Below are 72,089 nucleotides of genomic sequence, written 5' to 3'. Positions count from 1 at the left end.
CCCATATACTGTCGCTCCTTTCTGTGTTTTCTGGTGTTTCATTGCTGAGGATAATCACAAATGCATCGCTGTGGATAATCGACAGCAAAACGAAAACACTGAGTTTGGATGAAAATATCAACCTTCCTTCACTGGCATTTTTGAAAATGCCCTATTGTGAAACGCCCTTAGTGAAATCTAATACATCGTCAGTGCATGCGAAACAAGTGAAAATTCAAAACAAATATGGCGGCGCGAATCTTTTTTCGTCTACGCTACTTTTGTCTTATTTTGTTAGAAGTTTGCCTGCCAGCGTGTATTTGATGTATTCAACGGCCACTGCGTATGCAGGAGACAGAAACAAAGATAAAGAAGACTATTCTCGGCAACACAAAGGCTGCTACGCATCTAAACGAAAAATCCAATTTGAACAAATCTCATGATATCGAAAAAAGTGAGAACCCAAGTGAAAGAATATCTGCCTGAAGAAAGGAAAGACTAAAAACCTCCAAGGAAAATGATATTATTTAACCAGAAGTTATGAGTAAGTACTTCAAGGTGAGCTCAAGAGGCTGTCTTGACGCCCATTAAATGATTTTCTGACCAGTAAACGTCTATAAACATCAGATCCTAGGTGCTCGCGCGAGCGCACTCAATATTGCGCGGTAGCCTTAACAAATATTGAGCAACTGTCCATGTTATAGAATCCGGATTTTTAAATGCACAAGAACGCGCGTGTGAACTGCTAACTTTACGAGGGCAATTGCATGAAAATAAGTCCGGTGACCCCTTCCTTTTATTGTTCCAATGTAACATTATCAATGAATAGAATCATCAGAAAAAATTCTGGTAAATTCTACGGAAGGAAAGTTCGCACCGTGAGAAAATTGGCTTTTTCTATATTTTATGAAACTCCGCCCTCTAGAATCTTTCTTAAATCTTTGTGCATTATCACTATTATTTGAGCAACAAGCTAAAAAATGAGTCTGAATACTCCTTTGGAAACGTTGCCATGGAAACCAATGGTGACGAAATGACATTTTGGATAATCAATGATTATATAATTCAACCTCGTAAAAGTGTTCAACTGGCCTTGGTCAGTCTTTTTGTTGTATTCTTTCATATTTACAAACCATCAAAAAGATGGAACTGGTACTAGCCAATTAAGTTATTAGCATCTTATTAGTTGAGAGATTGGCGTGTGTTTTCATGACCAATTACAATTTTACTATAGTCCACATCCGGACAATGATTTTAAATGCAGACAGAATTACCCACACTTTTAAATGTGTTCAAGACTGACTACGAACTTCAATACAGGTGAAAGCTTCACTGGTACTATTCATCAATAAGTTACAATAGAAGGATATCAGTACTGTACCTCTTTAGAGAGAGCCTTTCAATCACTTATATCCGAAAATTTCAGCAATTTTGTCATGACAATAGGATGTACTGCAGTTGCTCTCTATTGTAAAAATAATGTGGGCTTGAAAATATTCCATTCTCATGCAAGGGATATTTATGGTAGAAGCCATCCTCAAGGTACATGTGTGCTTCTTGAAGTATCATGCCAGAAGAGCTTAGTACATTATTTTCAGAGTATACATAACAATGATATATTTGAATTAAAAGGGGTTAAAATTAATCAAGTTCAAAATAGTACCCTTTTTTCAGAGTCATGGCTGTGAAATAGACTTATCCATGACCGGCAATGACGAAATTGCGTGATGACAGTTAATAAGAATATGGCAGTCCCCTCAAGATAACTCCAGATGTGCGGTGTTCAAAGCCCGAGTTCACGCAGCTATGCGTCTAGTTCTTCTATATGCGATGTAACGCAGCCATTTATTTTTCCAAATTATTTTAGTTGCGCCAAGAGCTTTTAAACTGTTGTAATATTTGTCCGACAGAATAAATATGTAAATTCATTCAGGAAAAGTGAAAATAACAGGCGAAAGCCACAGATCCGTAAGAGAACGACAGCTCATCTTTTAAAACAAACACGAGCCTCGTTCAGTTTCCTGGTCGTTTGATTAGTGAAACCAGAAGTTGGAAACTGAAAGAAAAACTTATCCTGTCAATCTTAACTATAAATAAAGAAGCATTCTCGTCTAAGCGTGAGGTGAAGCAGGCTGGATATTCAATGAGTTCCTTTTCTTAGCGTTGGTAATGATTATAATCGATATCGTGTTCTTAAAATTTGACTTGCCTCGTGTCCTATTAAACCCTCCACCTGACAGAGTTGATTCACAAATGGTTTCTCCTTTTCAGCATCAAAACATTATCATGCGAACAGGTGCTGAGAATACACAAACTGATCAGCTTTAGGATGCCATCTTGACCCAACATCGAATTCTCTTCGCTGAAGAAAGTTTTTGGTACCAAGGTGGAATAATTGCAAATCAGTTCTTGGAGATGAAGGTTTAAGGGTTCAAGAGTTTAAAGTTTAAGATCTATGTCAAACTTTGCAACAGAAAGTCTTCCTCAATATCTGAGATTGTTTGAATCTCTTGTATTCCTAGTCTATCACTGATTAAAACAAGTTTCTGTAGAAATTATTTTTGATTGTTTAAAAATAGAAAACAATTTTTTTTTAATTTTAGTTATTTTTTTTTAGCCGTTTTCCACATAAACAAACTGTTAAAGTTTGATGCGTTCAGTTCGCGTGACTTCAGAAATAAAAAGCAAGAAATTGAAATAAAAATCTGTAAAAGAAAGATGAAGGCAAATAACAAGAGTCACGCGGGTGAAGAACAAAATGTTAACTTGATCGATTAAAAAAAATGACAGAGAATCTCAGTTAAATTATTTAGACCACTGAAAGAACAAATCGTCAGCAAGTCTAAGAGCGTCTCAGTGGGGTGATGATGTTTATGGCCAGCGGTTGGAATTTCGGGCATATTACCGCTAACGGTTAATTACTTTCGGTTGTGATGGACAAAATAGTTTTTATGGCTAGTTTTTTCTACGCTCAACGGTTAATCGTTTTTGTTGTTTAACGGTTAAACCCATCGAGAATCTCGTTTCAAAGATTGCTTTCCCGTTTAAATCCTCTACCACCGAATATAACCAAGTTTTTGTCAGAATTAAGAAAAAGAAAAGAGTTATATATTAACACAAAATCAAGCACACAGATTACGAGAATAACGAAAAGTATCAAATAGGGGAGTATCAGTTGACCTAGTACCAAATTCTCCTAACTGACTTCATAAGGATTATATGGCAGACAGCAAGGAGAATTATTACCGAAATATCAGGACTGAAAGGGTTAATAATTAACAATTACTCCGCGAGCGCGCGTTGGATATGAGATGATGGATAGCCAACAAGGGGCGTAGCTCCGAGTTGGCTATAATCATCTCATATCCAACAAGCGCGCGTGGAATAATTGTATCATTAAAAACGTTAAATTAAATTATTAAATTTTATTAAATTCTTAGCTCCCTTTTAATTTTAAGCTAACGCGTACGCTTACCATATTTGTAGATTATGGTATATTAGCTCATATACCATAATGGCTAAGCCAATAAAAAGTCTTGACGTATATAAGAACGATCCTTCGCAGTAAAGCACTATTTGAGCAATAGTGGAAATCAGACCTGAAAAAAAAAAAAAAAAAAAAATTTCAGGCCTGTACGGGATTCGAACCACTGACCTCTGCGATACTAGTGCAGCGCTCTACCAATTGAGCTAACAAGCCAACTGGGAGCAGGTTAATTCGATATAAACCCGTAGATGATAAATCGAACAACAACAAACATATGAAACATATGAGTGAACTGCGGTTATGAGACGTATATAAGAACGATCCTTCGCAGTAAAGCACTATTTGAGCAATAGTGGAAATCAGACCTGAAAAAAAAAAAAAAAAATTTCAGGCCTGTACGGGATTCGAACCACTGACCTCTGCGATACTAGTGCAGCGCTCTACCAATTGAGCTAACAAGCCAACTGGGAGCAGGTCCCAGTTGGCTTGTTAGCTGCACTAGTATCTGCGATACTAGTGCAGCGCAGATACTAGTGCAGCGCTCTACCAATTGAGCTAACAAGCCAACAGGGACCTGCTCCCAGTTGGCTTGTTAGCTCAATTGGTAGAGCGCTGCACTAGTATCGCAGAGGTCAGTGGTTCGAATCCCGTACAGGCCTGAAATTTTTTTTTTTTTTTTTTTTTTTTTTTTTCAGGTCTGATTTCCACTATTGCTCAAATAGTGCTTTACTGCGAAGGATCGTTCTTATATACGTCTCATAACCGCAGTTCACTCATATGTTTCATATGTTTGTTGTTGTTCGATTTATCATCTACGGGTTTATATCGAATTAATTTGATGACCTGCTCCCAGTTGGCTTGTTAGCTCAATTGGTAGAGCGCTGCACTAGTATCGCAGAGGTCAGTGGTTCGAATCCCGTACAGGCCTGAAATTTTTTTTTTTTTTTTTCAGGTCTGATTTCCACTATTGCTCAAATAGTGCTTTACTGCGAAGGATCGTTCTTATATACGTCTCATAACCGCAGTTCACTCATATGTTTCATATGTTTGTTGTTGTTAAAAAGTCTTGAATTGAATTTACCAATGATTCAGAAATTAATAGTTAACAATATACTAGGATGAGAAAATCAAATCTTTCTTGACTTATGAGATTGTTTGAAATTCGGAATCTTCTGTCATAAATTTTTCATTGAGTATCGATCAGAAATATTTCAGTTTTCAGAGACGAGAGAAGAACATTACTCCAGTTTATTTATCCTCTTACCTTACAAACACATATAAATCGTGTCTTTTTCGGTGTTAATTCTGAACTTATGACAAATGAAATTAAAATAATGAAACCTGATCATAAAACACAAATTAATAATTACCAATATGCTAGGATGAAAAAATCGAATCTTTCTCGACTATGAGATTGTTTGAAATTTGGAATCTTCTGTCATAAATTTTTAATTTTTCGATCCGGAATATTTCAGTTTTCAGAGACGAGAGAAGAAAAATATAAAAACAAAATTATATAAATCGCGACTTTTTCGGTGTTTATTTTGAACTTATGACAAACCAAACTAAAATCAAGAAACTGAAAAAAAAAAAAGACATTTTCTGCGAAACAAAGCCGGATTTGAGAAAAATAACCCAAGTGAAGTCAAATTACAATGTGTATTACAAAGTACGTAAATTATTACAAAATACCGAAACCATTATTACAAAATGCGTACGTTTTCTCTGGTAGTTTTCCCCCGAAATAACTTTCTTATTAGCTATGAAATCTTCGAAATTGGTGTAAGGGATGAAGGTTATTTTTATTGTCCTCTCAAAGCTTTTCCACCAGGTTGAGATAGCATGGCCTTGTATTGATATGATATCTTGTAAAAAAAATGCGTGTATTTCATCGTTGCTGATATAAATTCTCTTTTCTGTTGGAGGTTTCTCCTTTAAGAAACAGAAATGAGGAAACAGAACGCATAAGATGTTATGGTAATTTTTAGGAATTTGATCTTTGCAATAACCATTGTTATTATTTTACAGATCAGGGTTGTAGCAGCATTTTGTAATAAAGGCGAGTTACGCATTTTGAAAAGAAGGCTGTAACATTTTGCAATAATCGTCGGCCCACGCACTTTGTAACAACACCCTAAGCAAATTGTACGATGTTGCTCCCGCAAAAATGATCATTATTACACAGTGTAGGTATTTTCGGTTTTTTTCTTCCAAAAAAAAGGTTTCTCAAATATTTTTATGGTCCTTGTCTCGTTGGCAGTTATCGGTGAGTCAATTTTTTATAGTCCCCTCCTTATTCATACTCTGATGGCGACAGCTGAGCCCCACTGTTTCCTCTGCTAAAACTCATGTGACCCTCCAAAATCCTGCACCCTCCTGCCCCCCCCTTGTTAAAAATAATGACGTGTCTTTTAGATGGCAGAAGGATAAATAAACAATTTTAAATTGGTTCATATTAACACTGATTGACCTCCCCTGATTCCTTTTACTGATGTTTCATCTGCAAGCCATTGAGATAAAATGTATCAAAAGTATCTCGGATTTAGAACTTCGCTTTTTGATTCATTGAGTTGACCGTTAGATTTCTTTCACAGGACACTTATTTTTTCAACCACCACATGGGCTTATATTGGGCAGACAGTGAAACCTACAGATAGAATGATTTTGTTAAACATCCTCTAATGAAGGATAAAAAATTTATATTTTCTTATATGGGACGCAACAGAGTCATTATTTTTCCGAATTACTGTAGTTACGCCGGGAGCTGTTATTTTCTCCATATATTTTCTGACACAATGAAAACGTTAATTCATTCGGGAAAAGGGAAAATAATGAGCGGAAGCCATTGAACTATAAAAGAAAGACAGCTCACCTTTTAAAACAAACACGTGTGCGTTTTGTATCCTGGTCGTTTGGTTAGTGCCAGAAGTTGGAAACTGAAAGAAAAACTTATCCCGTCAGTCTTGAATGTAAACATGCGTTCTTGTCCAAGCGCGAGGTGGATATTCGGCGAGTTTCTTTTTCTAAGCGTTTGTAATCATCGAGACTAAGAGGTAATCCATAAAGAACGCCAAAGAGGTTACCACCTAGCCCTTCGTGGCTCAATTCAGTGCAGAAGAGAGTTAATTCAGTGCAGAAGAGGGTTAATTCAGTGTAAAGATAGAAACAAACCAGACATTCTGATTGGTCAGAATGATTGGTCAATGTCAAGGTCAATGTCAAAGTCAATGTCAAGGTCAATGTCACTTGCAGGGTTTGAATAAATTAATTTTTGCACCAGAAGCACGCGCTTTTCTTCTGCGTAGTTATAAGGAGCTACCTCGTATTTTTCATATATATTATTAATACATAATCGCATGATTTTCTCGTGCAATTTGGAATAAATAAGCACTTGTAAATTTTTTCAGACCACAAATTGCACTCGCCCTACGGGCTCATGCAATTTTGTTAGTCTCTGAAAAAATTTACTCGTGCTTAGTTATTCCAAATTGCACTCGAAATCATGTGATTACCTGTACAAATTGCACTCCACTCAGTTCAATTACCATTGTTGATTAACAAATGGTAAACAAGACAGCACACTCTATTGAGTTATGATGCACGCGGGAGGTTGCTAAGCACAAAAGAAGCGTCAGAGTCGCGCGAGGCGATAGCCGAGAGCGACTCAGCAAACCTCCCAAGTGCATCCATAACTCAATAGTGTACGATGTGGTGTTGATCATTTTTTTTTTAACATAACATTGATACATTGCAACAAAAGAGTTCCCTTTTATTTAGAAAATCTGATCAGAAAAAACAAGCGCTCGCGGAAAAATAGTCTTAGCATTTGCTTACGTCAGCAGCATACACCCATGGGCCAATAGTAGATGCTGAATTAACCAATCAGAGCGCGCGCTCTGCCTTAGTTATGTTATAAAATTTGATTTGCCTTATTTAACCCCCACATGTCAGAGTTGATTTACAAATAGCTTCTCCGGTTCAATATCAAAAGCATTATCATGCAAACAGGTGATGAGAATACGCAAAGTGATCAGCAGTAAGGATGTTATCTTGATCCAACATCAAATTCTCTTCACTTTTTTTAAAGGAAATGTATGTGACCAAGAAGGGAGAATTGATAATCCGATTTTGGAGGTGAAGGTTTAAGGGTAGCAAAAACCAGTTTATTTTGTTTACAAATCTATGTTCGCGTCAAACTTTATAACGGAAAATTTTCCTCAATTTCTGAGGTTGTTTGGATCTCTTGCATTCCTATCACTGATTAGATCAAGTTTCCATATAAATCATTTTAGAATGTTTAAAAAAGGAAAATCAATTTTTTTTCTATTTTAACTCTTATTAGCTGCTTACCTTTCAAACAAACCGTTGAACTCGGCACGTGGCACGTGCAGAGTTTGATGCGTTGTTCTTGTGACTCCAGAAACCAAAAGCAAGAAATTGAAGTAAAAACCTGTAAAGAAAGATGAATGCAAATAGCCAGAGTCACGTGGATGAAGAGCAAAATGATAACGTGATCGATAAAAAAAAAATGACAGAGAATCTCAGTTTAATTATTTAGACCACTGAAAGAACAAATCGTCAGCAGGTCTAGGCGGGTCTCAGTGGGGTGATGGTGTTTATGGCCAGCGGCTGGAATCTCGGGCATATTACGGCAACGGTTAATTATTTTCGGTTGCGATGAACAAGATAATTTTTATGGCTAGTTTTTTCTACGCTTAACGGTTAATCGTTTTTGTCGTTTTACAACTAACGGTTAAACCCATCGAGAACCTCGTTTCAAAGATTGCTTTCACGTTTAAATCCTCTATCACCAAATATAACCAAGTTTTTGTCCGAATTAAGAAAAAAAGGAGCGTGGATGAATCATTTTTTAAGCTACTTACCAAACAAAATACGTAGAAGTTTCCAAGTTTAGTATCCTGATCGTTTTGTGAACGAAACCAAAACCGTGCCTGTAAAACATATTATTTATGAAAATAACCAGTGCCCTAACAATGTTTGAACATGATCTTAAAACAAATATTAACCCTTGAATTCCCATGAGTGATCAGGATAGAATTTCTCCTAAGAATATCACCACAAAATCAAACACACAAGTTATGACAATAAAGAAAAGTATCAAATAGGGGAGTATCAGTTGACCTAATTCCAGATTCTCCTAACTGACTTCATAAGAATTATATGGCAGACAGTATACGTTTCATAACCGCAGTTCATACATATGTTTCATATGTTTGTTGTTGTTTGATTTATCATCTACGGGTTCATGTCGAATTAATTTGATGGCCTGCTCTCAGTTGGCTTGTTAGCTCAATTGGTAGAGCGCTGCACTAGTATCGCAGAGGTCAGTGGTTCGAGTCCCGTACAGGCCTGAAATTTTTTTTTTTCAGGTCTGATTTTCACTATTGCTCAAATAGTGCTTTACTGCGAAGGATCGTGCACATATACGTTTCATAACCGCAGTTCATACATATGTTTCATATGTTTGTTGTTGTTTGATTTATCATCTACGGGTTCATGTCGAATTAATTTGATGGCCTGCTCTCAGTTGGCTTGTTAGCTCAATTGGTAGAGCGCTGCACTAGTATCGCAGAGGTCAGTGGTTCGAGTCCCGTACAGGCCTGAAATTTTTTTCAGGTCTGATTTTCACTATTGCTCAAATAGTGCTTTACTGCGAAGGATCGTGCACATATACGTTTCATAACCGCAGTTCATACATATGTTTCATATGTTTGTTGTTGTTTGATTTATCATCTACGGGTTCATGTCGAATTAATTTGATGGCCTGCTCTCAGTTGGCTTGTTAGCTCAATTGGTAGAGCGCTGCACTAGTATCGCAGAGGTCAGTGGTTCGAGTCCCGTACAGGCCTGAAATTTTTTTCAGGTCTGATTTTCACTATTGCTCAAATAGTGCTTTACTACGAAGGATCGTGCACATATACGTTTCATAACCGCAGTTCATACATATGTTTCATATGTTTGTTGTTGTTTGATTAAGAATTTATCGAGCGATATTTCACACTCAGCGTGTGCGTGACATCAGTCACGCAGTCGACACAGTAAGATGGCGTTGTTAAAGTACTCTTTAAAAGGATTTTTACTTTTTGGAATAATACATTTATCCAGCGCTGTATTACCGCCTTACGTTGGCAATGGCTTGCCTAATACTCTCCAAAGGATCGATATCATTCATCACTACTTTTCTCTTGATCTGGGTTACTCAGAGATCCACGGTTTTCTTCTGTGACTTCAAGGAATTAAAATAGGCTTGCGCCAGCTGTAACGAGTGCTTATGCGTCAGGGTCTATTTTTTTTTTAATATGAATTAGTGAGCAGCCTTTCTACAAGTATTAGTTTTAGCTAAAACCGTGTCCCCATAGTTATTTTTCTCACCTTGCCTTACACGTTTTAAATTTTTTACAACTTCGCCTTTTCCTATTCGTAAGTCCGGCCAAGCCTCTGTGGTCATTGGCCCGCGTAATAGCCACCAACTTTGGCTTATAATTAAGTGCAGCCGTCTAGTTATGCTTGTAATATTCTGTGAATAACAATTCCACGACAGTTAGACGAAACGCGTTGGAGAATAAAGAAGTTTTACAACTAATATAAAGTGCTGCGATAATTTCTATTTATCGCGCGATAAGAAAAGATGCGGCATGTCCTCTATAGGCCACCCTAGAAAACACGTATTAATAATAACCATTATTAAAAACTAGATCATTGGATAATGCAATTCAAGACTTTTTATTCGCTTAGCCGTTATGGTATATCAGCCAATATGCCATAATCTACAAATATGGTAAGAGTACGTGTCAGCTTAAAATTAAAAGGGAGCTAAAAATTTGATAAAATTTAATAATTTAAGTTAACCTTTGTTAATAAAACAATTATTCAACTCGCGCTTGTTGGATATGAGATGATAGATAGCCAACGAGGCGCGTAGCGCCGAGTTGGCTATAATCATTTCATAACCAACGCGCTCGTGGAATAATTGTTAATTATTTATTATATGGCTGTGTCTCACAAGGACTGGGAACTACTGAATTCACGAATTTGATTGGCTGAAATCAATGTTGAAAGCGGTCTAGATTTTCCCATCTATACTGGCAGCTAGACCGGTCTAGAAAAAAAAGGAACAAACAATATAAAAAATTGGCATAAAAGACACAGCTATATAATAAATATCTTATTAACCGAGCTAGGTCGATCTGTATGGATGAATCTTGACCTCGGTCGCTGGTACAGATCTTACTGCGTTCGGTCTGTACTGGCGACCTCGGTCAAGATTCTCCCATGCAGACCTCCCGCTCGGTTAATAAGAACTAAATTTACAAGGATGAAAATATCAAATCTTTCTAGACTTATGAGATTGTTTCAAATTCGGAATCCTGTCATGATGTTTTTCACGGAGTTTCGATCTGAAATATTTCAGTTTTCGAGAGAAGAGAGAAAAACATTACTCAAGTTTATTTATCCTCTTACCTTACAAAGATATATAAATCGTGTCTTTCTCGGTGTTACTTGACAAACGAATCTAAGAAACTTGGTCTTAAAAGACAGATTAATTGTTAACAATTATTCCACGAGTGCGCGTTGGATATGAGATGATGGATAGCCAACGAGGCGCGTAGCGCCTAGCTGGCTATAGTCATCTCACATCCAACAAGCGCGAGTGGAATAGTTGTTTTATTTAAAAAAACGCCCGCAAGATACAAGACAAATCTTCTCGACATTATTTTGTAAGAAGAAGCCGTATGTTACAAAGTACAGATATTAGATTACGGTATATTGGCTCATATACCATAATGGCTAAGCCAATAAAAAGTCTTGAATTGTATTATTCAATGATCCAGTTTTTGAAAATTATCAATATACTAGAATGAAAAAAATCGAATCTTTCTCCACTGAGATTTTTTGAAACTCGGAATACTCTGTCATAATTTTTTTTTTCCCCAAAGCGGTTTCGATCAAAATAAAAATAAAAAAATATATCAATCGTGATATTTCTGGTGTTTATTCTTATGACCGTGTACGAAACTAAAATAAAGAAATCGAAAAAAATTCCTGTTAAACAAAGACAGGAGAAAAATAACCTGAGTGAAGACAGATAATGACCCTCATCAGTAAAATAATAACAATGGTAATAACAATAATCAAATCCCTAAAATATATCATAACATCTTCTCCGTTCTGTTTCCTCATTTCTGTTTCTTAAAAGAGAAACCTCCGACAGAGGAGAGAAGTCATATCACCAACGATGAAACGCGCGTATTTTTTTTTACAAGATATCATATTAGTACAAGGCTTTGCTATCTCCTTTGTTTAACCCGGTGAAAAAACTGCGAGATGACAGTAAAAATAATCTTCATCTCTAACACCAATTTCAAAGATTCACTAGAGTACTAGCAACTAAGAAAGTTATTTAGGGAGAAACTGGATGAGGAAACGTACACATTTTGTAATAATGATTTCGGCATATTGCAATAACTTACTCACTTTGTAATACACACTGCAATATCCTATTGTATTTAAGGCGAGTAATGCATTTTGTAATGATGGCTGTAGCACTTTGTAATAATCTTCGGTTTACGCAATTTGTAACAACATCCAATATCAAATTGTAAAATGTTGCTATTGCAAAAAAATATATTATACACAGATTGGGTATTTTCGGTTTCCCTCCTCTGAATAGTGACTTCTCAAGCATAAAGCTTTCAAGGAATAAGGGAAAACACGTTTGCAGTAATGGTAACAAAAATGTATACAACAGTAAATGGCACTTTGAAAAGCGTACTGGCTGTGTACACATTTGGCAAGATCACATTTTTGCTCGCCATATCTTCCACAAAATAACAATGTAAATGAACTTCCATGAAAATACTCGTTTTCCTTTGGAATCTAATGGAGTCAATGTCATTAAGAATATAACACTGCTGCGTGTTTTCCGCAAACAATCGTAATGAAGAATATTAGATCTCACCTCAAAAAAGGCTCAGAATCAGATTTCTTGCATTGATGAAGGGTGATTCTCGCTGAATTCACTTGAAGGGTCGATGGCAGCTTTGACAAACGTTTAAAAGTCTCGCTTTTGTTGGATGTTACAAAAACCAGAAACGGGGAACGGAGAATAGAGAAAGAGGAGTGGGGAGGGGGAATGGGGAATAAAGAACGAGAAACGACGAACGAGGAACGAGAAACGAGGAACGGGGAACGACAAACGGTAAACAAGGAAAGAGGAACGAGGAACGGGGAAAGACAAACGGGGAACAAAGAAAGAGGAACGAGGAACGGGGAGCGAGAGACGGGGAATCGGGGACTCTGGTGCTCAGACTCTCTTTCCTTGTCATTCTCCATTTAAGAAGTGTTATACGGATTACCGCTATACTTTCGAACCTCAGGTTCTCGTTCCAGATTTTATTTTTCCCGTTCCTGATTTTCATAAAATGTACAAATGTAAAATCGCTTTCATAACGGTTGGGTTATCAACGCATCTTTGGTCTGCACACTCAGCTACTGCTGTTGTTCGGGATGAGTAAACTTGAACTGCTCTAGGCAGTGAATGGACCGATCAATTCGAAACTTCAACAACCATCATCGGCTCCCCCGAGCAACCCATGGGCATTTAACTGTCGTCTGTATCTAGAAAGAAGAGAATTTGAACCTCGCTTGGGTAGGATGGGGAATTTGAACCGATGTGTTGAGCGTAATCCGTGTTTTTAAAATTTTTGAAGTGGAAGTTTCAAGGTAAAAGTCTGCTTTCGGGAGCGAATGGCTAGGAAGAAACTTCTCACATCTTAGAATGATACCTATAAGCGAAAAAAAACCAACACTAATACCAAAAACTAATTCGTGACTTTGCTTAATTCTATAACATACGTTGATCACTCAAAGAATCCTTGAAGAGAAAGTTATGCTTAAGTGGGGCGTTTGAACACAATTTTGGCCCGTGGGGGAAACGAGAATTTGAACGAAGCAATCTTTAAAGGCTCCAATATCGGGGGGTTTACCCCAGGCTGGATGTGGAAGTTTCAAATTGATCGACGCCAAATGAGTTCTTTTATAACTGCGATAAGCGTACATAAAAGATACACTTACTCTAAAATCAGCTAATGAAAAGTTGCACATCCACACTTATGACGAGTTGTAGTTCGAAAATTGCATAGTTTTTTGTTACCCATAACCTACAGTAGGACGCCCGAGAATGGCCGATGAACACTAAGACTTTCCAAACCAGTTTTCAAAGAGTATCATTTTGAAAAAGCACCGACTTTTAGACGCTCCGTTTTCTGCAAGGACAAGTGAAAAAGGAGGCTCTTAAACACGTCTACCGAAAAATGTATCCCAAATACTGTTGCTCCTCTCTGTGTTTTCTAGTGTTTATTGCTGAGGATAGTCACAAATGCATCGCTGTGGATAATCGACAGCAAAACGAAAACACTGAGTTTGGAAGAAATTATCAACCTTCCTTCACTGGCATTTTTTAAAACGCCCTATTGTGAAACGCCCTTAGTGAAATCTAATACATCGTCAGTGCATGCGAAAGAAGTAAAAATTCAAAACAAATATGGCGGCCCGAATCTTTTTTCGGTCTACGCTACTTTTGTCTTTATTCGTTAGAAGTTTGCCTGCCAGCCTGTATTTGATGTATTCAACGGTCACTGCGTATGCAGGAGAAAGAAACGAAGATAAAGAAGAGTATTCTCGGCAACAGAAAGGCTGCTACGCATCTAAACGAAAAATCCAATTTGAAAAAAATCTCACGATAGCGAAAAAAGTGAGAACCCAAGTGAGAGAATATCTACCTAAAGAAAGGAAAGAGTATAAACCTCCAAGGAAAACTATATAATTTAGCCAGAAGTTATGAGTAAGTACTTCAAGGTGAGCTCAAGAGGCTGTCTTGACGCCCATTAAATGATTTTCTGACCAGTAAAGGTCCGTAAACATCAGATCGTAGGTGCTCGCGCGAGCACACTCAATAGTGAGCGGTAGCCCCAACAAATCTTCAGCAACTGTCGATGTTATAGAATCCGGATTTTTAAATGCGCGAGAACGCGCAAGAGAATTGCTAAACTTGCGAAGGCAATTGCATGAAAACAAGTCCGGTGACCCCTTCCTTTTATTTCTCCAATATAACATTATCATTGAATAGAATCGTCAGAAAAAATCCTGGTAAATTCTACGGAAGGAAGTTCGCACCGTGAGATAATTGGCTTTTTCTATATTTTATGAAACTCCGCCCCGTAGAATCTTTCTTGAATCTTTGTGCATTATCACTATTATTTGAACAACAAGCCTGAAAAATGAGTCTGAATACTCCTTTGGAAGCGTTGCTATGGAAACCAATGTTGACAAAATGACATTTGGATAATCAATGATTATATAATTCAACCTCGTAAAAGTGTTCAACTGGCCTTGGTCAGTCTTTTTGTTGTATTCTTTCATATTTACAAACCATCCAAAAGACGGAACTGGTACTAGCCACCTTAAGTTATTAGCATCTGATTGGTTGAGAGATTGGCGTGTGTTTTCATGACCAATCACAAAGCGAAGTAAGGAAGAAACAGAGCCAGCTAGGATTACATTCGACACTCAATTGAACATTACTCTATCAGTAACACTAGCAAAACAAAGTAATGAGCTTCAAGATAGGCTCGGATAGCAAATTTCATGAGTGATAGTCGTTATATATCGCCGGGGGGGAGAGGGGGGGTTGGAGGATTTTCATCGTTTTTCCATAAACCTCAGCTGATTCTCCACTAAGGCGTTGAATAATTTTTGTCTCTTCTGTCATAGGCAGTTAATTTTCAGTCAATTTTCTATAGTCCCCCCTCCCCCCCCCAGGCAATGATTTTTAACGCAGACAGAATTACCCACACTCTTAAATGTGTTCGAGACTGACTACGAACTTCAATACAGTGAATGCTACACTGGTACTATTCGTCAATAAGTTACAATAGAAGGATATCAGGACTGTATCTCCTTAGATAGAGCCTTTCAATCACTTATATCCGAAAATTTCAACAATTTTGTCATGACGATAGGATGTACTGCAGTTGCTCTCTATTGTAAAAATAATGTGGGCTTGAAAATATTCGATTCTCATGCAAGGGATATTTATGGTAGAAGCCCTCCTCAAGGTACATTTGTGCTGCTTGAAGTATCATCACAGAAGAGCTTAGTACAACATTTTCAGAGTATACATAACAATGATATATTTGACTTGAAAGGAGTTAAAATTAATCAAGTTCAAAATAGCACCCTTTTTTCAGTGTCATGGCTGTGAAATAGACTTATTCAAGACCGGAAATGACGAAATTACGTGATGACAGTATATGGGAATATGGCAGTCCCCTAAAGATAACTCCAGATGTGCGATGTTGAAAGCCCAAGTTCACGCAGCTATGCGTCTAGTTCTTTCTATATGCGATGTAACGGAACCATTTATTTTTCCAAATTATTTTAGTTGCGCCAAGAGCTTTTAAACTCTTCTAATATTTGTCAGACAGAATAAATATGTAAATTCATTCAGGAAAAGTGAAAATAACAGGCGAAAGCCCCAGATCCGTCAGAGAACGACACCTCAGCTTTTAAAACAAACACGTGCCGCGTTCAGTTTCCTGGTCGTTTGATAAGTGAAACCAGAAGTTGGAAACTGAAAGAAAAACTTAACCTGTCAATTTTAACTACAAATAGATAAGCATTCTCGTCTAAGCGTGAGGTGAAGAAGGCTGGATATTCACTGAGTTCCTTTTCTTAGCGTTTGTAATGATTATGATCGATATTGTGCTCCTAAAATTTGACTTGCCTTATGTCTTATTTAACCCTCCACCCGACAGAGTTGATTCACAAATGGCTTCTCGTTTTCAGCATCAAAACATTATCATGCGAACAGGTGCTGAGAATACACAAACTGATCAGCTTAAGGATGCCATCTTGACCCAACATCAAATTCTCTACGCTGAAGAAAAATTTGGTACCAAGGGGGAAAAATTGGGAATCAGATCTTGGAGATGAAGGTTTAAGGGTTCAAGGGTTTAAAGTTTAAAGTTTAAGATCTATGTCAAACTTTGCAACAGAAAGTCTTCCTCAATATCTGAGATTGTTCGGATCTCTTCTATTCCTAGTCTATCACTGATTAAAACAAGTTTCCGTAAAAATTTTCTGATTGTTTAAAAATAGAAAATAATTTTTTTTTTAATTTTAGTTTGTTTTTCTTTTTCAGCTGCTTTCCATATAAACAGTCCGATAAAGTTCGATGCGTTCAGTTCGCGTGACTTCAGAAATCAAAAGCAAGAAATTGAAATAAAAATCTGTAAAAGAAAGATGAAGGCAAATAACAAGAGTCACGCGGGTGAAGAACAAATTGTTAACTTGATCGATTAAAAAAAATGACAGAGAATCTCAGTAAAATTATTTAGACCACTGAAAGAACAAATCGTCAGCAGGTCTAAGAGCGTCTCAGTGGGGTGATGATGTTTATGGCCAGCGGTTGGAATTTCGGGCATATTACCGCTAGCGGTTAATTACTTTCGGTTGTGATGGACAAAATAATTTTTATGGCTAGTTTTTTTCTACGCTCAACGGTTAATCTTTTTTGTCGTTTTACGGCTAACGGTTAAACCCATCGAGAACCTCGTTTCAAAGATTGCTTTTACGTTTAAATCCTCTACCCCCGAATATAACCAAGTTTTTGTCAGAATCAAGAAAAAAAAATAATTATATATTAACACAAAATCAAGCACACAGATTACGAAAGTATAAAATAGGGGAGTAACTGATGATACTTGAAGCAGCACACATGTACCTTGAGGAGGGCTTCTACCATAATAGTCAGCCCACCCACTTTGTAACAACACCCTAAGCAAATTGTACGATGTTGCTCCTGCAAAAAAGATCATTATTACTCAGTGTAGGTATTTTCGGTTTTTCTCTTCCAAAAAAATGGTTTGTCAAATATTTTTATGGTTCTTGTCTCGTTGGCAGTTATTGGTCAGTCAATTTTTTATAGTCCCCTCCTTATTCATACTCTGATGGCGACAGCTGAGCCCCACTGTTTCCCCGCTAAAACTCATGTGACCCTCCAAAATCCTCCACCCTCCTGCCCCCCCTTGTCAAAAATAATGACGTGTCTTTTAGATGGCAGAAGGATAAATAAAAAATTTTAAATTGGTTCATATTAACACTGATTGACCTCCCCTGATTCCTTTTACTGATGTTTCATCTGCAAGCGATTGAGATAAAATGTATCAAAAGTATCTCGGATTTAGAACTTCGCTTTTCGATTCATTGAGTTGACCGTTAGATTTCTTTCACAGGACACTTATTTTTTCAACCACCACATGGGCTTATTTTGGGCAGACAGTGAAACCTACAGATAGAATGATTTTGTTAAACATCCTTTCATGAAGGATGAAAAATTTATATTTTCTTACATGGGACGCGACAGAGTCATTATTTTTCCGAATTACTCTAGTTACGCCGGGAGCTGTTATTTTCTCCATATATTTTCTGACACAATGAAAACGTTAATTCATTCAGGAAAAGTGAAAATAATGAGCGGAAGCCATTCAACTATGAAAGAAAGACAGCTCACCTATTAAAACAAGCACGTGCGCGTTTTGTATCCTGGTCGTTTGGTTAGTGCCAGAAGTTGGAAACTGAAAGAAAAACTTATCCCGTCAGTCTTGAATGTGAACATGCGTTCTTGTCCAAGCGCGAGGTGGATATTCGGCGAGTTTCTTTTTCTAAGCGTTTGTAATGATCGAGACTAAGAGTTAATCCATAGAGAACGCCAAAGAGGTTACCACCTAGCCCTTCGTGGCTCAATTCAGTCCAGAAGAGAGTTAATTCAGTGCAGAAGAGGGCTAATTCAGTGTAAAGATAGAAACAAACCAGACATTCTAGTTGGTCAGAATGATTGGGCAATGTCAAGGTCAATGTCAAAGTCAATGTCAAGGTCAATGTCACTTGCAGGGTTTGAATAATTTATTTTTGCACCTGAAGCGCGCGCTTTTCTTCTGCGTAGTTATAAGCTACCTCGTATTTTTCGTGTATATTATTAATACATGATCACATGATTTTCTCGTGCAATTTGGAATAAATAAGCACTTGTAAATTTTTTCAAAGACCACAAATTGCACTCGCCCTACGGACTCATGCAATTTTGTTAGTCTCTGAAAAAATTTACTCGTGCTAAGTTATTCCAAATTGCACTCGAAATCATGTGATTACCTGTACAAATTGCACTCCACTCAGTTCAATTACCATTGTTAATTAACAAATGGTAAACAACACAGCGCATGCTATCGAGTTATGATGAGCGCGGGAGGTTGCTAAGCACAAAAGAAGCGTCAGAGTCGCGCGAGGCGATAGCCGAGAGCGACTCAGCAAACCTCCCAAGTGCATCCATAACTCAATAGTGTACGCTGTGGTGTTTACCATTTGTTTTATAACATAACATTGATACATTGCAACAAAAGAGTTCCCTTTTATTTAACAAATCTTACATGATCAGAAAAAACAAGCGCGCTGAAAAATAGTCTTAGCATTTGCTTACGTCAGCAGCATACACCCATGGGCCAATAGTAGATGCTGAATTAACCAATCTTAAAAAATTTGATTGGCCTTATTTAACCCCCACATGTCAGAGTTGATTTACAAATAGCTTCTCCTGTTCAATATTAAAAGCATTATCATGCAAACAGGTGATGAGAATACGCAAAGTGATCAGATGTATGTGACCAAGAAGGGAGAATTGCTCATCCGATCTTCGAGGTGATGGTTTAGGGGTAGCAAAAACCAGTTTATTTTGTTTACAAATCTATGTTCGCGTCAAACTTTATGACGGAAAATTATCCTCAATTTCTGAGATCGTTAGGATCTCTTGCATTCCTATCACTGATTAGATCAAGTTTCCATATAAATTATTTTAGAATGTTTAAAAAAGGAAAATCATTTTTTTATATTTTAATGCTTATTAGCTGCTTACCTTTCAAACAAACCGTTGAACTCGGCACGTGGCACGTGCAGAGTTTGATGCGTTTTTCGTGTGACTCCAGAAACCAAAAGCAAGAAATTGAAGTAAAAACCTGTAAAGAAAGATGAATGCAAATAGCCAGAGTCACGCGAATGAAGAGCAAAATGATAACTTGATCGATAAAAAAAAAAAAAAAATGACAGAGTATCACAGTTTAATTATTTAGACCACCGAAACAACAAATCGTCAGCATGTCTAGGCGGGTCTCAGTGGGGTGGTGGTGTTTATGGCCAGCGGTTGGAATCTCGGGCATATTACGGCAAGGGTTAATTATTTTCGGTTGCGATGAACAAGATAATTTTTATGGCTAGTTTTTTCTACGCTTAACGGTTAATCGTTTTTGTCGTTTTACAACTAACGGTTAAACCCATCGAGAACCTCGTTTCAAAGAATGCTTTCACGTTTAAATCCTCTATCACCAAATATAACCAAGTTTTTGTCTGAATTAAGAAAAAAGGGAGCGTGGATGAATAATTTTTTAAGCTACTTACCAAACAACAAACGTAGAAGTTTCCAAGTTTAGTATCCTGATCGTTTTATGAACGAAACCAAAATAAAAAAACCGTGCCTGTAAAACAAATATTTATGAAAATAACCAGTGCCATAACAATTTTTGAACTTGATCTTAAAACAAATATTAACCCTTGAATTCCCATGAGTGATCAGGATAGAATTTCTCCTAAGAATATCACCACAAAATCAAACACACAAGTTATGACAATAAAGAAAAGTATCAAATAGGGGAGTATCAGTTGACCTAGTACCAAATTCTCCTAACTGACTTCATAAGAATTATATGGCAGACAGTAGGGAGAATTATCACTGAAATAATGGGACTGAAAGAAAATATGCTAAGGATGAAAATATCGAATCTTTGTCCGCTTGTGAGATTGTTTGAAATTCGGAATCCTCTGTCATAATTTTTTTCACGGGGTCTCGATCTGAAATATCTGATTTTCAGTTTCAGAGACGAGAGAAGAACATTAGTCAAGTTTATTTATCAACTTACCTTACAAAATATATAAATCGTGTCTTTTTCGGTGTTGATTCTGAACTTAAAAAACTTGATCTCAAAAGACAGATTACTAGTTATCAATATACTAAGATGAATAAAAAATCGAACCTTCTCGACTTATTAATTTGTTTGAAATTCGGAATCCTCTCCCAGATTTTTTTTTTCACAAAAAAAGTTTCGATCCAAAATATTTGAATTTTCAGAGACGAGTGAGAAAAATTTAAAAACAAAATATATACAAATCATGTTTTATTCGGTGTTAATTCTGAACCTATGACACAGGAAACTAAAATCCATAGACTGAAATAAAAAAATTTCCTGCTAAACAAAGATTGAAAAATAACCCGAGTGAACACAAATTACGACCCTGATCAGTTAAATAATAAGTACAGTAAAAACAATAATCAAATCCCTGAAAAATATCATAACATCTTCTGCGTTCTGTTTCATTTCTCTTTCTTGCGAGGAGAAACCTCCAATAGAAGAGAGAAGTTAATCACCAACGATGAAACGCGCGTAGTTTTTTTTACAAGATATCATGTTAATACAAAGCTGTGCTACCTCCTTTGTTTAACTTGGTGGAAAAACTGTAAGAATACTATAAAAACAGTCTTAATCCCTTACACCAATTTCGAAGATTTTAAAATAGCTACTAGGAAAGCAATTTAGGGGGAAACTAGCAGAGAAAAAGTACGCATTTTGTAGTGATGGTTTCGGCATTTTGTAATAATTTGGACATTTTGTAATACACATGGCGGCATCATTTTGTGATAAAGGTGAGTAACGCTTTTTGCAATGAAGGCTGTGGCATTTTGGAATAATCGTCGGTCTACGCAATTTGTAAAACATTGTACAGCAAATTGTAATATGTTACTCCTGCAAAAAAATTATTACACAGATTGGGTATTTTCGGTTTCCCTCTTCTGAATAATGACTTGTCAAGCATAAGGCTTTGAATGAATGAGGCAAAACACGTTTGCAATGGTATATGTATACAGCCGTAAATGGTACCTAAAAAAGTGCACTGGTTGTGCTACACATTTGACAAGATCCCATTTTGCGCGTCATATCCTCTACAAGACAACAATGTAAATGAACTTCCGAGCAAACACTTGTTTTCCTCTGGAATCTGATGGAGACAATATTATTAAGAATGCACCACTGCCCTGTCTTTTTCGCAGACAGTTGTAATAAAGAATATCAGATCTCACCCCAAACAGGCTCAGAATCCGATCTGTCTCTTTGGTGAAGGCTGATTTTCGCTGAATTCGCTTGAATACGTGCTGTATGTGGATCAATGGAAACTTTGACAGACGTTTAAAACTTTCGCTTTTGTTGGATGTTACTAAAACCAGGAATGGGGAATGGAGAATAGAGAACGAGGACTGGGGAAGGGGAATGAGATTGAGGAACAAATAACGGAGAACGAGGAACGGGGAACGGGAAACGGAGAACGGGGTAAGGGGAACGGAGAACGAAGAAAGGAGAGTGGAGGAACAGGGAACGGGGAACGAGATATTTGGAACGGGGAACGAAGAACACAGAACGGATACAGAAGGAAGGGGAACGGGGAACATGGAACGGGCTACGAGAAACGGGAAATGAGGGATTATGGTGCTAAGACCCTTTTCCCTTTGTCGTCCGCCATTTTGAAGTGTTATACGGATTACGCTGATTAATGATTACGGTTCCTGATTCTTCAGCATCATCATCATAAAACTTATGTATGCGCGCCGAAGTATGGCTGCCACGTTTGATGTTCTGCGAAAATTTTTAATTTTACTCGGATTTCAGTCAATTTTTTTATCAGTTTGGTTACACGATGGTCGCACTTTGAACACAGCTCCTGTTTCATTTCAAGCGGCTGGATTGGATCGACCTTCCTTTCACTTTCGAAGACTAAGTTCATTTGGGCTTCGTCGACGACCAATTTCTTCCTGGCACAAACACGGTTACGTTTGCTTCTTATTGCCGTCCCTTGACCTTACTATTTGTCAGGACGTTGAAAGGAATCCTGGCCCACTTACTCATCATTCTACTGGTCGCGCTAACCCGCCTCCTTCTGCTATTTCGCTTGCCGATAAGCCATCAAGTCAAGCCCAAATTGCTACAAAGTTTTACTCCAGAACTGATCTTCTTCGCTTGCGCTCTTCCGGTCCAAGCTATTTGTATCAATCTTCATTATGTCTACTTCAAGCCCTTGGTATTTTTAAGTACCGAGGATGTCGCGCTGGAAAGGCTGATAAAGCTAGGAAACATGCTGTTCATAATATTCTTCCGATTTCTTCTTCACGCCGGGATTGTAGATCATTAAATATTCAACTTGTCACCTCTAATGGTGTCAATCCGTCCGTTTTGAAGCCTCTGAGATCATTGCTGTCATCGAGTCTTTCTTCAAATAATCTTCGCTTTGCAATCTGTAATGCTCGCTCTATCAGGAACAAAGTGGAAACAATCATTGACCATGCTGTTGGCAATGATATCGGTATCTGTATTTTTACTGAAACTTGGTTAAACGATTTAGATTCTGTCTGCATTGCTGATCTTTCTCGTCATGGCTATTTATTCAAGAGTTTTCCACGGCAATCAAATCGATCTGGCGGTGGTACAGGCATTTTATTCCGCGACTCTTTTGATGCCACACTTCTGGACGGGAAGGAACATAATTCTTTTGAATTTTCCGAATGGATTTTGAAGACAACAAATCGCTCTATCCGTATTGTTGCTGTTTACCGCCCTCCCAACTCTTCTGCGTCGGTATTTCTTGATGAGTTTTCGTCGTATCTTGAAAACATTGTCATGTGTCCTGAACCTCTTATTATCGCTGGGGATTTCAACTTTCACATGGATTTGGTGCATAGCAATTGTGCTATAAGATTTAAAGAGTTGCTGGAAACCTTCAGCCTCTCACAACACGTAACGATGTCCACGCATATTTCTGGGTATATTTTGGACCTTATCATCACTCGATCCACCAGTGACTTAATTTTGGGTCCCATTAACGTCACCTTACCCATCTCGGATCATTTTTTTGTTGAGTGTTTTATTCGCTTCCCAAGTTCATCAATCTCTACCAAGTCTGTGTCATATCGCAGGTTAAAGAACATCGACATTGATGCATTTAAATCGGACATCACCTCGTCTGTACTTTGCAGTGACACACACTGGAGCAACCTTGGCGATTTATCCAAGCAGTACTCCTCGACTTTAACAGAAATCCTGGATAAACATGCTCCCATAAAGACAAAAACTTTTGTTACTCGTGCAAAGATCCCTTGGTTTAACGCTGATGTTCTCCAGTTTAAACGTATTCGTCGCAAGGCTGAGCGGAAAGCTCTTAAAAGTGGTCTTTCTTCAGATTGGCTTGCTTATCGTAAAATCTGTCATAGATATTCTGCTCTTCTCAAGTCTACTCGAGCTTCTTATTACTCAGATTTAATTGGTCAGTGCGCTGGTGACTCCGGGAAGTTGTTCCAATTGGTTTCATTCCTTTGTAAGGGTCCTAATGTTAATGATCTACCACCTCATGATGACCCAGTTCTACTTGCGAATAAATTTGGGGAATTCTTTGTTAAAAAAATTGAACTCATCAAAGATTCCATCAGTGATATTGAAGTTAATCCTCCTTATTCTGATACTGCTGCTCCAGCTGTAGAACTTGACAGTTTTTCGCCGTTATCAGTGGAAGATGTTTGCAATATAATCAGTACATCGTCTAATGCCTCATGCTCCCTGGATCCAATCCCTACATGGCTTGTGAAGTCTTGTCTTGACGTCCTTGCGCCCTCCATTACTCGCATGGTAAATTTGTCTATTCGCCACGCCTATGTTCCCGATGATTGGAAAACTGCAATTGTGAAACCTCTATTAAAGAAACCCGGTCTAGAGTTAACTTATAAAAACTTCCGTCCGGTAAGCAATCTAACATTCATCTCCAAGATCGTCGAAAAGGCGGTTCTTTCTCAATTGTTTAAGCACTGTGAATACAATGCTCCTCTGCCGAAGTTACAATCAGGGTTTAGAAGATTTCACTCTACCGAAACTGCCTTGCTTAAGGTTCAAAGTGATATTCTTATGTCAATGGACCATCAGGAAATTACGCTTCTTGTGCTACTTTTGATACAATCGATCATCAGATTCTCCTTAATGTTCTTGAAAGCGATTTTGGAATCATTGGCTCTGCCCATAAATGGTTTGCGTCTTATCTGTCTGGCCGAAAACAACGTGTCCTCATAAACGATCGAACATCAGATGATTTTCATTTGAACTGCAGTGTCCCACAAGGCAGCTGTATGGGTCCTATTTTATTCATATTATACATATCTCGACTATATCACGTGATCGCTAACCATCTCCCCTCTGCTCACGGATATGCCGATGATACACAACTTTATCTGTCGTTTAGACCCAATGACATATCTTCGCAAGACCACGCCATAGCTGCTCTTGAAGCCTGCATTTCGGATGTCCGCTCATGGTTGATTTATAATCGCCTGTTAATTAACGATTCTAAAACCGAATTCTTAGTTGTTGGTTCCCGCCATCAATTATCAAAAATCGCAATTGATTCCATCACAGTCGGTAATTCTACCATTCAGCCTCTCAACAGTGTTCGAAACCTGGGTTCCTGGTTTGACTCCAATAAGTCCATGTCCATTCACATTGGTAAGATCTGCAGCAAAGCTTTTCATGGATTGTATAAAATTCGCCAAATTAGGAAATTCCTCAGTCCTGAGTCCACGAAGACTCTTGTTCACGCATTTGTGACTTCGCATTTAGACTATTGCAACTCCCTTTTATTTGGCGTACCCAAGTACCAGACAGAGCGTCTTCAGAAGGTGCTTAACGCCGCTGCTCGACTAATTTTTAGGATTCCCAAGTTTCACCACATCTCGTCCGCCTTATATAATCTTCACTGGCTTCCTGTGGCTTATCGCGTCCATTTTAAGTTGTTACTTTTAATTTATAAAGCTTTAAACAACCAAGGCCCACTATACATAAAAGAATATCTGCAGCCACACAGTGTCAAGGGTCATCAGCTACGTTCCTGCGATCAGGGTCTCCTTAAGGTCCCAAGAACTAACTTTAAGACCTTTGGTGATCGTGCCTTTGCCCGTTCTGGACCTTTTTTGTGGAACGAACTGCCGCTTGAAATTCGAAACAGTCCAAGTGTAACGATTTTTAAGTCAAAGCTTAAGACACATCTATTCAAGCTGGCTTACAGTTTGTTTTGATATTTTGTCGTTTATCATTTTAATATTTGTAGTTAATAATGTTGTAAAGCGCTTTAGAATATTTTATAATTTTAGCGCTTTAGAAATGTAAATTATTATTATTATCATCATCATCATCTTTATTTAAACACGGTAAAATATATCAGGCATTAACTATTTAATATAAAAACTGCAACTAATTACGAAAAACTATGTATACTCTGTATAAACTATGTATATTAGTCTAATTTAAAATATTATTGACTATTACAGAAGGTAAATTAAATTAAAACCTGTTTTACAGGAATGCCGTGTCGGAATTAATTAGCAATTGTCGAAAATTAGCCAGAGATGTTGCTTGCCTAGCAGCTGGGGGTAGGCTGTTCCAGACGACTGCGCCACTATAACCAAAGCTATTTTAATAATAATTAGTACGTCGCAAGGGAATAGCAAGCTTATTTTTAGAATCGCGCAAATTGTAAGAAGTAATCACATTACTCCTCTGAATGAATTTTGAGGACAAATAATTGGGTGTGAGGCCATTTAAGAACCTATAGATCATCTTAGTCTTAAGTTTTTGACGTCGAGTTTCTAAATTGTCCCAGCCTAATTCTGTAAGTAGTTGGTTGGCGTCAGTATCATAACTAGAATGAGTGAGGACGCGGATCGCCCGATTTTGCAGTTTCTGTAATTTGTCAGATAATGTTTTGGCACAGTTACCCCAAACAACACTACAATAGTCGAAGTGCGATTGGACTAACCCATGATAGATGTTTTGTAAATTTGCAGGAGGAACACAGTGATTTATTCCTTTAATAGATCCAATACCACAAGAGATATTTTTAGATATGGCGTTGATATGATTACTCCAATCATACCGAAATTATGACTCATCTCATCATACGGATGATATCGAATCCAAAATCGTTTCCTCCAATCGTAAGAGTCAATTTAACATCCCTGGTGACGGGCTCTACCGAAACGACAGGAAGAAGGATGGAGTAGGGATCTTAGCTCACGTATCTTCTGAGTCAATTTGTAAAAGAATCACGCTAGCAAAGAGCTACAAAACCATCGAGCCTATCGCATTAGACATCCAATTAAATAACAACAACAACAATTTTTATTCCTTGATAAAAGTAATAAAAGTGGGATAATTTGCCCCGCAAATAGCTAAAAAGCTAATCGTGGCGGGGCAAGACAAGTACCTGAATAACATAAATTGTCTAGTATCTAAGGACAAGGAGTCGTTATTTACACAGTCACACAGTCACAGAGTCACACAGAAAAAGATAAGAAGACATTTAAACTTACAAGGTGTATCTATGCACCTTTTTTTTCAATGATCATGAAGATCTGAATATAGTTATCTTCTTTTTCTAACATATCAATTAGTAATTTGCGAAGGACTTTTTTGAAAGCTTTTTTTTTCTTCTTTCGTTATACAGCTTGCAATTAGTATCTTATTCCACAGCTTTACTCCCATCCGAGAGAAGGAATTGTTTTGAATTTCTAGTCTCCAACTTTTAACATAAAAACTTTCCAGACGAAAACGATCGTGTGTTGTATGCATGAATATTAGACGTTTTCTGAAATGTATATAGTATGTTGATATCGTGCATTAGGGTTGATACGGACTCGTAATAAAGAAAAGTTATCGGAAGCACGTTTGCTTTAAGAAATAAAGGAATTGCATGGTCATGCCAAACTGCGAAGTACAGCAGACGAAGGGCTCTTCTCTGAAGAATAAGAATTTTGTTAAGATAAGTCTTGCATTCCTGACCCCAGGCGGCAAGACCATAAGTTAAATAAGAGTGGATTAGTGACTTATACATATTCAGTAGTATTTGTCGAGGTACAGAGTGGCGTAGCTTTGCAAGTAGCCCAACAGTTTTACTCATTAATGTCCAATATTGCGTGTTGGGTTGAATGCCCCTTTCGAAAGTCGTATTGTAAGGTATACAAAAGTTCGTGTTTCTTTATGTAGCTTGTCAATCTATTAAAAGCGGAAAGAAATGATTGAGATTGACCTTTATAGACCTCCAAAAATCTTTACAATATCGTATCGACAACAGCTCGAAGAAGAGCTAACCACATATGCAATTAGGCAAATCTACAAAGGCAACCTATAATTGTATTGCTTGGTGACTTGAGTCTTGATCGTCTTGGACTGGCAAGAAATGAAGGAAAACTCTACTTTAAACCGACCAGAATTCAGAAAATTGGAGAGCAAGTGAGTAAGACACTCATAGATGTTATTCTTACCAACCTACCTGATAGTTTCACCAAAAGCAGCGTGTTTGATCCAGGGCTGAGTGACCATGCCCTTGTCTACGCTTTTATAAAAGGGTGGCCAAATCAAAAGCAGAAGTAGTGAATTTTCGGTTAAGTAAAAGCTTAGATGAACAGGAATTTAAGGAACCGGCTTAGCAGCCTCCCCATGGCATGTCGCTGAACTTTTAGATGATGTTGACGACTGGTCTGAATTTTTCAGCGTACAGTTACAGGACATTGTAGACGAACATATGCCATGCAAAAGAATGCGTGTTAGAGGCGAAGATGTGCCATATACAGGGGCGGATCCAGTAACTTTTGATTGGGAGGGGGGGGGGTCTAAACTTTGGTTCAGAAAGGATTGTTGGACTCTTGAGGCAAATTACTTCTCCCCACAGCCCCCACGCCCCCCTCCCACCAGTCGCGGTCGCACGTTATAATTCCTTGGCCGCCCACCGTTTACTTGGATTCATTAAAAAGGTCAGCCAGTTAAAAAATGATATACGATCCTGTCAATGTACGAATTTCAGTTTCAAAGTTGTAAGCGTCAGGCCTGTTCCCCTGGATCCGCCACTGCATATATATGTGAGAACTGAGTGGAAGGAGGCAATTAGACGAAGAAGACAAGCACTCAGAGTATTTTATACACCTGTCAGACGTAAAGCCATTAAAGATTATTGGAAGACTAAGTCTGACGACCTCAGGAATAAGCGACACAAGTTCTATAAAACATTCATGCCTTTTCTTGGTCAAAAAAGTTAAAGAATCCTCAGAAATGAAATTGAAGATTAATGTTAATGACTCGATAATCACCGTTCAGCTAGATATTACAGAGACTATGAGAGATTATTTCTCGACCATTGCAGACGACATCGGCCCTGCCAACGACGTGACGGATTCCACGCTGAAATTGATCCCAAGAAAGCGCCCGGGGTAAGAGACTATTCCACCTAAAGCTTTTAAAATAGGCTCGGCTGAGCTCGATGTGCCCTTATTTGATCTTTATAACTGTTGTATTGTGAGAATTGGAAGAGATGTGAGTGGGTGCCCGTTCATAAAAAGAACGACCGATTGAACATGGAAAATTATTGTCCAGTAAGTGTGCAGATCATGGTAAACAAAGTTTTCGAAAAGCTCCTTGCTAATCAAATCACAGCGGAATTTAATGAACGGCTCAGTGATTACCTTACAGGATACAGGAAAAGGCACAGTTGCGAAACAATCCTTCAAATGTTAAAAGGGAAATGGAAGAATGTACTTGATGATGGGGAAAGTGTCGGCAAAATAAGGGAACATAACTATAAATGGATTTGAAAGAGCGATCAGGAAAATAGACCTTGCTAAACGAATTTCCTCAATAACTGCGGTAATTGCATACTTTGTAGTTCTTAATATAGTTATTGGTCACTTTATAGTTACTTTTATATAATACATTTAGTAGAGATATTTTATTGTAAACTTAAATTTGTATTGTTTTTGGCTTATACATAGGGTGGGATGATATAGGGGAATTATATAGGGGAACATAGGGGGGTTATCTATTTTTATTAACACTGTGGATAGGTGTCCTTATTTAGTGGGGAACTGCTATTATCTTGACACGGTAATAGAGTTATTATTATCGGACGCGAACGCACAGGGCTCGTGATCTTCTCGCGAGTTCGCCCCGCGTTTAATTTTCTCACGCAGGAATAAAGCCGAGAACTGAGACCCTTTCCTTAATTATTCGTGGTATTTCATAAATTTTGCTGATTCTTAGACACCAAATAGGATTTGGGAAAATTTCTAGATAACCGCTGAAATATTTTCTTGTTTTTACTGCTGGCTTAAGACTTTCGTTTCACCACCTGAGTTCTGCAACATAACGTAACAGCTCTGTTCTCCAGGCTTCTTAGAGTTTTAGTCACTGCACTGAAAGAAAAGTGGTTCTTAAACTTTCGCTTTCTATTTTCATTTCCTCTTTTAACCCTTTAAATCGTAAGGTTGACAGGCTTCTAATTTCTCCTTACAGTATCACCCTTGAATCAAATGTAAAGGTTATGAGAATAATGGAAATGATCACCAAGTTACTGTAAGAAGCTCCTGATTATCAAACAAATTCTCCTTGTGGTTACCATAGGAAATGTACAGAGATTAGAGTGGAGAATATAGATATCAATGCAGAGGTGTAAAGGGTAAGAACGGGAGGGGGAGTGGGCTGAAGGTTCACTTTCAACAAACGGGCGAGAACAACGAAAATTCCTGAACAATCCCAGCATCTGTAGGCCGCATACGAATAACATAAATTTAAAGTAAAAGTTATTTTCCAGATCCAGAATCCAGAGACATTGAAAGAAACATAGTTTTAATTTACATATAAGTTTTCTAAAATGTAGACGAAAGATCTGATCGCGGGAGCTCGTGCTGATTATGAAAATGCAACAACAACAAAAATAAATAAATAAAACTTGGGCAACCTGTATTTCTCAAATAGCAGATTATTAGCAGATCCTCCGTTTCAGTGAAGTCCGTCGCGCGAGCGAAAAAAACTTCTCAGTGAAAAAAACTTGATGTTAGCTCACTGCGGGTAGATGTGATTTTTTTTACTCGCGCAACAGACTTCGTGTAAAAGGGACGCTGCTCGTAGTCTAAAAGTAAGAAACCAATATCTTTATCTCTGATCAAAGATTTGTCTTTCTACAGTTCGCCTTTACGATACAAACACCGGGCAGTGTTTTGTAGCGGCAAACACTCGTGAATATCGCACAGGATCTATTAATATGGTTACCCATCAGACATTCTTAGCCCAGGGACTGATTCCCCCCTTTATTCCCCGTACAAACCATGGAACCATGGACCCCCCCACAATTCCCCGTCCCCTTCCTGGGTGGTAAATAATGACTCATTTGTTACAGACAGAACACTGCCTCACTTACAGCACAATGATTGATACTGCTTCCAACTCGAGAGAAAAATAAATTTGTTTTATTCACAGTAAATTTTGATTTCTGGGGTCACATGGGGTTGACAATGATCCTTATATTGTAGAACAGACATTATTAAAAACTGGATCATTGGATAATGCAATTCACGACTCTTTATTGGCGTAGCCATTATGGTATATGAGCCAATATACCATAATCTAATATCTGTACTCATGAATTGCTCCTTTGGCGCGAAAATCAGTGAAATCGTATCGAGTATACAAAGTTAGAGCGAGTTCCTTTAGACCTCCCGAACTCGTATCGCGTTGGCATCAATTATAAGTACAGGAAGAAGTCTTAAAATCTGCTCGATAAATTTGTTTCATACTTTCTGAGAAGTTAAAGAAATTCGGGAGCTTTCCTACAAAGAAACTAAAATGGTAGGTTACCGACTTAGTTTTTCAGATAATTTGTAATAACTGATTATTTGAATGTCTGTTTGTGGACCTTACGTCTTTCCCATCAATATAGTTGCAAAGATGTTTATAGTTTGCCCACACGATTAAGCTCTTTCCTTGTAACCTGTCATCGTTTCAAAAACACCACGGCAACGGAAAACCTTTCCGAGCCTCCTTAAACACCTTTGTTGTCCAACCACACCTGTATTGTTTTTAACAGAGAACACTTGCGTCCCATGTATTTGCCTAGTGGTTGTTTTGATGACATTCAGGCCACACCTCATAAACTTCGTGATTCCTCGTGGACCCCAGGTCAGCCGGGTTAGCGGAGAAAGTTTGCTCCAAATCTCAACACGAAACATACTTATAAAGAATTGTAGAGGGTAACTGAAATGAAAAAGAAAAGGCGTCCTGCATAGTAGTCTTTCAAATTTCTTTTTAGCCAACAGGGAGTCGTGCAGAGGCATGGGGCGAAAGCAACCAAAAATTAGGAGCAGGCCGAGGGGAGGAGCTTATTTAGCCAGCCTTTACCATGTTTTTGTATATACAAGCGTGGTACATCGAACATTCGGTTTACTTATAAAACACTTTGTCGTTGTCGTATGAAAAAAAATGGACAATAAATTTGAAAACGAAAACGGAATAGGAATATAGAGGCAAGACCGATACAACGTAGATAAGTTTTAAGACGGAGCACTATATTTCGGCTGGCCAAACCAGCCTTTTTCAGGTGCCTGAAGAAGGCTGAAGTTCTTCTGGTGCCTGAAGACGTTGTATCGGTCTTGCCTCTACATTTATATTCGTTACTTTGGGCCGATTAGATCATGGCTGATCCAACGTACAAGAGTAGGATTATCGCCCACGGTTGCTTGCTGAACATTTCAAAAAGAATAGGGCTTAGTGATAAAAGGTCAGATCGATTGAAGGTATGAGCTGAGACTAACATGATTCACTTAACAATTTTATGTCGAGCTTATAAGTGGAAAACACTAAAAATTGTACATTGCTAGTTTTATTAACACCATACGTAAATGACATTGGTTACTGTTGCGGAAAATCATATTTTAGAGTCAGCTTTGTATATAAAGCAATGATTTTGCATGCATTCTTGGGAACAGCAGAAATGACTTAGAAAAAACATTCAAAGTACAGTGTTCATTCCGTGTAATTGGGGCATAAATAAAAGGTTCTCGTAAAATAGACCCCTTATTTTACACTACAGAAGACAAGCAAAAGGTAATATGGGTACCCCGGTTAAAAATACATCGATAACTCTATTAATTAATACCAGTCCTGATTTAAAGGAAAAAGTTATGTGAACAAAATAAAAGTAGTCTGTACCACTAAGCATGCCTTCACGGTTTAGACTGGGAGTCCCGAAGTTTTTTAAACATGTATTCTAATATCTTATGACGATAAGCCCCCACCCACCCCACCCCACACCGTTCTGTTTTCACTCAGCGGTTGACCAGCGGTCTGTGTATGAGGTAAACATGGCGATCCCTAACTGAACACCGTTCTTGTCGATCAGAAAATCAAAATACCAGCATGATATTGCCTCGAAGAAGCATTTGTGTTATTTGATTCGTACTTCACATTTGAGTCCAAGCTTGGGTGACACAGGTTATTTCTTATGGTGGACTGACGAGGGGAATTTGAACACTAGTTGTGTTTGAATTGTTGGAAGAAATGGTCGCATGGGAATGTAAGAATGGTAAGTATTACGAATAATTTCACATTTTGCTGCTTGAATAGAAAGTAAAGTTTATTCGAATTGCTTGCATGTATTTCTGACGGTTTTAGATCTACCTGCTCGATTTGTGTCTGCAACGCTTCATGTTGATAAGTCCCTCAAAATGGCGGCCAAACTTGGAGATTGCCAAAAATTAGGTAAGTTCGTGGAGTTATAAAGCTTTCGTAAAGGTCGGGCCGCAAAGTTTTTTTCTGTAGTTACCTTTTCTATGGCATCTACTTCCTAACTATGTTAGTTGGATCAGTTAAGAACGCCTCACTTTTTCAAAAATTTACCTTGAATTTGATCGGTTTTCGCGTGTGTGACTTAAGCAAATCGATAAGGTGTCATTCAAGTCTTCCTGTTTCCCTGATTGAAATGTGATGTTCACGAGAGTCGCCTCGATGGATAAGATAGAATTAATATACATGGCTGTGGGATTTGGTTTTTGCTGAGTTCCGTAGTTTCTTTTAAATTGTCCTCCAAAGTTGTCTCAAATTAAAGTCTTGAAAAGTGTCACGACAGGCCTTCGCTCGAGTGAAATTTCATTTCCGTAAAACTTTGAAAAATAAAGAGATCCGATCAAATGGATTGTCGTTTTAGTATAGGCACATGAATGTCTTACAACACACAAGAAATGAGGGAAATCTGTGTCTCAAGCAAAATTGACCGGACCGCTTTTACAGAGACACACTCTTAATTTTGTAAAGGCACACCTCGGTGGAGAGGTTAGTTACATCGGGCACATTAGGGTAGTTATGTACAGGTACACCAGAGTGGAGTGGTAGTTATGTGCAGGTACACCAGGGTTGTGTTGATTCAGGGGTGATATTGTAAGAAGGACTTGGATGCCAGTTACTCCCTGTGGTCAGAGGGTCAAAACTTCTGAATTTTTGTTCATATTTTTGAAAATTTTTGCATTTTCTGCATTTGTAACATGTTTGTTTCTATACTTAAAAATTGTGAAATTTCTACAAAGCTTTGTGTATGTAGTCCTGATTCTCTTGTTCTCTGTGAAATAATGTGCTTGCACATGTGGGTGAGATGATTTTAAATAAAAATTTACACTAACTTGGAGTCAGAATGGTAATAAATGTAACTACATGTATGCCCATGTGGCAATGTTCTCCTTTTCAGGCAGTAGAAACTGGTAGAGTTTAATGCCTTTGCCTCTTATTAAGGCCTAAAATCACTTGGAATTATTGAAAATGTAACAGGCATATTTAAAACGATTGTTTTACTAGTTTGAAAATTTTTTTTGACTTAATTATCATACTTGAAATGAGGAGATCGACTGAGTCAGATTAAATATTAGTAACTCTGTGCAATTGGTGAATTTGAATTTGGGGAAACTACCCAGTTTCTATTCATTTGCGAAAAGAAGTTAATGAAATGGAATATCTAAGTTGCATTTTCTTCTGTATACTGAATCAGTGCTGGACTTTAAAAGTGCAATTATGGGCTATGTGTTCACTAACGGTGTTTTATTTCACTGCAAGAATTTTGAGTTATTCTATGTAAGGATAGCTCAGTGTTGGCAGCCTTTTAATTGTATTTGTTGAATGGAAAGAGCGCATCATGTTTTTGTTTTAGAATTATATTAGTGTGGTAAACATTCTCTCTTATAGAGCACTGTCTTGCTTAGTTGGTATGATCCTTTTCTAAGCCCTTGCTCAAAATTAATGAATCTTCAAGTACGCCTCAAATGGTTTAAATATCTGTTTTTGAGTAGTTCTTGGGAAAATACATATAATTAAATTTTTTGTGTATTTACTAACATTAAAACTGAAAGGTGGTACACTTGTAGCTAGACTTTAAAAAAATACTGCCAATTTCAAACAGTCCATGACTCAGAAAGGAGGATAAATAGGTTCTTGTTTATAGGGTGTATAAATGGCAGATTTTAGGCTAACAGGTTCTTAATTTTTAGTTTCTTATTTGCGGGTTTTTACTGTATATGCTTGTAAAGGCCTGATTCAGTATACAACAATTTATTCCATTTCATTGCCTGCCTAGGGAAAGAAGTAAATGGAGAATGGCAAAACTCCACTACTGATGAGTTTTTCATGAGCAATCTTGAACTTCAAAAAGTAGACCAAGATTGTGAGAGTGAGCCAGAGGAGAAACCAGATGATTCCCCCTCAGCAAGCATGTTTCTCAATCACATTCTAAAAATAACTTCTGACAAGAAATTCGCAGAGCCTCCCCAAACCCTGAAGCCCGCTGCAGCAGCAGAGTCCTCGACTGGAAATGGGCATGTGCTCGATACAGAGAGCATTTGTGAACAAGTTAAACTTGAACTCGTTAAGTACAATGTTTCCCAAGAGGTGTTTGCCAAAGCAGTCTCAGGCAAATCGCAAGGATATCTCTCTGAAATGCTCAAACATGGTGAGAAATTTTTCCGCCCGCAAGACAATACACACTAGAGAGGTTGGATGAATTTTGAGATCATGCGACAGTTCCTTTAGAGACCAGAGACTCAACGCCTAAGGATTTATTACCAGAAGGGAGAATTGAGAAGAAGGGAGAGGATGAAATGTAGGCAGATTGAGATAATAAGTGCATTTTTTTTTCATCAGGCATTTGCAATTTACTTTTTTTGTCTTCAATTTAATTTTTGTTGAGATTTTTGTTGTTGTGTAGCCTGCTGTGTAGGCATCACATTAAGGCGAGTTGAGGTTACAAGCTCACAATCATTCATCCATCTAGCCTTGTTCAATTTCAAGTTAGAGTGGATGGTGGGGAAGGGATGGAGAAAGACAAATAGATTTCTATTCATCTCTGTTTCCTCACCCATCCCCTCTCCTTTGTTCAGTCTGTTGCCTACTTGGTAGGGGCTATAAATTTGACCAAGAAACTAACAAAGGCTTGGTTGCCAAAGTCACATTTGCTCTGCAGACTAGTTGCTGTGCAATACATATTGATCTGGGAGAGGATGATTTCTGGTTTTTCTTTCTCCTTAATGAAAGGAGATGTATTAGAATTCATGTACTCCAGGTTTATGTAAAAAAGAGAACCTGGCATAGTTCTACTAAAGCGATTTTAGTTTCTGTGATTGGAGACGGCATTTATGCATGCATTTCTACATGCATTTCTACTGTATTTCTTGTCCCCGTTGCAAAAATGAAACAGAAGGTGGGCGAACATTCACTGCACGATCAATCAAAGAGTGGAATAGCCTAGATAAAGACCTTAAAGAACTAAAGAATACCAAAGCCTTGAAAAAGAAAGTTATAAACAATTTACTTAGTAAACAAAATAGTGATATGAATTTTTTATAATATGGATGATGATATTAATATTTAGTATGTTTTTATTATTATGAATTTTTAGTATATATACATATGTATTAATTTCTTTTTAATAGGTTTATAAATTGTATAAGTCAAATTATTATTACTTTCATTTATGTTAATTTTATTTATTGATTAGATTACTTTATAGAGGGCCACAGGGTTATCATTTGTACCTAAACTGTTACGTGCTACCCTCTTAAAATAAAGTCATTATCTTATCTTATCTTTTCTTACCTTTGTGTCCCTGAGGTTTAAGTTAAGTGGGTTTTAAATTATCATTAATTTTGGTATTTTAGAGTATGAGAAGCACCTTGAAGATTAATTGTAAATTTTGAGAGTTGACATAAATTTTGATGCTGAGGCGTTTTTTTTTGGGGGGGTATTAGGGTCTGTCTGATGATGCACTCAGGAAAAGAAGACACTACATACGCACAGAAGCCAAGGCTGTCATGGAGGATCATTATCTCCGCAGCAAGTACCTTTCATTGGAGAAGCGCCAAACCTTAGCAATTCAGCTGCCCATACCTGAACAGTGTGTCAGTGATTACTTCAAGAATCTGCGATCCAAGAAGAAACATGAGGAGCGAATGAAGTGTTTGCTAAAAGGGCTGGAACATGGTCAAAAACAACCTGACCAGGGGGATTCTGGAGATGAAGATGAAGACAGTGTGGAAAATGGCTCCAGTGAAAATCCTGGATTGTGTTTGCCTGAGAATTCAGCTGTGCTAACATCTAGTGCAGCAGGAGAAGCATCCCCACAATCACATGGTCATGCGCAATCTCTAAGTTTAATACATTCATGTGGTAGAAGGTTTAATGTGTCTCCCTCAGTATCTGCTTCATCTCCAACTTTTCCAACATCCTCAGAAAGGAAAGTTTCTGAAACCGATTTAGTTGCATCAAAAATTGCTGCTCTGAGGCAAAGTCAAAAGTCATTGAACAAAGAGTCTGGTGTTGCCTGTCACCTGCTGTGAGAAGTAAAGACAGTGAACTGCAGGTTTCAAGGACATCCCCCATCAGTTCTGTTCATCGTGCAGTCAGGGAGAGCTCTGCACTCTCTTCCAGCTACCTGTCATCATCGCAGACACCTGTCTCCAGCTCTGAAGAAGTGGAGACCTTCTCACTTGAGAGCTTGATTGATGGTACCTGTAGTTCTGTCATGCTCCAGGGGGGGACACCTGAAACTGAAGGACTGGAGGTTGGGCAACAGATTTATGTTGTACATGTTAACAACCCTGTTGTGACAAGTGTTCAGAACTGAAGGCATCGGAGTTCAAGAAGCTGGCATCAAGAAATTTCAAGACAATTTTCTACAATAGCAACTCCATGATTATGTGAAGGAGACTATAATTAATCATTTATAAATTATTGATTATAACTATTAAAAATAATTATAGTTACACAAAAATTACAAAAGTGGCAATGATTAACCAGGAAAGAGAAAGGATAATTAAGAATGCAGAAGACACAAAAGACAGAATCAAGAATACGAACTTGCAAGATGAAAGTCAACTTTTCACAATGTGGAAACTGTGACATACCTTGTTTTAGTTGTCCTATAGAAAAGGAAACATTAAACCTATAACTCCCAAAATCTGATTCTTAATTCCCCCCTTCTTTCCCCCCTTCCTCCAGTTGCCACACATTTCCTTGCTAATTAATTACAAGAGTTTGGTGCTAGATCAAGGTTAAAACTTCTACCTGATAAGTCTGAGTATTCTCATTCCTTTTTTGCTGGATAATGCATGGGTATAATAGCGAGAAGTTATCAATGAATCACTTCAGGGAGTTAGGGTTAATTTTTTTAACTGGCTGCAATATATTTCTGTTATATTGAAGATTTTTTCCCCTTATTGTGTCAGTTTCCTTTTGTTCTCTGTTACAATAAAAAATGGAGAAATCAACTGTAACATAAGTATTTGGCTTTACACTACCTGAATGCCCAGGAAATTTCTGTCAAGATTTGGATTTAACTTATCAAAAATTATCATTTGAAGTTAGAAACAGTGAGGATAATTTCTTTCCGTAAATATAACAGAAATAAAGAGATGAAAGCATCAAGGAACTTTCTAGAGATGATTTAAAACTAAATCATTTTTTTAACGGTTAGTTTGTCACTTTCACTGTCACAGCTTTTGGAATGTGATCTGTAAAATATCTTAAATGAGGAATATAGCACATAGTCATGATTAGCAAGGTCATGTAAAGTATTTATTAGGCTTTCATCCACCAAAATAGTTTATCAGATTTTGAGATTAATTTTACATGATTCATTGTTATCAGAAAATAAATCACACTAGTGTTATAATTGTCTCACATTAAGGGGTTAAGGTCACCAAACTAGCAGTTATCCTTTGTGGGAAGTTGCATAGCTGTATACCCTCGCATGTTGAAGGAGCTTGTTAGCGTGAGTTTTAAGAAGGAAAGTAGAGGAGTCATTTGAGAACTAATGTAGAGGGGTGCCTGATCTCGTTCCCAGATCCTACCGTGCAAATGTAGCTTACAACTATGAAAGGTCTAGGTACGAGACAAGGAGGTGCCGTCATTGTAGGTCACGCATATAATGATTATACAATGGAACCTCCAATATGGGGAACTGATTGGGACTGGAAAAAGCGCTCCTGAAGGTGTTCCAATGTTATGAAGGGGAACCTCCCATTCAATGAGAGAATTCTAGAAGACTTACCACATGACATTCTTTTCCAGATCATGGTACCAGTCCTCCAGCGGCCATGTACGAAACATATTACGTAACAGCACATAAGGCTCCCTGCCGAACAGCGAGTTTTAGTCAAAATAGTAAAATTCTGTTTATTTTTCGGTGCGTATGCTCGTTTTCAGTTTTTTTGTTTTATTTTACCGTTCGGAAGCCGGCTATCGAGAGTGGTTAGTACTTTGATTATTTCAAATAGATGTCGCCTGAGTTTAGTGTCTTGACCTAGATGGAAACTCCAATATCAGGTTTTCGAGAAGGGACTGGAGCCTATTATTATTTTTCACTGACTTTACCGGAAAAATGATGATAGGTTCCAGTCCTTACTTGGAAACATGATTTTGAAGTATCCTTTTAAGTCAGGACGCTGAATTTAGGTCCCATTCAGTGAAAAATGACCATGATTAAGTTACATGTTTCATTGTTCTGTTTTAGGTCGAATGATAGCCACAGGCTAGTGGATGCGTCCATCAAGGTATGTTGTTATAAAAGCAATAACTGCTGTGACGTAAAATATGCGACCAAAATCGAAACGTTCTTATAAATATGAAAAAACAGGAAAGAAAAATTGGGAAAAGGAAAACTCAAGACTGTCCTTCAAAGCTTATGTAAAAACTGATATTCACAGTTGGTTTACCGTTTTGTTTTGAACTTCATGACAAAAAAAAAGATTTTAGATAGGTTTGTTCCAGGCCCTCAGTAAATCGAGAATCGAGAAAGAGCCGAAAAACAACGGACAGCAGTTGCAGTTGTCACGGTGATGGCCTCTTTTGCTAATCCCCCACGGCTTTTCGTGTGCCCGCGTTTTCAATCATTTCCTTTAAACAGAGTGCCTAGAGTGCCCAACAATAGGCTAGAACCAGGACCTCTCAACGCGGAGTTCAGCGCATCTAGCACCATTCGTCCTCAATTCCCACTTAAATGAATCTTAATTTGACAATCTTCTATAAAGACCTTAAGTTAATTAATTTCTTCCAATGTGAAAATGTAAAGCAGCTATTGAAATGAATGACTGAAAAGTGTGCAAATACAGTGTAGCACAGTTTAAATGCTGGTCGCGTTTTATCTTTGTACTTTCTCCGGGTTATTTCTCGGAGGTGTTAGATGTCGAGAGAATGGTTGCAAAAAAACACGATGCCACAAACACAGGATCAAGGAGCGGGCACCAATTTAGAAAATCATCCAGTTATCAGGACTCTTTACGACCATCTGGATGTACGTCACTAACGCGCTGAGAATAAGCTTATTATTTCTATCGTAATTGTGCTCGTCAGCATATTTAGCTCCGCGTTTACGTGAAACGTGAACGGCAAGAGTGACCACGTGACCTTGTTTTTCCCGCCAGTTTTTCAAGTTCGCCGGTTGCGCTTCGTCGTTTCAACGGGAAAGTAACCTGTTTCGCGTTTCTCGTGTGCGGGATATTTTTTTCACTTTTTCTCTTACCGAGTAGAAGTTAATTGGCGGAGAAAGGGAACGGGAGTTGTTTCTTGTAAGTCATACAAGGGCGCCTTCAAATCTACTATAACGTGAGCTCACGCGAAGCTAAAGCCGCAAGGTTCACGCCATTTTACATGAAACGTGAAAGGGCAAGCTGACGTTTGCCGTTTCACATAATGGAGTTGCTTAATGTCTCTTTTATCATTATCGTTAACGCGATCCTTATCTTGATTGTTATTGTTGTCATTAGGGTGCCGGATGTATTACAATACTGTTTTCATTTTGTTTCAGGAAGCTACAGCTGTTGAATTTCATCCCAGCGCTTTGGTCTTGGCATCTGGCAGTAAAGACTGCACAGTTAAACTGTTCGATATCTCCAAACCCTCCGTGAAAAAGGCATATCGTTCCCTTCAGGTAAGCTACATGTATATGGCAAACATTCCGGACATTTCATAAACTATTCAGTAACTGATATCTGAATTGGATCTAGGAGTTTTTGATGGAGGTGGAGGGAGGGGGGGTGTCGTAAATTTTGATTGAACGAACACTATAGGTATAGGTCTGATGGGAAGGCTGGCATGGACTCACTCACTCTCCTCCCCTCCCCCTTTCACTCCCCTCCCCCTTTCACTCCCCTCCCCCTTTCACTCCCCTCCCCCTTTCACTCCCCTCCCCCTTTCACTCCCCTCCCCCTTTCACTCCCCTCCCCCTTTCACTCCCCTCCTCCTTTCACTCCCCTTCTCCCTTTCACTCCCCTCCCCCTTTCACTCCCCTCCTCCTTTCACTCCCCTTCCCCCTTTCACTCCCCTCCCCCTTTCACTCCCCTCCCCCTTTCACTCCCCTCCCCTTTTCACTCCCCTCCCCCTTTCACTCCCCTTCCCCTTTCACTCCCCTCCCCCTTTCACTCCCCTCCCCCTTTCACTCCCCTCCTCTTGAGTCCCCCTCCGCTGAGTCTACTACTGAAGCAACCTATTAACTTATCCGCATTGTGCAAAAGATAGTTTTAAATTATTTGAGGTTGCTAAAAACTGCAAGTTACGATCTGTTTTTCTTTCAGGAAGCCGAGGTTGTAACATCTATGTCGTTTCATCCCACAGGAGATTTTATTCTTGTTGGCACAGAGCACCCAACCAGTGAGTTCTTTTTTTCCTATTTAAACCCAGACTACAAGCAGCCCGTCCTTTTCCGTCACTCGAAATCACGGAGAAGAAAATTGCTATAAATTAGTGTACTGAATTTTTGTTAATTATGTTATGGCCAATAAGCAGTAGTCGCGTAGTCTTTTCTCATACCCAGACCCTTTGCGTTTAGTACATGGTAGGATCTGGGTACGAGATTACTCGTAGTCAAATTCAAAGAGCAGTGAAAGTCTTACTGAGTGCGACTTGATCATCAAGATAAAATAAAATAAGTCCTTTGGCCTTCGTTCGCTAGCATGTCTTGAAACATTTTCTTCTGACTTAATGTAATCAAACTAATTTACAAGATGAGTCATTCCAAAAAAGAGCTCTTTTCGGACACATTCGATGGCATTCTTCATGAGGATTTTTTTTTATATTATAGCTGATAATGGACTCTTCTTATATCCTGTTCTTGCAGGAGTATGCTGTCATTCATCCACTAAACATATTAATCGTTTTGTATTTCGTTTTTTTTACAGTTCGTCTTTATGATACAAACACAGGGCAGTGTTTTGTACCGGCAAACCCTCGCGAATATCACACAGGATCTATTAATGTGGTAAGATTAATTTTATTTTTGACAAATTTTAATCACACGGGTGAGCTGTTAACAAGAACTCTTTCTCTACATTTGTTACCCATAAGATACTCTTAGCCCAGGGACTGGTCATTAGTTATCGCCCAGGGGGAGGGAGGGGGGGGAAATTTGTAAGATTTTCGTTGTGTCACGATAAGATTTACTCGATCAGCTTGTAAGGTTTCGTAACATTACTATGTCCCCCCCCCCCCCCCAAAGTCATATGCCGTCAATTGACTGTAAATTTTATAATTTTATGTAGCCCCAATCGTTTATATTCTGTTGGTGATGACTGATTCCCCCTTCGCTCCCCGCAAAAACCAAGGACCACAAAATCCCCCCCCCCCCAGGGTAGTAAAAAAAAGACTGGTCCCGTACATCCAATTTCTTACAGACAAAACATAGCCTTACTTGCAACACAATTCTTAATGCTGCTTCCAACTGGAGAGAAAAAGAAATTTATTCAATTTACAGTGAATTCTGATTTCTGGGGCAGCATGAGGTTGAGAATCATTTACATACTAGTAAACTGTAAAACAGACGATATACGTGTAATTCTAGAGTGTCCATGTCCTTGTTATTCGGAATGTAAGATTGACCTTTGAACCCCTAGAGTGACTAGCATTTCATTTCTCCTCACAATTTCACAGCAGAATCACACATTAAGGTCACGAGAATAAAGGAAATGATCACCATCTAAAAGGCTCTTGATTGTTGACTAAATTGTCCTTGTCAGCTCGTTAGGAAATGTATGGAGAACAGTGTAGAGAATATGCGTACTGATCATGATGTGAGGGTGTGAAGGGTTAACAGGGCTTCATTCATCAATTGTAGGTGCAATATTCCGCATCAGCTAATCTTTATGCATCTTGTAGCAAGGATGGATCAATAAAGGTAGGTGGGACCAACACAGTGGTGAAAGCTTTGCGCATGTGCAATTATTGAAAATGTTTAAGGTGTTTTATAGAGAACATGTCAGTCAAACACAGGGCATGCGCGAGGGAAGTAAGTTTGACGTCTGCGCGCCAATTTACCCGCGCGAAGGAAAACATAAGAAACTCCACAACCATCTCGGGGAAAAAAAGAGAGAGAAAATTAAAACACTCATAGCAATTTGTAAAAGAAAATCTAAATTAGGGAAAAGAAAACCTCGCGACTCTTCCAACACAAAGCTCATTAAGTACGAGTATCCTGTTGAATTACCGTTCTGTTTTGAGTTTTACCCAAACAGTTCATGACTTTTAAGACATAGTCACTTAATGGCTTGTGTGATTCTTTGTAACTCGGAAGATGCAAAAGAGCCACGCAAGTGTGGGGCCGGTCCACCTTTTCCGGACTGGCTCGCACCCTGTCGCACACACGTCAGCTTTCATTATGGCTTTCTTTACGATTGTCTGCGGGAGGACCATGTGGGTCATATTATTATGAATATTACGTTGAAAATATTTCCTAATTTTTGTTGTCAATAACTTGACACACGATAACACATGTCTTCATTTGCTGTAGATCTGAGATGGAGTCAGCAATCGATGTATTGCAACATTTCAACAGGCACACCAGGGTTGAGAGGTTAGTTATGTACAGACACACAAAAGTGGTGAGGTTAGTCATGTACAGGCACACCAAAGTGGAGATTTTAGTTTTGTAGAGGCAAACCACATTTAAGAGGTTAGCTATGTAAAAACACACCAGGGTGGAGAGGTTAGTTTTGTCCAAACACATCGCGATGGAGAGGTTAGTTATATACAAACACACTAAGGTGGAGAGGTAAATTTTGTACAAACACACCAGGGTGGAGAGGTTGGTTTTGTACAAACACCAGGGTGGAGAGGTCTGTTTTAGACAGGCACACAAGGGTGAAGAGGTTAGTTATGTCTGGCATACTAGGGTGGAGAGGGTAGTTAAGTATAGGTACATCAAGGTGCATGGGGTAGTTATGTAGAGGCACACCAGGGTGGTGAGGGTAGTTATGTATAGGTACATCAAGGTGCACGGGGTAGTTATGTAGAGGTACACCAGGGTAGAGAGGGTAGTTATGTATAGGTACATCAAGGTGCACGGGGTAGTTATTGTGACGAATCCGCGCCACAAAGGTGGGTGCCCCCTAACACAAACAAAACACAGAACATAAACGAGTCCGAGAACACACGCCACAATACAACTAAACGTAGGCCTAGAGATATTTATTATGCTAATTAAAACAATAAAGCGACTAACAATAACGATAATACAATGATCTAATTAATTTACAGGAATACGCTAACTTAAACTACAGTACACTAAAACTATTTACAAGATTATTACTATTAAGATAAAAAAAAAAAGGTTTTTTTTTTTTAGTTCAGTTCGGTTGGGTTTCACCTTACGCCCGCGTCCGTGTTCTTCTCTTGTCCACAAATCACCACGCTCCACCAACAAACAGTGCCCTGCCAAACCAAACTCCCGTTTCTCCAACCAGGTTCCTGTCTCACCAGTTCTCAACTTTGCTCGTTTCCTTCGTTTCAACTTTGCTTCGTCTTCTGACAACTTTGCAGTTTTCAACTTTTTACTTCTCGTACTTGACTCGCTCAGACTTGTTATTGAATTAGTTACTATCTCTTCTTCCTTTAGCTCACAGTCTGGTAGATTCTTTGCACACCCGTTCCCCCGCAAATGGTTTTCTACCGTGAAATGGAACGATTGTTCTGAATGAATTTCTCAGAAATGATACTGTGCCGAGTCTCCGTCGACTCAAATTTTTCCACGCTCTTCGCTCGTAACTCACAAACCTTCACCTCACTTCTTCAAAAAAAAACCACCCAAATCCTTAAATACACATGGACGCAAGGTGCCCGAAAAGAATGAAGAAAACTATTTGATATACACAATAAAGGTTAATTACACAACAGTTTACACAAGTGAAGAATAAAAATTACGTAACAGATACAAATAATCACGAACTACACTGATCCTAAGAGAATAAAAAAAATAATTTACATTTAATAAATAAATTCCTAACACTTCCATGACAGTTATGTAGAGGCACACCAGGGTAGAGAGGGTAGTTATGTATAGGTATGTCAAGGTGTAAGTGTAGTTATGTGCAGGTACACCAGGGTCGAGGGGGTAGTTATGTGCAGGCACACAAGGATGGAGAGGGTAGTTATGTGCAGGCACACCAGAGTGAAGTTGTTAGTTACTTACAGGCAAACCAGGATGGAGAGGTTAGTAGTGTAGAGGACTTTGTACGAATTACTAAGATGGTGTTTTCTTCTGCAGGTGTATTCAGTTTGTTTTTCTCAAAACGGAAAGGTAAGAAGAAAAATATTATGGTTTCTTACTTTGTTCAATTGCACTTAAGATATTTTTTCTAACAACAAATGCTTACTTGAAAGCTAGTGGTATAATTTCAGCTTGTGTTAGTGTAGACTGTTCCAGGTATTCAGGAATTTAAACAAAGGGCAATAAAAAATGGCGCGTTGGTAGCAGAGGAGTGGAAAAACGATGGAGGCTTGGGTCTGGTCATGTAACGAACGACTTGACCCGAGCCTCTCTCGGTTTTCGCTCCGCTGCCTTTGTCACGCTGTTCACAGCTTTGCATGGATTTCGTATCGTTCCACTTGCTGAAAGCCGTGAACAGGCTAATGTTGAAAATAACAAAGATTTGAAAACTCAGTACTCTTTACTCTCTTGCAGTATATTGTTTCAATTGGAAAAGATTCTCGTGTGTATCTATGGGAACTCTCTACTGGTAATTAATAAACTCAAAACGATTAACTTTTACTTGTTTTTAGTTTGTTTTTTATTATGATTCTATCTTAATAATCTTTCAACCCCTGAGAGGGACTGGCTTCTAATTTCTCCTTACAGTATCGACCTTGAATCAAATGTAAAGGTTATGAGAATAATGGAAATGATCACCAATTTACTGTAAGAAGCTCCTGATTGTTAAAACAATTCTCCTTGGCATTACCACAGGAAATATAGAGAGAACAGTGTGGAGAATATAAATACTAGTGTTAGTGTGTCAATGGTGAACTTTTACAGGGAGTACAGAATGTGCCTTTACTTCAGCATCAACAGTCAGTTATACACCGACAAAGACTGTTTTAATTCGTTCAATTTTATTTTAGGAAAGGCTCTAAGCATGTACATGGGCGCCACAATGTCGAACTACAGGACACAGATTGTTTTCAACCACACCGAGGATTTTTGTGAGTCCAGTTTGATAATGTTTGTTGTTTTTTTAGGATCTATATAATAAGTACTGGAAACATTCTGTAACTGACTCCAGGCGCGATAAATGCAAGTTCAGACTTAGAAATAAGGACGTCGAAGCACTGATTAATAGCCTTGAACTTCGTGTTGATTTCCAATCTTTATTACAATGTACCAATGCTCAAAACCGTCAAACTAAAATACAAGCGAGAATATCTAATCTAAGCGACATGAGAGGACAAAGCCGAACAATGATTGGATGTGATAAAAACACGAACGCAGGAAATGGCAAAACGACTAAACTAGAAATAACCGACGAAATGAAGCTAAGAAAGGTAGAAACACGTGCTTACCGATTGTCCTCTCTGTACGCCTGAGTAGTTATATACGCAAGATCCAAAGACTTCGTAACGAACGCAATAAACTTCAAGAACGCAAACTTAGACGGTACACACAGACTACTAGTAAAGACGTACGAGGTTCTGAAATACGATCTGACAGAAACGTCACTAATATCTAACCTAGACAGTCACACATTCAAACAAGACAAAGAGAGAGGAGCTTATTAGATAAGAGGGGATACGAGAGAAAAGGGCTTATTAGAGAGAGGGCACTTACTATAAAGGGGAGATAACTAGAGAGGGGGAATCTATAGGAGAGAGGGGAGCTTATTAGATAAGAGGGGATGCGAGAGAAAAGGGCTTATTAGAGAGGGCACTTACTATAAAGGGGAGATAACTAGGGAGGGGGAGCCTATAGGAGAGAGGGGAGCTTATTAGATAAGAGGAGGTGCGAGAGATAAGTGCTTATTAGAGAGAGGGCACTTACTATAAAGGGGAGATAACTAGAGAGGAAAGTCTATAGGAGAGAGGGGAGCTTGTAAGACAGAGGGTCTTATCGCCAGAGAGGGGTACCTACAAAAGAGGGGAGATAATTACATAGGGAAAGCTTGTTAGAGAGAGAAACCTTTTAAGAGAAGGGAAACTTATTATTAAGGGGAGCTTCTTAGTCAGGGGATGCTTTTTGGAGAGGGGCAAGGGAGAGGACTTGTTGGAGTGGGGGGGGGGGAATGATAGGAGGGGGAATATCAAAGTGGGGGCTCATTAGATAGGGGGCTTATCAGAAAGGGAACGTTATGAGAAAAGGGGCCATTAGGAGAGGAGTTCCCCAGACTGGAGGCTTTTAAGCGAGGGGGGCTCGTAGAGAGGGGGCTTATGAGAGGTGGGGAATATTTAGGGTGGCTGAGAGAGGGCTCATTTGAGAGGGGGCTCACTCAAGAAGGGCTCATTGGAGAGGTAGGTCTTAATAGAACGTTGCGATTCTGTTTGCTAAATTTTCAACCTATTCAATTTTAATAGTGATTGCCGCAGACGAATCGAATAACAGTATAGCATGCTGGGACACGAGGTCGACAGAGCTGCAGAAAACTCTCAGTTCAGGCACAAATAAAATGGTTTCTTTGTTCCTGTAAAAAGTATGGTAGTAGAAGCCTCGTTTTACGTGTCTTTGTTCATGTGTCACGCATTCAATGATAAACATCCACAACCCGGAAAACCATTTCGTTTTTTATTAAGACCACGTTATGAAACAAGTGCACGTGAAAAGCTCGCTCATTTCACGTGCGCCCCACATGACGTTAAAAAGACCAGCGAAGTGGAATCATGATTACGAGGGCGAAACTTAACTCTGGGACTGGGACTCAATGCGCTAATATTCCTGTGGTATACATGTGCTTTCTTTAGGTCACAACAACCATATTCGATGCATCACCCACTCCCCCACAGGAGCAGCGTTTGTCTCGTGCAGCGATGACTTCAGAGCAAGGTTTTGGTACTGTGAGGGAGTATAAGGATTTCCTCCACCGATCGCATTGAAAGAAATAGCTTAGAATTCGTGTTCCTTAAACCGATCTTCAATGCAAATGTAAATCTACAGTCAACCTCAATTTCTGCTTAAATCTCTCAGAGATTCACCCTTCTCGTTCGGCTCTGTTTAATCTGTAAGACTTTGAAATAAAATCTAGCGCCATTTAACGTGTTTGTTTTATTTATGATAACTATCAGAGCGTAGAAAGTAAATCTGCGATTGCTTTGTTGTTCCCTTACTCTGCTCTGTGATTGACCCAGAAAACTCTCGCAAGTCTCTTAACCAATCAGATACAAAAGTAAAAATATCGTCATTTGGTCACCCGCGCTTTTAGCGGTTTTTCCGGTTTTGCTTTGAAGTTTCCTAAAGTTATTTTCTTGTGACTACTTTGGTTTTGGTTTTACGACACTCTCTCCTTTGCTTTTAACATTGCTCTCATTATTATTAGTATTACTATTATTACAACTATTTAAGTTGAGGTTCAGTATATGAATTTATGTCTTCAAAGTGTAGGTAACATTTTGGCAAAACTGAGAAAACTGATTCATAATTCAGGTCGCACAATTGAAAGCCAAAATAATCATCTTTACGAAGTGTGTTTTTAACTAAGATATGCGGTTTCTATCACAGCTATTGTTTAGATATTATTAAAAACTTTAGTATAATGAATTCCAAGAACAAAAATATCAATAATATTTTGGTTGTTAGACCTTATATCAGAAGTAAAGACATAGACCACAACAACATCAGCTTGGGACTCTTTTCTAGCCAATCACAGAGCTGAGAATGAACTTGTAAGGAAAATGATAACTTGATAGGGCAAAGTTCAATTGAGTGTCGAAAGTAATCCTGGCTGGCTCTGTTTTTGCCTTACCTCGCTTTGTGATTGGTCCAGAAAACACGCGCCAATCTCTCAACCAATCAGACGCTAAACTAAAAACAATTACGACTTGGTCTCACGCGTTTTCCCGCGCTTTTGGATGATTGGTCGGTTTTTAGCTTCAGTTCTCCCAAAGGTATTTTCCTTTCTTCTGATTGGCCGTTGTGATTCCTTTTTTCAGTTTTACGACACTCAATCTAAAGGCACTATCGCTAACACCATTATTATTGTTCTCACCATATTACAGTTTAGGTTCCAAATATGAACAGCGTCCAGTTGATCAAAGGCAGATTACTACTAACCTAGGGTTCAATTTTTATCCAGGTTTCCTTACTTCTCTCTTCAAGAAACTTTTTGGGACAATTTTCCCTGTTTTTTTACGAGCTTCCGATGATCAAATTGTAGACAAAAATAATTAAACTTTCTTTGAAAGCTTTCAGATCTGAAATCAAATTTCACGCTAACCCTGGGTTATTTTAACCCAGCTTTGGACAAACCGGCCAAGATGTCTTCGCTTGCGCCCTTTGCCCGCTAACTTCTTGAAGTGATCTACATGTGAATTCTCACTACAAAACTATCAACACATGTATCTTATGGCAATTCAGAATACACACCTATCAATCTTAGGGCGATTTTTTTTTTTTTTTTTTTTTTTCATAAATCGAACTGATTCACCTTATCAATTTAGAGAGAAAATTATGTCGGCTGGCAAGTAGAAATGAGATTCATATCTCAGAAAAATAACAAAGTTAAAGATGTTTTGTAATCTCAAGTTTAAAGAAAACAGTGCCGTAATTTTCGCATCATGAAATATTCACCAAAGATTCTCCGTTTTCAATTTTTCAATCGTCTGTTCATATTTGTTTCTTCTTGGCAAACATGATACAACTTTTGGGCGAATTGCATCGCTTGCTAGACAGCCTGGCCGTGTAACAAAAACAAGGACCCAAAAGAGCGGTGCAAAGTTAAAAGTTTTTGTGTTAAGAAATACCAGTTTTCCTTTCAGTATACACTGAAAAGGAAGAGTCTTTGTCAAGGACCAGTCGCTACTATGTCTCTTGTTCCCCGTCATTTTTGTCCTCCGTCAGTTCTTTTAGCCTAAAACAAACATTTTGAGTTAAGAAAGTTGTTTAACAATTTTTTTACGAGAGAGGCGAATCACTTGCATCATCACCTGACTTTTCTGACTGATTTCTGTTATGAATTAAGTCAGCTTGCTCACCTTACTTTTCTGACTGATTTCTGTTATGAATTAAGTCAGCTTGCTCACCATACTCATTAATTCATTGATCAATTGACTGAGTGATTTTTTTTGCTCAGATTCTAGTTGTTGTCCTTTCAATCATTACGCCCATGACATAACTGTGAAATATCCTGCACACTTGAGAAACAACACTGAACCTTGCTAAAGGTGCCTTCTACGTATAATTAAAATCTTACTATTGCAAACGTTTTTAACGTTTTTCTAACTGAAGAAAAAACAACCAGTCCCTAATCTTGTTTTATAAGCAGAGGTGGGTAATGTTAATTATACAAAACTACTTAAGAATCAATTCTACCTTAATCTCTTTATGTCAAATGTCACGTTGTCTCCCATCAGCACAAACGCAGCCCATTGGGCAGGTTCGGTGAAGCCGTTGCCTCTCAACCACTTGATGGCCTGGTGGAGAGATTCACTGGCACTTTCTCCAGCAGCCAGGTGTTGGTAGAAATGACTCATAAGCTGCTCTGTTGCGACGTCTTCTATGGCCCACGATGCTACCAACACTGAACGCGCACCAGATCCTAGGAAAGCCCGAGCTATTCCAATGACTCCCTCTTGTTTAAACGTTCCACGCCCGCTATGACAACAGCTAAGTACGACCAGTTTAGGTCGCAGCTTCACCTTTAAACTGTCGGAAAATGTCAAAAGGTAGTCTTCTTCTTGTGAAATACTTTTAGTGGTGCAATCGGGGGACAGGGCAATCTCCCCTCTCTCGGCATTACCATGGGCGGCAAGATGTATCAGCCTCACTGAGTGAAGTGCGTGAAGTACCGCCTGCTTTGTTGCGTGCTCTCCTAACAAAGGCTGAACACCCAGGAGTCGACCAACCATCTCAGCTTTCTTTCGTGCACCCAACAATGGTATCAATCTCAGGTTACGTCCTTTATAATGCACTTCACCAGCCAAAGGATCACCCACTACCAGTGCACCGGACTGACTGTGATAGTTCCACGGACATTGCTGAATGATCCCCAGAGTCGTCAGAGAAGGGACGATGCGGATTCTGTGGGTTTCTGAAAAATACTTTCCCACTGTCTCATCCCGCAAGGCAGCAAAAAAGACTCGGTATGAACACTTCTCAGGCACAATGATGACTTCAGGCTCTGTGAGGAAATCTTTGACAGGAGCGATAAGCTGGTCATAACACAGTTGAAGAATCATTTCTTTGCGTTTGAGCTCGTCTCCTTGCGAGGTTGCTCGGCTCTCCTCTTGAGTAGATATGACAATATCGTCACCCAAAGATCGATCCTCGCAATTGTCGTCAAGTAAAATGCCGAAACTGGAGGCACTTTTTTTTAACAATTTCCTACACATCGCAAGCGAATGCAGCCATAAGTGTGTCGATTTTCATTACGGGGCTCACTCGATAGTGAATGTCTCCATTTGCTTTTAAAACGCACAGACGAACATGCCGCTCACAATATGAAATGTACAAAACAGCGCAATTGCTCTCTTGACTCACAATGCTTTCGATCCTTGGCCGAGATGCTGAATCAGCTGATATGTGGTTTTCAATTGAGAGTTTATCTACCATTAATTCTATGAGGCATCTAGCGCGTCTTAGCTCCTCCACATTAAGAGAGTCTCGCACACTTCAGGTGGTACACAGCATGCGACTGAGCAACTCGTAGGTGAAATTACCGTGCTTTTCTAAGAGACATGTTTTAAAATCATCGTTTTCTTTAAGAAAATGTCGCAGATTTTCATAAATTTCAATATTTTGACGAAGATACACCATTGCCTCCTCAAGATTTGATTCCGATATCTTTAACTGAGTGATTCCGAGAAGGCTGTGAAAGTCAGTCATACTGTCTCCTATTTCGCTGCTCATCAAGTGCGCTTTCTCAAAGTATTTTTCCGATTCGTAGTAATTGCCAAGCCATAGGGACACGTGCCCAAGGTTTACATAGATCATACCTTGTTCTCGTCTATCGCCAGTATTGATGGTGATAGCAAGCCCTTTCCCGAGTAACTCTCTAGCCGTCTGGCAGTCATGAAACGAATTTAACAGATTTGCCAGGTTTGCGTAGCAGCACACTTCCATCGTTCTGTCGCCAATTTCTATACTGATGGCGAGTGCTTTGTCAAAATGTTCCTTAGCCTCCTTATTTTTACTAACTGATAGAAACGCAGCGCAAACACTCACATAGAGACCTCCTTCCCCTTCCCTGTTGCCAATTTCTGTTGCGATAGCAAGAGCTTTCTCGTAATATTCTTCAGCCTTCTGATATTCACCGAGTGATTGAAACACATTTCCAAGGTTCCCATACCATGTCCCTTCTCCTTCCCTGTCGCCAATTTCTGTTGCGATAGCAAGAGCTTTCTCGTGATATTCTTTAGCCTTCTGATTCACCGAGTGATTTAAACACATTTCCAAGGTTCCCATACCATGTCCCTTCTCCTTCCCTGTCGCCAATTTCTGTTGCGATAGCAAGAGCTTTCTCGTGATATTCTTTAGCCTTCTGATTCACCGAGTGATTTAAACACATTTCCAAGGTTCCCATACCATGTCCCTTCTCCTTCCCTGTCGCCAATTTCTGTTGCAATAGCAAGAGCTTTCTTGTAATATTCTTTAGCCTTCTGAGATTCACCGAGTGATTTAAGCACATTTCCAAGGTTCCCATACCATGTCCCTTCTCCTTCCCTGTCACCAATTTCTGTTGCAATTGCAAGAGCTTTCTTGTAATATTCTTTAGCCTTCTGATATTCACCAAGTGATTGAAACACATTTCCAAGGTTCCCATACCTCGTCCCTTCTCCTTCCCTGTCGCCTATTTCTGTTGCGATAGCAAGAGCGTTCTCGTGATATTCTTCAGCCTTCTGATATTAACCGAGTGATTTAAACACATTTCCAAGGTTCCCATCATGCCCTGTCCCTTCTCCTTCCCTGTCGCCAATTTCTGTTGCGATAGCAAGAGCTTTCTCGTGATATTCTTTAGCCTTCTGACATTCACCGAGTGATTCAAACACATTTCCAAGGTTCCCATACCATGTCCCTTCTCCTTCCCTGTCGCCAATTTCTGTTGCGATGGCAAGAGCCTCGTGATATTCTTTAGCCTTCTGATATTCACCGAGTGATTGAAACACATTTCCAAGGTTCCCGTACCATGTCCCTTCTCCTTCCCTGTCGCCAATTTCTGTTGCGATAGCAAGAGCTTTCTCGTAATATTCTTTAGTCTTCTGATATTCACCGAGTGATTGAAACACATTTCTAAGGTTCCCATACCCTGTCCCTTCTCCTTTCCTGTCGCCAATTTCTGTTGCGATAGCAAGAGCTTGCTCGTGATATTCTTTACCCTTCTGATATTCACCGAGTGATTTAAACACATTTCCAAGGTTCCCATACCTTGTCCCTTCTCCTTCCCTGTCGCCAATTTCTGTAGCGTTAGCAAGAGCTTTCTCGTGATATTCTTTAGCCTTCTGATATTCACCGAGTGAGTCAAACACGTTTCCAAGGTTCCCATGCCATGTCCCTTCTCCTTCCCTATTGCCAATTTCTGTTGCGATAGCAAGAGCTTTCGCGTGATATTCTTTAGCCTTCTGATATTCACCGAGTGTTAGAAACACAGTTCCAAGGTTCCCATACCTTCTCCTTTCTCCTTGTCTATCGCCAATTTCTGTTGCGATAGCAAGAGCTTTCTTGTGATATTCTTTAGCCTTCTGATATTCACCGAGTGATTGAAACATAGTTCCGAGGTTCCCATAACATGTCCCTTCTTCTCTCCTATCGCCAATTTCTGTTGCGATAGCAAGAGCTTTCTCGTGATATTCTTTAGCCTTCTGATATTCACCGAGGGACTTAAACACATTTCCAAGGTTCCCATTACATGCCCCTTCTCCCTCCCTGTTGCCAATTTCTGTTGCAATAGCAAGAGCTTTCTCGTGATATTCTTTAGCCTTCTGATATTCACTGATTGATTGAAACACAAGTCCTAGCCATGCACAAGTCACTGATTCTCCAATGCTGTAGCCAATTGATTTTGCAATGGCAAGTGCGCCTTCAAAAAGTTTCTTGGCTTCTGCAAGCCTACTTCGTCTTTGATATTTGTCTCCCAGTTCAATCATTGATCTTCCAGCATTGTGGAACACGGCGATAAGTTTGTTGGTGTATCGTACTGCGTTTGTGTAACCGGAGATTGCGTAGTACGCATTGAATATTACCTCAGAGACATCCAGGCCGTTCCTATCAAAGCCTAGATTGTTGAGTAAGACTAAACATTCACAAATGAGCGGCTTGTGTACCACGATCAGTGTTTAGAAGATATGTGGCAACATCTAAACCTATCCTGATCTTCTGTAGGATTTCACGCGTGTTAATCATGGCGTACTCCTTTTTGTTTGACCAAATACCTTCCTGAAATGGAAAAAAAATCAACAGGTTAAAATACAGAAAACTTAAATAACTAAATTAAATGATGACTCTTGGTAGCTATCTCTCTGCAATAGTTTAGACAGTGCTCACTTTCCACGAATGCTTGTAAGTGCGAGTGCAACATTACTTTTCTCTCTTCGTTTTTCCATAGCTAATGAATTGTGCATAAACAACACTGATTCTGGACAAGTTGTGATGGAAAATATAAGAACACACGTATCTTTTGGACCCAGCCTATGGGGGGAGGGGTGCTTAGGTCAATTGTTTTTCGGGTATGTGCTGTTCTTCCTCAGAACCCTTCTTAATCTCCCCTACCATAGACAATTAATTGTCTGATCCTCCAGCGTCGCCCCCCCCCCCCCCTCTAAAAATGATGTGGTCTCCAAAATCCTCCACCTTCCTTTAGATGGCAAAACGATGAATAAACAATTTCAAACTGGTTCGTATGAACATTGATTGCCCCTTCCCTCCCCGACTCCTTTACTGATGTTTCATCTGCGCGCAATTCAGATAAAATGGATCAATAGCATCTCAGATTTAAAACTTCGCTTTTGGATTCATTGAGTTGATATCCGTCACAGAAAATTTTTGTATTATTTTTTGACCACCACATGGGCAGACAGTTAAACCTGTTAAATTTTTCTTATATTTTCTGTCAGAATAAAAACGTGAATTCTTTTAAGGAAAGTGAAAATAATGGGCGGAAGCCATAGAACTATAAGAGAAAGACGGCTCACCTTTATAAACAAACGCGTGCCTCGTTCAGTGTCCTGGTCGTTTGATTAGTAAAACCAGAAGTTGGAAAGTGAAAGAAAAACTTATCCTGTCAATATTGAATGCAAATAAGTATGCGTTCTTGAGGTGAAGAAAGCTGGATATTCGGCGAGTTGATTTTCTTTGCGTTTGTAATGATCGAGACTAAGTGGTGGTCCACAAAGAACGCCAGAGAGGCTAATATCCAGCCCTTCTTGGCCTAACAGGCTTGGCCGAAAAATGATTTGTTATACAACAAAAAAATTTCACTTTACTTTCAAATAAAGAATGATTTCTTTATCATAGAGAGCCAACTGTGTTTGTAGCACATTAAACTTACGAGAGTCGTTTACTTTTTGCTGTTGTTCTGACTGTTCTCTACTGCTTTTTCGACTCCATCGCCGGTATTGTCAAAAAATAATAAACTTTGTAGGGGTGTTCCACACAATTTTGTTTCTTGCTCAGGAACAAAGAAGGCGATCCCGAGCGGGAAAAAAGGTTCCACCTTGCCAATCAGAACTAACATTTCGCTTCATCTTGCTTACGTGTCAGCTATATATCAAATAGTTTTAATACAAACTAAGGATTTGCATTGATTGATTGATAAATAAATATCGGTAAATGAATATCACCGCTTCACTCTTTTCATACAAAATACACAAAAAAGTATTGGAGCGCGTGCTGTTTACATTATAACTTTTTTGCTCTTAAAAATTGATTTGCCTTGCGTCTTATTTAACCCTGTCAGAGTTAAGTTACAAATAGCTTCTCCTCTTTAATATCGAAACATTATCATGCAAATAGGTGATGTGAATACAGAAACTGCTCAGCGGTAAGAAAGCCATCTTGACCCAACATCAAATTCTCTACACTTTTTTAAAGGAAATGTATGTGACTAAGAAGGGAGAAATGCTTATGAGATCTTGGAGGTGAAGGTTTAAGGATGACAAAAACCAGTTTATTTTGCTTACAAATCTTTGTTTGAGTCAAACTTTACGACGGAAAATTTTCCCCACTTTTTCTGAGACTGTTTGGATCTCTTGCATTCCAATCACTAATTAAAACAAGTTTCCATATTTTAAAATTACTTTTGATTGTTTAAAAAAGGAAAAAATGTTTTTTCAATTTTAGTGTTTATTAGCTGCTTACATTACAATCAAACCGTTGTACTCGGCACGTGGGACGTGCCAAGTTTGATGCGTTATTCGCGTGATTTCAGAATTCAAAAGCAATAAATTGAAATAAAAGCCTGTAAAAGAACGATGAATGCAAATAGCGAGAGTCACGCGAGTGAAGAACAAAATGTTAATTTGATCGATAAAAAAAAATTAAGTGAGTCTCAGTTAAATCATTTAGATCGCTGAAAGAACAAATCGTCAGCAGGTTTAAAAAGGTCCAATTAGTGGGGTGGAGGCTTTTAGGGCTAAAGGTTGGAATTTCAGGCATATTATGGCTAACAGTTAATTTCTTTCCGTTGTGATAAACGAAAAATTTTTTATGGCTACTCGTTCTGCGCTCAACGGCAAATTGTTTTGTCGTTTTACGGCTAACGGTTTACCACATTCACGAAAATCATAATAAGCTACATCAAAATAACTCGAGATTTAAATCGATTGTAAGATTAACAAAATGGGCGTTCCCAGCTTAGCGTCTCATTCTTTGATTCGCCCCCTTTAGATTGAAAACAATAAATTGTACTATTGTACGACTCTGTACGTTAGCGTGCTTCTACCCAAAACAAGAAAACTAATCAAAGGAGGAAAATAGCAAAATTACTTACATATCGGTCCCGCTTGTGCCGAAGGTTAAGAACCAAAAACGGCAAGTCGAACAGATAGAATGGACAAGGCGAAATACAATTATACACTGGCTAAAGGGACGCTAAACGAGGCTTTTATACGCGCGTGGGGACGCTAAAATATCTGATTACAAACCAATCGATATCTGATTACTAACCACATCCGTAACTAAAGTAATTGGTAACAAACAAATCAAATTCCACTTAGACTGAATGAATCGTTTGAGTATCCTTAACACCTCATTTCTTACAAACAAATCACTGCCTTACTCACAACAAAATGATTGATGCTGCTTCCAACTTCCAACTTAAGAAGAAAATAAATTTGTTTTATTTACAATGAATTTTGATTTCTGGGGTCGCGTGAGGTTGACAACGATCCTTATGTTGTAGAACTGAAAATATATATGTACTGCTGTTGTCTCCTTGCTATTTGGAATTACAAAATTGACTCTTTAACCGCTAAGAGTGACTAGAAATTAATTTCTCCTCACAATTTCACGGCTGAATCACACATTAAGGTCACGAGAATAAAGGAAATGATAACAAAGCTCTTTATTTATATGAGAACGATCCTTCGCAGTAAAGCACTATTTGAGCAATAGTGAAAATCAGACCTGAAAAAAATTTCAGGCCTGTACGGGATTCGAACCACTGACCTCTGCGATACTAGTGCAGCGCTCTACCAATTGAGCTAACAAGCCATCATTCACTATTGCTCAAATAGTGCTTTACTGCGAAGGATCGTTCTCATATACGTCTCATAACCGCAGTTCACACATATGTTTCATATGTTTGTTGTTGTTTGATATATCATCTACGGGTTTATATCGAATGAATTTGATGGCCTGCTCCCAGTTGGCTTGTTAGCTCAATTGGTAGAGCGCTGCACTAGTATCGCAGAGGTCAGTGGTTCGAATCCCGTACAGGCCTGAAATTTTTTTCAGGTCTGATTTTCACTATTGCTCAAATAGTGCTTTACTGCGAAGGATCGTTCTCATATACGTCTCATAACCGCAGTTCACACATATGTTTCATATGTTTGTTGTTGTTTGAAAGCTCTTTATTGTTGACCAAATTCTCCTTGTCAGCTCGTTAGGAAATATATGGAGAACAGTTTAGAGAATATACATACTGATCATGAGGTGAGGGTGTAAAGGGTTAACAGGGCTTGATTCATCAGTTGTAGGTGCAATATTCCGCAATTTTTATGTATTAATCATCTCGCGTGGAAGAAAATTTCAAAAAACGCAGGTAGAAATCTATGAAAGGAAATCTAAAGTATGGAAAAGGAAAACTCGAGACTCTTCGAACATAGAGCTAATGAATTACGAGTATCCTGTTGAATTTTTTTTCTATTTGGAGTTTCACCAAAAAGGTTTTGACCTTTAAAACGCTTTCACTTTCTGGCTTGCGTTGTTCTCTGTAACTCGGAAGATGTAAAAGAGCCGTGCGAGTGTGGAGTCGGACGACCTTTTTTCGGACGGGCTCACGACAGCTTTCATTATGGTTTTCTTAAGGATTATCTGGGGAGGGGGGGGGCATATGGTTCATATAATTATGAATATTATGTCGGAAATTTGTCTTCTGTTTTGCTGTTACAACACATAATAACACGTATCCCGATTCGTTGTAGCTTTGGTGGAGTCAATAACCCATGCGGTGCATCGCAAAATTTGAACAGGCACACCATGGTGGAGAGGTATTATTTCATCTTGTGTTAGTGTAGACTGCTCCAGGCATTCAGGAAGTTTAACAAAGCTCAATTAAAACGGCGGGTAAGTAGCAGAGGAGTGAAAAAAACCTATTTTAACCCTTTAGATCGTAAAGTAGACAAGCTTCTTTCTCCTTACAATGTCACCCTTGAAGGGCGTAGTCAGGGGGGCCCCGGGGTGCCCGTGAGCCCCCCCTTGGTAGGCCTTCTTTTAAGCAAACAACCTACAACATTCAGGTGGTGAAAACGCCATGACAATATCTTGGCCTGCCCAGTATACTCTCACTGCTCATCCCAAAACTGTAACATTAAGTAAAACATGCACGGTGTGGAGGTTGACATGACAATCTGGTAAGTAGCCCCTGTGACCCCCCCCCCTTTGAAAAATTCTGGCTACGCCCCTGCCCTTGAATCAAATGTAAAGGTTAGGAGAATAATGGAAATGATCACCAATCTACTGTAAGAAACTCCTGATTGTCAAACAAACTCTACTTGTGGTTACCATAGGAAATGTACTGAGATCAGTGTGGAGAATATAGATGTTAATACAGAGGTGTAAAGGGTAAGAACAGGAGGGAGAGCGGTTTAAAATTTATTTATTTATTTATTTAGACGATTTGCCGACAGGTAGGGACACCGCAACAGCTTCCCGCCAATCACTGCGGGCTCAGTAACTCATCTAACCCACCCCAGGGGAGGACAACCATTACACATTAATCTCGTGCGTGGGAAATTAACGTCTCCTACCCCTAAGCCTGCAGGAGACGGGACCTCCATTTATTCGTCCCTATCCGAGAAGACTAGAATATCTAACCGTTTCTTGATATTATAGAAAGGCAGCATATTCTTCTCAATTATTTTAAGATATTGAGTGCTGGTCCGGCCGGGGCTCGAACTCTCGACCTCCCGCACAACAGTTCAGCGCTCTATGCATTGAGCTAACCGAGAGGCGGTTGAAATTTCACTTTCATAAGCCGGGGCAAGAACAATGGAAATTCCTGAACAATCTCAGTTTATGCAGGCCGCACACGAATAACAAAGTAGTTAGGGCAAAATATTTATTTCAAAGTTATTTTTCTGATCCAGAAACCGGAGACATTGAAAAAAATATACTTTAAACACGAAGGCGCGCTATATAAGGAAGTCTTCCCTGGGAAGACCTAGGCTCATTTGTCACTCACCGTTGACGAGTGCGGGTCAAATTTAAATGCTGGTAGACGAACAAAAGGAGCTAATGAGATATCTATTGTTTACTTCCACCAGCATGGTGGGGTTCTGTCCTGGTGTACCGATTCACACGGGAATTACCATTGTTCTCTCTTTGTTTAGGAGTCGTTGGTTAGCTGTTGTGTATTGTTTGGTCTTTTGTATCGGTTCTTGTGAACCTGTACACGAGGACAGAACCGCATGGTGGCATGAGGTAACGTGCGAACCACCTACTTCAGTCTCAAATTTACCGCCACAAATAAAGACAGTTTCCATTGGAGAAAGGAAATACAAATCTCAAGAATTCTTGTATTGTGATGAAGACATAAAACAATTTTGAGGAATGCGCCCGCTGTTCACTGGTTTGGAGTAGCTGTAGCTCAAGCTGACTTGACTCTTAGAGTTCTACATCACGACGGTTGATAAACAAATGGTCCAGTGGGCCCTAAGGCTCCTTTTATAGCGCGCCTTCGTGTTTAAGCTCATCTTTAAATTTTCTAAAATCTTGACGAAATATCTGATCACAGGAGCTCCTACTGATTAGGAAAATGATATAAAAAAGCTTGGGAAACCTCTATTTCTCAAAGTGAGTAGATTACCAGTGGTCCCTCCTTTTCAGTAAAGTCCGTCGTGCGAGTAAAAAAAAACTCAGCGAAAAAAAGTTAATGTTAGCACGCAGCGGGAGATCTAAAGCGTTTTTCACTCGCGCAACAGACTTCGCCTAAAGTGGGGGCTGCTCGTAGCCTAAACGTAAGAAACCAATATCTTTAGCTGTGATCCGTGGCCAAGATTCGTCTTTTTACAGTTCGAACACTTCGGTTTTGGTTTTATGACACTCTTGACATTGCTTTTGCAATTATTATTACTATCATTATTATTATTAATATTATCATTACTCATATTACAACTATTTAAGTAGAGGTTCAAGAAATAAACCTATGTTTTCAAACTGTGGGTAACATTTTGACAAAATTGATAAAAACTGATTGATAGTTCAAGATTCATAGTAAAAGTCAAAATCATCTCTACGAAGTGTGTTCATAACTTAGAAATCCGGTTTCCATCACAGTATTGTTTAGACATCATTAATAATTGCCGTAAAATGAATTCCAAGAGACAAAAATACTACCAAATATTTGGTTGTAAGACCTTATATCAGATGAAAAGACATAGATCACAACAACCACATTCTCTGTAGCACCCACTCCCCAACAGGAGCAGCGTTTGTCTCGTGCAGTGGTGACTTCAGAGCGAGGTTTTGGTACTGTGAGAGAGTTAAGAGAATTCCTCCACCGATTGCATTGAAAGAAATGGCTTAGAATTCGTGTACCTTACAACGATCTTCAGTGGAAACGTCAAGCTACACTTGATACCTCAATTTCTCCTAAAATCTTCCAGAGATTCGCCCTGCTGAGTTCTTTACTTTTCATCATGATCATTATTTGGATAAACTAGTTCGGCTCTGTTTAATCTGTGAGGGTTAAAATTAAATCTTTTGCCTTTTTCCGTTTTTATTTGTTTCATTTATGATCACTATCGGAGCAATTTTCATTGGAGTATCGAAAGTAAATCCGGATTTGCTTTGTTTTGCTTTACTTCCGCTCTCTGATTGGCTCAGAAAACTCGCACCAATCTCTTAACCAATCAGTTACAAAAGTAAAACACATTCATGATTTGGTCACCCGCGTTTTCCAGCGGTTTAAGCAGTTTGGTCGGTTTTGCTTTGAAGTCTCTCAAAGGTATTTTCTTGTGACTACTTCGGTTTTGGTTTTCCGACACCCCATCGCTTTTAAGAATGTTATCATTATTATCATAACTATTATTACAACTTGTTAAGTTGAGGTTCAATCTATGAGCTTATGCCTTCAAAGTGTGGCTAACATTTTTGCAAATTCGAGAAAACTGATTCCAAATCTAGGTCGCAGGATCGGAAACCAAAATAATCACCTCGACGGAGTGTTTTTAACCTAGAAATCCGGTTTCCATCACAGCCATCGTCTAGATATCATTACCAACTGTAGTAGATAAAACTCCAAGAACAAAAAGAGGAATAACGTTTTGGTTGTAAGACCTTATATCAGAAGAAAAGACATAGACAACAACAACATCAGCTTGGGACTCTCTTCCAGCGAGTCTCAAAGCTGAGAAATAGATTTTAAGGATAATGATAATGTGATAGAGCAATTTTCAGTCGAGTGTCGAAAGTAATCCTAGCTGGCTCTAGAACTGCTTTTGCCTTACTTGGCTTTGTGATTGGTCGATAAAACCCTGGCCAATCTCTCAACCAATCAGGCGCTAAACTAAAAACAATTACGACTTGGTCGCCCGCTTTTTCCCGCGTTTTGGGATGATTGGTCGGTTTTAATCTGAGTTCTCTCAAAGGTATTTTCCATTCTTCTGATTGGCCGTTTGATTCCTTTCTTTCAGTTTTACAACACTCAATTCAAAAGCACTCTATCGCCAAAACCATTATTATTGTTATTATTATTTTACAGTTTAGGTTCCAGAAATTAACAGGGTCCAGTTGTTCGAAGGCCGATTAGCACTAACCCAGCGTTAAATTTTAATGCAGGTTTCGCTATTTCATCATTCAAGAACCTTTCGGTGATAATTTTCCGTATTCTTTTTAGAGCATCCGATCATCAAATTGTAGACAAAAACAGTTAAACAGAACTTTCTTTTAAAGCTTTCAGATCTGCAATCAAATATCACGCTAACCCAGGGTTATCTTAAACCAGCTCTGAACATTCCGGCCCAGATATCTTCGCCTGCGCCCTTCACCCGTTTACTCCTTGAAGTGATTTACATATGAACTCTTCATAAAAAAGTATCAACACATTATGTATCTAATGGCAGTTCAGAATACACACCTATCAATCTAAGAGTGACTTCTTTTTTTTTTTTCTTACGTACTACCGAGCTGGTTCTCCTTATCAATTTAAAGAGAAAATTATGGCAGCTAGAGGGTAAAATTTAGAATCATATCCTGAAAAAATAAAAAGGTTATGGATTTTTTTGTAATCTCAAATTTAAAGAGCAGTGCCATAATTTTCGCATCCTGAAAAATTTACTCAACATTTTCTATTTTTTGATTTTTTAATTATCTGTTCATTTTTGTTCCTCCTCGGCAAACATAATACAACTTTTGGGCGAATGACATCGCTTTCTGGACAGCTGGGCCGTGTAAAAAAAAGCACCCACAAGAGCAGTGAAAAGTAAAAAGTTTTTGTGTTAAAAAAATACCAGTTTTCCTTCCAGTAAACAGGATTGGAGGGAGAGTCAAGGATCAGTCGCTACTCTCTTTCTTGTCCCCGTCACTTTCGTCCTTTGTCAGTTCTTTTTGCCTAAAACAAAAGTTTTGAGTTAAGAATGATGTGTAATATTTTTTTTTACGTTTACACAATCTCCCAGTCGTTGTCATTAGACTTTTTATAGACATAAAAGTTAGCTTCCTCACCGTATTCACTGATTTATCGATTAATTTATTCATTATTCATTTATTATATTTTCGCTCAGATTGTGGTCATTGTCCTGTCAATCTTTACACCAATGGCATAATTGTAAACATCTTGCACACTTAAGAAACTACACTGAATCTTAACCTGTTTTTGTTAAACCTTTAACTCCCAAGATCTGATTTTTAATTCTCCCCTGTAGTTGCTACACCTTTTCTTGTAAATTTGTGACGAGAATTTGGTGTTAGATCATGAACAACTTGTACCTGATAAGTAATTACTTGTTTGCTGGATAATGTAAGGATATTATGGGGAGAAGTTACATGTTAATCACTTCTAGGAGTTAAAGGTTTAAAAAAAACCGTCAACATGTGCCGTCATAAAATAAAACCTCATAGTTGCACACGTTTTTCTAATTAAAGAAAAAGGCAGGCTCCTGTTTATTTTCACAAGCTCAAATGGGTTATGTCGATTACACAAAATTACTAAAAAACAAGCTTACCTTATTTTTTTGAAGTCGAATGTCACGTTATCTCCCATTAGCACAAACGGAGCCCATTGGGCAGGTTCGGTGAAGCCGTTGCCTCTCAACCATTTGATGGCCTGGTGAAGAGATTCACTGGCACTTTCTCCAGCAGCCAGGTGTTTGTAGAAAAGTTTCATGAGTAGCTCTGTTGCTTTGTCTTCTATGGCCCACGATGCCACCAGCACTGAACGTGCACCAGATCCTAGGAAAGCCCGAGCGATTCCAATGACTCCCTCTTGTTTAAACGTTCCACGCCCGCTGTGACAACAGCTAAGTACGACCAGTTTAGCTCGCAGCTTCACCTTTGAAATGTCGGACATTGTCAAAAGATAGTCTTCTTCTTGTGGAATACCTTTAGTGGTGTAATTAGGGGACAGGGCAATCTCTCCTCTCTCGGCATTACCATGGGCGGCAAGATGTATCAGGCTCACTGAATGAAGTGCGTGAAGTACCGCCTGCTTTGTTGCGTGCTCTCCTAACAAAGGCTGAACACCCAGGAGTCGACCAACCATCTCAGCTTCCTTTCGTGCACACAACAATGGTGTCAATTTCAGGGTACGTCCTTTATAAAGCACTTCACCAGCCAAAGGATCACCCACTACCAGTGCACCGGACTGACTGTGATAGTCCCCCGGACTTTCCTGAATGATCCCCAGAGTCGTCAGAGAAGGGACGATGCGGATTCTGTGGGTTTCTGAAAAATACTTTCCAACTGTCTCATCCCGCAAGGCAGCAAAAGGGACTCGGTATGAACACTTCTCAGGCACAATGATGACTTCAGGCTCTGTGAGTAAATCTCTGACAGGAGCGATAAGCTGGTCATAACACAGTTGAAGAATCATTTCGTTCCGTTTGACTTCGTCTCCTTGCGAGGTTGCTCGGCTCTCCTCTTGAGGAGATATGACGATATCGTCACCCAAAGATCGATCCTCGCAATTCTGGTTATGTAAAATGCCGAAACTGGAGGCACTGTTTTTAAACATTTCCTCCACATCACAAGCGTCTGCAGCCATAAGTGTGCCGATTTTCATTTCGGGGCTCACTCGATAGTCAATGTCTCCATTTGCTTTTAAAACCCACAGACGAACATGCCGCTCCTGATATGAAATGTACAAAACAGCGCAATTGCTCTCTTTACTCACAATGCTTTCGATTCTTGCCCGAGATGTTGAATCAGCTGAGATGTGGCTTTCAATTGAGAGTTTATATGCCATTAATTCTGCGAGGCCTCTAGCGCGTCTTAGCTCCTCCACTTTAAGAGAGTCTCGCACACTTCCGGTGGCACACAGCATGAGACTGAGCAACTCGTAGGGGAAACTACCGTGCTTTTCTAAGAGACATGTTTTAAATTCATCGTTTTCTTTGAGAAAATTTCGCAACTTTTCATAAATTGCAATGCTTTGACGAAGATACACCATTGCCTCCTCAAGATTTGATTCCAATATCTTTAACTGAGCGATTCCGAGAAGGCTGTGAAAGTCAGTCATATTGTTTCCTATTTCGCTGCTCATCAAGTGCGCTTTCTCAAAGTATTTTTCCGATTCGTAGTAATTGCCAAGCGATAGGGACGCCTGCCCAAGGTTTACATAGATTAGACCTTGTTCTTGTCTACCGCCAGTATTGATGGTGATAGCAAGCCCTTTCTCGAGTAACTCTCTAGCTTTCTGGTGGTCATGAAACGATTCTAACAGAATTGCCAGGTTGTTGTAGCAGCGCGCTTCCTTCGTTCTGTCGCCAATTTCTATACTGATGGCGAGTGCTTTGTCAAAATGTTCCTTAGCCTCCTTATGTTTACGAAGTGATTGAAACACACTTCCAAGATTCACATAATTTGTCCCTTCTCCTTTCCTGTCGCCAATTTCTGTTGCGATAGCAAGAGCTTTCTTGTAATATTCTGTAGCCTTCTGATTTTCACCGAGTGATCCAAACACAGTTCCAAGGCTCCCATAACTTGTCCCTTCTCCTTGCCTATCGCCAATTTCTGTTGCGATAGCAAGAGCTTTCTCGTGATATTCTTTAGCCTTCTGATATTCACCGAGTGATTGAAACACAGTTCCAAGGTTCCCATAACCTGTCCCTTGTCCTTTCCTGTGGCCAATTTCTGTTGCGATAGCAAGAGCTTTCTCGTGATATTCTTTAGCCGTCTGATATTCACCGAGTGATTGAAACACAGTTCCAAGGTTCCCATACCGTGTCTCTTCTCCTTCCCTATCGCCAATTTCTGTTGCGATAGCAAGAGCTCTCTCGTTATATTCTTTAGCCTTCTGATATTCACCGAGTGATCGAAACACAGTTCCAAGGTTCCCATACAGTGTCCCTTCTCCTTCCCTATCGCCAATTTCTGTTGCGATAGCAAGAGCTTTCTCGTAATATTCTTTAGCCTTCTGATATTCACCGAGTGATTGAAACACAGTTCCAAGGCTCCCATACCATCTCCCTTCTCCTTTCCTGTCGCCAATTTCTGTTGTGATAGCAAGAGCTTTCTCGTGATGTTCTTTAGCCTTCTGATATTCACCGAGTGACTGAAACACAGTTCCAAGGTTCCCATACCGTGTCCCTTCTCCTTTCCTGTCGCCAATTTCTGTTGTGATAGCAAGAGCTTTCTCGTGATATTCTTTAGCCTTCTGATATTCACCGAGTGATTGAAACACAGTTCCAAGGTTCCCATACTGTGTCCCTTCTCCTTGCCTATCGCCAATTTCAGTTGCGATAGCAAGAGCTTTCTCGTAATATTCTTTAGCCTTCTGATATTCACCGAGTGAATGAAACACAGTTCCAAGGTTCCCATACCGTGTCCCTTCTCCTTCCCTGTCGCCAATTTCTGTTGCGATAGCAAGAGCTTTCTCGTGATATTCTTTAGCCGTCTGATATTCACCGAGTGATTGAAACACAGTTCCAAGGTTCCCATACCGTGTCCCTTCTCCTTTCCTGTCGCCAATTTCTGTTGCGATAGCAAGAGCTTTCTCGCAATATTCTTTAGCCTTCTGATATTCACCGAGTGATTGAAACACAGTTCCAAGGTTCCCATTACATGCCCCTTCCCATTTCCTATGGCCAATTTCTGTTGCGATAGCAAGAGCTTTCTCGTGATATTCTTTAGCCTTCTGATATTCACCGAGTGATTGAAACACAGTTCCAAGGTTCCCATTACATGCCCCTTCCCCTTCCCTATGGCCAATTTCTGTTGCGATAGCAAGAGCTTTCTCGTGATATTCTTTAGCCTTCTGATATTCACCGAGTGATTGAAACACAGTTCCAAGGTTCCCATAACCTGTCCCTTGTCCTTTCCTGTGGCCAATTTCTGTTGCGATAGCAAGAGCTTTCTCGTGATATTCTTTAGCCGTCTGATATTCACCGAGTGATTGAAACACAGTTCCAAGGTTCCCATACCGTGTCTCTTCTCCTTCCCTATCGCCAATTTCTGTTGCGATAGCAAGAGCTCTCTCGTTATATTCTTTAGCCTTCTGATATTCACCGAGTGATCGAAACACAGTTCCAAGGTTCCCATACAGTGTCCCTTCTCCTTCCCTATCGCCAATTTCTGTTGCGATAGCAAGAGCTTTCTCGTAATATTCTTTAGCCTTCTGATATTCACCGAGTGATCCAAACACAGTTCCAAGGCTCCCATACCATCTCCCTTCTCCTTTCCTGTCGCCAATTTCTGTTGTGATAGCAAGAGCTTTCTCGTGATGTTCTTTAGCCTTCTGATATTCACCGAGTGACTGAAACACAGTTCCAAGGTTCCCATACCGTGTCCCTTCTCCTTTCCTGTCGCCAATTTCTGTTGTGATAGCAAGAGCTTTCTCGTGATATTCTTTAGCCTTCTGATATTCACCGAGTGATTGAAACACAGTTCCAAGGTTCCCATACTGTGTCCCTTCTCCTTGCCTATCGCCAATTTCAGTTGCGATAGCAAGAGCTTTCTCGTAATATTCTTTAGCCTTCTGATATTCACCGAGTGAATGAAACACAGTTCCAAGGTTCCCATACCGTGTCCCTTCTCCTTCCCTGTCGCCAATTTCTGTTGCGATAGCAAGAGCTTTCTCGTGATATTCTTTAGCCGTCTGATATTCACCGAGTGATTGAAACACAGTTCCAAGGTTCCCATACTGTGTCCCTTCTCCTTCCCTATCGCCAATTTCTGTTGCGATAGCAAGAGCTCTCTCGTTATATTCTTTAGCCTTCTGATATTCACCGAGTGATCGAAACACAGTTCCAAGGTTCCCATACTGTGTCCCTTCTCCTTCCCTGTCGCCAATTTCTGTAGCGTTAGCAAGAGCTTTCTCGTGATATTCTTTAGCCTTCTGATATTCACCGAGTGATTGAAACACAGTTCCAAGGTTCCCATTACATGCCCCTTCCCCTTTCCTATGGCCAATTTCTGTTGCGATAGCAAGAGCTTTCTCGTGATATTCTTTAGCCTTCTGATATTCACCGAGTGATTGAAACAGGACTCCTAGCCTTCCATAAGTCACTGCTTCTCCAATTCCGTCGCCAATTGATTTTGCGATGGCAAGTGCGCCTTGAAAAAGTTCCTTGGCTTCTGCAAGCCTACTTTGTCTTCTGTATTTGTCTCCCAGTTCAAAGATTGATTTTCCGGTATTGTGGAACATGGCGATAAGTTTGTTGGTGTATCGTACTGCGTTTGTGTAACTGGAGATTGCGTAGTACGCATTGAATATTACCTCAGAGACATCCAGTCCGTTGATATCAAAGCCTAGATTGTTGAGTAAGACTAAACATTCATAACACAAATGAGCGGCTTGTATACCACGATCAGTGTTTAGAAGATATGTGGCAACATCTAAACCTATCCTGATCTTCTGTAGGATTTCACGCGTGTTAGTCATCACGTACTCCTATTTGTTTGACCAAATACCTTCCTGAAATGGAAAAAAAATCAACAGGTTAAAATACAGAAAACTTAAAAAACTAAATTAGATGATGACTCTTGGTAGCTATCTCTCTGCAAAAGTTTAGACAGTGCTTACTTTCCACGAGTGCTTGTAAGTGCGAGTGCAACATTACTTTTCTCTCTTCGTTTTTCCATAGCTAATAAATTGTGCATAAACAACACTGATTCTTGACAAATCGCGATGCAAAATTTACGAAAACATGTAACTTTTAGACCCAACCTATGTAGGGAGGGGTGCTTAGATCAATTTTTTTCGGGTATGTGCTGTTCTTCCTCAGAACCGTTCTTAATCCCCCCCCCCTCTCTCATAGACAATTAATTGTCTGATCCTCCCCCGAAAAATGATATGATCTCCAAAATCCTCCATCTTCCTTTTGATGGCAAAACGATAAACAAACAATTTCAAACTGGTTCATATTAACACTGATTGCCCCCCCCAGCTTCCCCCCCCCCCCCCATGCCTCTTGCTGATGTTTCATTTGCGCGCAATTCCGATAAACTGTATCAAAAACATCTCGGATTTAAAACTTCGCTTTTGGATTCATTGAGTTGAGTATTTGATATCCGTCACAGAAAATTTTTGTATTATTTTTCGATCACCACATGGGCTTATTTTGGGCAGACAGTGAAACCTGTTAAATTTTCCTTTTATTTTCTGACAGAATAAAAACGTGAGTTCTTTCAAGAAAAGTGAAAATAATGGGCGGAAGCCATAGAACTATAAGAGAAAGACGGCTCACCTTTATAAACAGACTCGTGCCTCGTTCAGTTTCCTGGTCGTTTAATTAGAGAAACCAGAAGTTGGAAACTGAAAGAAAAACGTATCCTGTCAATAGTGAATGCAAATAAATTTGTGTTCTTTTCCAAGAGTGAGGGGAAGAAGGCTAGATATTCCACGAGTTCTTTTTCCCCTATGGTTGGTCATCGGTTCAATAAGAACGCCAAAAAGCTATTATCCAGCGGCTTCTTGACCCAACAGGCTTGGCTGATAAACGATTCGTTGCATAACCAAAACATTCCACTTTAATAAGATCCAGGAATGATTTGTTTATTTCAAGAACTGGGAAAGAGAGCCAACTGTGTTTGTAGCACATGATAAACCTACGAAGGCCGTTTATTTATTTCTCTTTTTACTATGACTGTCTTCTACCGCTTTTGCGATTCCTTTGCCGATAAAGATTATGGACTTATCGTATATGTGCACGATCCTTTGCAGTAAAGCACTATTTGAGCAATAGTGAAAATCAGACCGGAAAAAAATTTCAGGCCTGTACGGGATTCGAACCACTGACCTGTGCGATACTAGTGAAGCGCTCTACCAGTTGAGCTAACAAGCCAACTGGGAGCAGGCCATCAAATTAATTCGACATAAACCCGTAGATGATAAATCAAACAACAACAAACATATGAAACATATGTATGAACTGCGGTTATGAAACGTATATGTGCACGATCCTTCGCAGTAAAGCACTATTTGAGCAATAGTGAAAATCAGACCTGAAAAAAAAGTTGGCTTGTTAGCTCAATTGGTAGAGCGCTGCACTAGTATCGCAGAGGTCAGTGGTTCGAATCCCGTACAGGCCTGAAATTTTTTTTTTAGGTCTGATTTTCACTATTGCTCAAATAGTGCTTTACTGCGAAGGATCGTGCACATATACGTTTCATAACCGCAGTTCATACATATGTTTCATATGTTTGTTGTTGTTTGATTATGGACTTAGTAAGGCTGCTCAATGAAAATTTTTTCTTGCTCAAGAACAAGCAAGTTAATTGCGAGCGGGAAAAATGGTTCCATCTCGCCCGTTCAGTCAGCCATCAGAGCTAACATTTCGCTTCATATTACCCACGTGTTAGCTATATATCAACTAGTGTTATCACAAAATAAGGATATGACTGATCGGTAAATAAAGAATTGTTTAAATATCACCGCTTCACTTTATTCTTGTAAAATCCCAAAAAAATATTGGAACACGTGCTGGATACATAATAACATTTTACTCTTAAAATTTGATTTACCTTGTGTCTCATTCGACCCTCCAACTGTTAGAGTTGATTTACAAATAGCTTATCCTTTTCAATATCAAAACATTATCTTGCCAACAAAATACGCAAACCGATCAGCGGTAAGAATGCCATCTTGATCCGAAATCAAATTCTCTACACTTTTTTAAAGGAAAGGTATATGATCGAGAAGAGAGGATTGCTGGTCAGATTTTGGAAGTGAAGGTTTAAGGGCTGCAAAAACTATCTTATTTTGCCTATAAATCTATGTTCGCGTCAGACTTTACAACCGAAAATCTTCCTCAATTTCTGGGTTGTTTAGATTTCTTGCATTCCTATCGAACTTTTACTCATTTAAAAAAAGTATCCATACACATTATTTTTGATTGTATAGAAAAAGAAAATAGTTTTTTGTTTTATACAGTTTAGTTATTTGTTTGTTTGTTTTATATATATATATATATATATTTAGCTATTTTAAATCTTAAAAAAAACACACCGTTGAACTCAGCACGTGGCACCTGCTGAGTTTGATGCGTTGTTCGTGTGACTTCAGAAATCAAAAGCAAGAAATTGAAATCAAAGCCTTTAAAAGAAAGATGACGGCAAATAGCAAGAGTCACAAGGGTGAAGAACAAAATGTTAAGGTGGCTGAACACAGTTTTCGCGCGCGCTTTTCCTGATGCAATTCAGCGCGCGCGCAAGGATTGCAAAAAACTAACATGCCGTCAATAGAGCGGTCGTCTTATTTACTCAACACGCATCCGCACTATCTGTGCTATTTTTCTCTATAGTTGGCGCAGTGTATTGAGAGCTTTAATCTTTTATTACAAAGACATGT

The 72,089-nt window shown here is 39.1% G+C and overlaps 2 protein-coding genes, 1 long non-coding RNA gene and 3 pseudogenes across 4 annotated transcripts; 3 read left to right on the top strand and 3 right to left on the bottom strand.

Moving 5' to 3' along the window:
* The first annotated feature begins 32,842 nt into the window (after window positions 1–32,842).
* Window positions 32,843–38,701, top strand: LOC148724764 (uncharacterized; annotated as a pseudogene). The gene is made up of 4 exons (XR_015990406.1): window positions 32,843–33,079; window positions 33,169–33,255; window positions 35,114–35,658; window positions 36,780–38,701. The product of XR_015990406.1 is annotated as an uncharacterized LOC148724764 (transcript).
* A 740-nt stretch (window positions 38,702–39,441) lies between these two features.
* Window positions 39,442–43,553, top strand: LOC148724763 (cleavage stimulation factor subunit 1-like). The gene is made up of 7 exons (XM_088731367.1): window positions 39,442–39,452; window positions 39,542–39,581; window positions 40,835–40,957; window positions 41,601–41,676; window positions 42,204–42,283; window positions 43,136–43,195; window positions 43,533–43,553. Exons 1-7 carry the CDS (start codon window positions 39,442–39,444, stop codon window positions 43,551–43,553), a joined length of 411 nt encoding a protein of 136 aa, XP_088587493.1.
* Window positions 42,212–48,531, top strand: LOC148724762 (uncharacterized). The gene is made up of 7 exons (XR_015990405.1): window positions 42,212–42,283; window positions 43,136–43,195; window positions 43,808–43,870; window positions 45,560–45,592; window positions 45,977–46,031; window positions 46,414–46,494; window positions 47,857–48,531. It is a non-coding gene; the product is annotated as an uncharacterized LOC148724762 (long non-coding RNA).
* Window positions 48,532–49,998: 1,467 nt separating this feature from the next.
* On the bottom strand, window positions 49,999–51,859 carry LOC148724761 (tetratricopeptide repeat protein 28-like; annotated as a pseudogene).
* Window positions 51,860–52,102: 243 nt separating this feature from the next.
* LOC148724760 (uncharacterized) lies at window positions 52,103–56,169 on the bottom strand (annotated as a pseudogene).
* An 8,135-nt stretch (window positions 56,170–64,304) lies between these two features.
* Window positions 64,305–69,207, bottom strand: LOC148724759 (uncharacterized). The gene is made up of 2 exons (XM_088729658.1): window positions 66,264–69,207; window positions 64,305–65,783 (listed from the first exon to the last, which is right to left on the bottom strand). Exons 1-2 carry the CDS (start codon window positions 69,180–69,182, stop codon window positions 64,305–64,307), a joined length of 4,398 nt encoding a protein of 1,465 aa, XP_088585784.1. The 5' UTR covers window positions 69,183–69,207.
* Window positions 69,208–72,089: the final 2,882 nt, after the last annotated feature.

This window comes from Stylophora pistillata, chromosome 8 (genome assembly GCF_964205215.1).
Source record: "Stylophora pistillata chromosome 8, jaStyPist1.2, whole genome shotgun sequence".
NCBI classification, from domain to species: Eukaryota; Metazoa; Cnidaria; class Anthozoa; order Scleractinia; family Pocilloporidae; genus Stylophora; species Stylophora pistillata.
This window is presented reverse-complemented; position numbering and strand designations above follow the sequence as displayed.

Coding starts and splice junctions, on each gene's coding strand:
- LOC148724759 (XM_088729658.1), bottom strand. CDS start 69,182: ATGACTAACACGCGTGAAATCCTACAGAAGATCAGGATAGGTTTAGAT. Junction 65,784..66,263: donor GTTATGGGAGCCTTGGAACT/GTGTTTGGATCA, acceptor GGAATCGCTCAG/TTAAAGATATTGGAATCAAA.
- LOC148724763 (XM_088731367.1), top strand. Junction 40,958..41,600: donor AGGCATATCGTTCCCTTCAG/GTAAGCTACATG, acceptor TTTTTCTTTCAG/GAAGCCGAGGTTGTAACATC. Junction 43,196..43,532: donor GCAAGGATGGATCAATAAAG/GTAGGTGGGACC, acceptor TTACCCAAACAG/TTCATGACTTTTAAGACATA.